The following is a 60948-nucleotide window of genomic DNA, read 5'->3' on the forward strand; positions in this document are numbered from 1 at the left end:
CACAGTGACACTAATGTTAGTGATTGATATAATACAATGGCTAGCAGTAGAATGCATATTGACAGGAATTATACAATAATAGTCAGGAAGTAATTTACAATTTTTTTTTCTTAAGCTTCACAAGTGCTTTGTGAATATTCTGAGCCTATAGAGCTCTGCAGTAAACAGCATTAATTACTTTAGTTTGATGTAATTTAAAATGATGATGAACTTATGTTTTTCTAATGACATCATTGTAATCTACCCATATGTCATGGTAATTGTGCACTGCACTATAACTTTGCTCCAGGTGAATGCATACTCTGAGCCCACTCACTGTTGTCTGGGTGACTCCAACATCCAATACTTTTTTAACTTTTCCTTTGTGAATGTCCACAGAATGAGATTGATCATCAGTTCGGAGATGAGATATTGTGTTTAACAGGTTAAAAAGTTGTTTTCTTAATTCAGCAGTGGCTGAAAATACCAGTATGTGGAGACCTTACCATGGTACTCTACTGGAATACATTCTTCAAGCTATCTCTTCAGGAAAAATAGCGAAATTGTTAGAGATTGTAGGTGTATTGTCCTTGCTTATGATGGTATGTTTGATGTTTGGATGTATAGTAGCTTTGATGACCTCTTCCATTTCTTCATCATTGTGGGAGTGCTTGGCTTCCACCACAAGTTTTTTGAATTTCAAAAAGAACTCCACAGCATTATCTTCAAAGATGGAGACTGTGAATGCTGCCTGACTGGGTGGCATTCAGGGTAAACCACTGAGAGTGGGTTTCAAAGTAATACTCACATTGCATAAAAAATCAGTTGAGGTTGCTAGCTTTTCCCTTGAAGAGGGCTGGGACTTGAATTAGTTTAGAGGTGACATCCTTCCACAGATTGGATTGCCTATCTGGAATAGACCAACCTCCTGGTAGATCCAGTGGTAAGGGAGGATTCTGAGGCCTGAGGAGGGACTATAGGGCCAGATCACTTCATGGCGAGGGTGGGTTTCCAGAAGGAGAAGGAGATAGGAGAGAGGCTGGGCCACCACCACTGCCAGGTCCTCCACTGCTGCCACATAGAGGATTGCTTCCTCCTCTCACAAATAGGCCTCTGGGATTGGCTGGCATCTAAGCAGGGTCCATGATAGGTCAGGAAATGCCTACCCCTCCTGCTAATACATCTGTTCCTGTGTCACTGGCATTTATCAGAGCTGCTTGATAGCTAGCATCTTTCTAATGGTACCAATTGGTCTAAGTGAATATTATTCCAGAATTGGGCTGCATAATAGCAGGTCTTGATGGACAAGATCCATTCCTCTTCCTCAGAATCTTGTAGAGTTCATCCTGATTATATTCTCCTGCATTATATAATTGTTGTAGCTTGATGCCTGCCCTAATCCAGGAATTGAGCTCATCTGTGTGGTCACTGGGATGATAGGTTGGTTCATATTGGAGGTAGTATGCATTTCCATCAAGCCAGATCTGGTTTCAATTCCATACATACATGAAATATTGCCGATATTCTTCCCAGACCTGAAAGAAGTCTGGTCAAAGGGGTTGGTTATAAATCCAGAACCATAAGGTGCAGATAGGTATATACTCAGCATCAGGGTAAGACTTGTTAGTTTCTGGGATAAGGAAGAGTTTCAGGTTTGGGAGAGATCCAACCATGTTGAACCTGTTTCTAGTGAGTTGTTGTAGATGTTGGTAGATGGCACATTGGCAATTTCTGCTGATGTCTGTCTAATCCTCCTGGAGTTCTTCTATGATGGTGCTTGTGATGAGGAGTGGGTGTGGGAGGGATTGGTCTCCTCCTGCAAACCACTTGAGTACTCTCTCCTGCTCATGAGGGTTGCTGGGAAATATGTAGAACTCAGGAGGGGTTGGGACCTGACTGTGAAATCTTGGTCCAGGGGTAAAGTATGGGGCATCACTGTAGGTATAATATTCTTAGAGCTCCAGGCTGTTGGAGTCTTCAAAACATGCTAGATTGCAAAATTACACACATAAATAGGCTGCAGTCACAACACTGCCAAATACTTAGGATCAAGACATCTGATCAAGAATCCTCATGCTCATCAACTGGCTGATCAACATCTCATAAGTATTCTCATCACTGCTTGCCCTTGCACCTACTGTCTGTCCCTTTGAACATGTCCCTCCCTCAAAGAAATTGCAATAAATGCAGAAAAATTTTACATTGCATGTAGTGTATTTTTAGTTTTATATATTGTAGTTACATTGTAGATACAAGAGCAACTTTACTGATACTAACTTTGTTGATACTAATAGCTTTGGGATGGAAAAATGGTGGAAAAAATGTAATTTTGCAACATGTTGTACAGAGAGATAACAAATAAAAATGTGGCTAATTTTCGAGGTCTGACTTGTCAAGATTGCTGCCAATGATCTCAGTGCTCTTGTACATCAAAGGGAGAGTCTTGCTGATCTTGAAGCACTTCTGCTTAGCAGCCTGCACCTGTGCCATCGATGCTGTCTCCGATACCTGCTCACCCTCAACAGCTTGCTTGTGCTTCTTGGCTCTCTTGCCTTTGCCCTTTAGGCTTGACTCCTCATTCTCATCTCTATCCTCATCACATCTCTTTCTCTTCTTTCCTTTATCACTTCTCACCTTCTTCATCAGCATCTCCATATTCCCTGCCTCTTTCATCCTCATGCAGTTTGATACAAACATATTATAGGCATCCTTATTCAATCATCTCCAGTGGCAGGCTCCCATGGTGAGAGTGTCATGCAGAGTTTGTAGATGCTTGTTCAACATGATTTCAGAGGGGTTCTTGAAAGGAATATCATTGGGGCCATCCAATAAGCTGGACACCGAGCTTCACCACTACATTGTCATCATAGTTCCTGTAGCTCAATTTGATCTTCTGTCTGCAAAGGATAGTTTCTGTAGAATGAATAAGCATCCATCTAGTTCTTATAAGAGTGTTATCACTCACTCAGTCTATCTAAAACCATCTGTGCAATCTATGCACAAAGAACAGGTCTTGAGGCAATAGCCTTGAAATCTAAAGGTGGGATATTAGTTAGAGGTTAATAAACAAGGCTGCAGGCTCTTACCAAAGCTTTGAGCACAAGACCATTGCTCAAATGGAGTGAACTATCATGTTTGCCAGGTTTGAGGCCCATGTCTGTTTTCCAGATGCAGAGAGATGGACAAGTTGGCATATGTGGTCTGTAGATTTCCTGTGCTTCTCCACGAGGTTTTTAATAGATACCTCCATCTCTTCAAGAAAGGCTTTGATGGATGTCTCCAGCTTGGCCCTTGCAGTGCGCTTTTGTGCCTTGAGAAGCTCAGCATCACTTTTAGTGGCCTCAAAAGGCCTGAGTTTCTTGGCATGCTGGTGAGCAGGAATGACTGTGAAGAGTGGATTTTGCTCAGCATAAGAGCTTCACTCATGAATGGGAGTGTCATCGTCAGAGAACAAGGGGAGGTCAAGGTTAGGGAAATCCATGAAGATGGAGTGTGCATCTGTGAAAAAGGTAAAACCACAAGCCAAAGTCAACAAAAAAAGCACAACCTACCAGCACCATGATGCATTGACATGCTGAACATGTTGCAGGCATAGAGATACAACTCTCTCAAATTTCTGAAATCCTGCTGTTGAATAGTGCTGCACCGCAGGTGGTCGAATAGTGTGGCCTTTAGCACATCACTATTACAATTTTGCCCTTATCTTATCTAATCTGACCTCATTGTAATGCTGCTATACTAAATGTCCGATGCTAATCGCATGGAGCTCCGCATAACTATTATATGCTTAGACTCTTGTACTTATTATTAGCATACCAAAAGTGTATATAAGTAGCTCGACTGCAGGTCTTAAACTAAAGTTTATTCATCCAATAACTAGTCTGAAACTCACTCTCATATACTAAGCATGCACGCTCCCTGCACATAAACCTGCTTCAATATTAGTGCCTGACCGAAGTGCGAGTCATGCTGTACTGTTTGATCTTGTTTGTGTAATTGGTCGCTAACAATTAGTTCGAGACTTTCCTAACTCTTCACCAATGCTGACATTGACAAAGACAAATGAATGAACCCTATTGAACAAGCCATCACCGATCTTATTGGACTCCAAGACTTCATTGCCTTGGCCTATCTCACATTTTATATGGCTACGAATACCGAAGACAGGGGAAACCAGTCTCCCAAGAAACTATCCCCATCGAAACCCCCATCCTGGAAGCAAGACAAGAAGAAACACCACCCCCGTCCTACAGCGTGGATCCAGCGAGGATTTCCCCATCTGCTTTATTATCCTCTCCAATGATGACTCTGACACCGATGTAGGAGGATGGGCTACACCAGAAAGCTCAGTCACTGCGGTTGAGGAAGAGCCAGGAGTCAATGAGCATAAAAGGCATATGGGCGAGGCAAGCATATTCTCGCTCCCATTGCTGAAGAAGAAGAAGGGCAAGGAGAGAATGGACCCCCCTCTCCCACCTCAACCAAAAACTCCGCCATCAACCCTGGATATGATTCCAATGGGGAGCGCCTCTATCAAAGAGGGCTTAGATACCATCTGGGAGAAGGAGGAATGGCTAAAGATGGAACTGAAAGCGATAGCGATGAGGAAGGAGGAAATTCGGAGGAGGACCGTCCCAGTGAAGGCTGGTATGCAGGACTACCCCGAGGCCTCCCAGGGCCCCTCAGCAACTGGTCCCCACCGAGGCTCGACTCAAGGGGAGGGACCTGCCACTGGCATTATCGAGCATGGGAGTGAACCCCAACCATCTCCGAGCTCGGGTCATACTTTGCACCCAGCAGGAGAGCTGACACCCCCATCCTCATTGACGACTGAGCAGAGGCAGTCACCTCAGAGCTTGACCAATGTGGACCAACCTATGATGCTGATGCCAGCTGCAATATATGCTGCCAAGCACAAGACTTCACTGATGCCCAGCTCATGGCCAAGGGAATTGAGCCCCCCTCTTCCATCATCCTGTATGCCATCTATTCACTCGTAGCTGAGCATCCACTTGCTGCCCCAGTCCCGTTTGTCACCCCATGGGTCTGAGGCCGACCTTGAAGGCCAGACTTTGAGTGGGTCATCCAAAGGGTCCAGGAGGGAGCCTGAATTGTCCAAAACTGGAATCGGATTGTTACTGGAAGCATGGAGCCTTTCAAGCAAGTCCGACCAGTCAGACTTCGAAGAAGAAGAAACTTACAAGAAGCGTGGCAGTGGGCCACTTTCGATCTGGACAACCAGCACAGGGCAGGGGAGTACAATGAAGATGACACAATCCCAGAGTTCGTGGAAGGATCTAGCTTGGGAGCCTACTAAGGCTGAGCTAGAAATGCTATGCTAGACAGAGACAAAAATACAGAAGGAGATTTCATGGAACAGATTGGAACAGGGATGATACTTTTGCAAGATGGAATGGACCCAAGTCAGAGCCGAAGTACTATATCGAGAAACAATCTTCCACACCAATATCATATGGAACCAAGTACACCCGGACGACTTCACAGACCCCAGCGACCGGTACCCAGTACCACTGCCATCAGATACTTCTGATGAAAGCACAGTGGACTTAAGCCACCTCGCCATCTTGCAGAGAACCAGATATGTAGATCCGAGTCACCTATTCAGAGGAGTGGGAACTCCTGGTAGCTAAGGAGCAGCACCCACACAACCTGCAGCACCACCTGCAGCACCTGTGCAGCCTGCAGCCCCTCTATCGCCTCATCATAACCCCGTGCTACAATTGTTACCATGAGTGGGGGCAATACCAATCCCACCCAGTTCTCCCAGCAGTTCACCATGAATGCAAGCGGACAAAATCCGCACCGAATCACCTTCTGCACCTCACAGTTCGAAGGAAAAGCACTAGAATGTTGGGGATATGCCTGGAGCGACTACTTCGACGATCACTGTGGCCATATGCAGTATCCGTCATACCCTGAATTCTGACAAATCTTCAAAGGGCAGTTCCGCACAGATGACAAAGTGGAGCTAAAGCTCCAAGAATTCAAATGCATCAAGCAGTCCGACTATAAGTTGGCTAAAGACTTCTTCCGAGACTTTGAGAAGCTCGCTAAACAGGCCGGAAAATGCCATAATCAAGAATACATGGTGGAGATCCTTGAACCCACCATCCAGAAAAATGTCAAAGATGCCATGCATGCGGCAGATTCAAATTTGCCAAAGACCTACGTGGAATGGAAATACCATGTAGAATGCATGGACTACAACTACTGGGTGGGAAGAGCCAAGGCCCAAGGGGCCAGCACATCAAAGCCACAGCAATCAAAGGGAAACACGGGGAAAATGGGAGGCAGTACAAGCAACAAGAAAACCAGCATGGGGACCATGTATGGAGGCCAAGGACAGCCCATGGAGATAGACCGACTCTGCAAGGAAGGTCGATGCTTCCACTGCGGCCACAAGAGACATCGGAAACAGGACAACAAGTGCCTGAAAGACAAAAGCACTTGGCTGATCAAACACAATATCACACATGTTACATGCTCTACAGACACCAAAATTAAGAAGTCGCAAAACTCCGATGGCATATCTGAGAGCACATGCAGCCTACCGCCTTGGCCAGATGCCCTCATCGTGGAATGGAGCCGCAAGAGGAGGTTGCAAGGTATGGTGACAAGTGTCCTCTGACCAGTCAGGATCGAAGAAGCTCAATCGCGCACAAGGATCAAGAGCACCGAACAGGGGAGAGAGGCTCCCCCTCCTATCACCTATCAAAACTCAAATCTTGCTAAAGTACGTGTTCACATTGAAGAAATCCCTGACGAGGAAGATGCATATAGCTATCAACAGAGTTTGAGGAACTCTACAAAATCCTCACTGTACAGGCCATCCCTGAGTGTAAAAGTCCCCAGTAGCGCAAGTGAACAGGCAGGAGACTTAGTAACTGCAGAAGAACAACAGGCCACAAGTCCTGCAGCAAAAGGTGACCAGGGGAAGTCCTCACGTCCAAAAGAGGGAAACCTCGAGTACTATGTGGCAGAGTACCCTGATGACTACAAAGTCACCAAGCTAGAAGCTGAATACTATGATGACAAGTGGGACTGTGGCTGGCTCAAACCACACAGTGCGGAGTGGGTCAGGAGGAGGATTTGACAGGAATGAATGATGGACAGCAAGGAAGCCACCTTACGCATGTGGGTGCATCCTCGCCATCTCATCAAAGTTGATGCCGACTTAGTAGTGGACATTCAAGGCACACCCCAAGAAACTTACCGACAAAGGGAACAGTGCCTAGAATGGATGGAAGAATTACGATGACCTCCACACTATATCCAAGGAGGAAAGGGGTGCAGCATAACAATCAGAACCCAGATCAAAACCCTTGATACCGATGAAGTTAGGCAGGTGGAAGCCTTAGTAGATAGCAGTTGTACTGGTAGTTGTATAAATAAAACCTTTGTTCAAAAACATAAATTGAACATGGTTAAACTACCAAAACCGCAACCTGTCTATAATGCTGACAGAAGTCACAACCGAGGAGGAGATATCACAGAAGTAGTTGAACTCCACCTAACAATTGGCGATCATCACAAAAAAATTGACTTAGCAATCGTAGACTTAGGAACTATCAACATATTCCTAGGACATGACTGGCTAAAATGCCATAATCCCATCATTGACTGGAAAACCAGCACTGTGTCACTCTGCCAATGTGATTGCCAACAAATCCTGTTCCGACTTCCTGATGACGATCCAGAACAATCATGGGGAAATGAGGTTGAAGAAGGAGACACTATCCTAGTCATCAACTTTGAAGAAGCCTTCCACATTCGAGCCATGGGAAGCAAAGCCAACAATCTAGCAGCCAAAGCTAATGAAGGAAAAGAAAAGAAATTATTTGAAGAGATCATTCCCAAGCATTACCAAGACTTTGTCGACATATTTGCAAAGGAAAACTTCGACGAACTCCCCCCATGTAAACCCTTGGACCACACCATCAAGCTTGTCTCTAATGCCAAGGCTAGCCTAGATTGTAAGGTATACCCTCTTAACCAAGCCAAACAAGAAGAGCTGGACAAATTCCTGGATGAGAACCTCGAAATGGGCAGGATTCGTCCATCCAAATCCCCAATGGCTTCCCTGTTCTTTTTTGTGAAAAAGAAAGATGGCAAGCTTCAACCAGTCCAAGATTACCAAAAACTCAACAAGATGACCATCAAAAATCGGTATCCATTACCACTCATCTCACATTTGATGGACCAGTTGAAAGACACCAAATACTTCACAAAGTTAGATGTTCATTGGGGCTACAACAATGTGCAAATCAAGGGAGGAGATGAATACAAGGCAGCTTTCCGCACCAACAGAGGGCTCTTTGAACCAATGGTCATGTTCTTCCGACTTACTAATTCACCCGCCACCTTCCAATGGATGATGAATGACATATTCAAAGATCTCATTGTGGAAGGAAAGGTTATAGTATACCTAGATGACATCCTTATTTTTTCAAAAGATAAAACTGAACACTGATATATTGTACGACAAGTGTTGAAAATCTTAAGAGAAAATAAACTATTTCTCAAAGCAGAGAAGTGCGAATTCGAAGTGGAAGAAACTGAATACCTCGGAGTAATCATCAGTGAAGGAAAAATCAAAATAGATCCTGTCAAAATAGCCGGAATCCTGGATTGGCCAGAACCCACTAAGAAAAATAAACTACAGTCATTCTTAGGTTTTTGTAACTTTTATTGATGCTTCATCTGGCACTACAGCAAGATCATAAAACTGCTCATCATGCTCACAGGCAAGACAGAGTGCGAGGGAAGTTAATTGCCATTCATCATGACCACATCACGGTGGGACACCCCGGTATCAAGAAAACTAAAGAGTCGGTCCAAAGAGAATACTGGTGGCCTAGACTCAAAAATGACATGGAAAAATATGTGAAGGGTTGCGAAGCATGCCAAAGGACCAAGACCAGCACTCAACAAAGACATGCACCCCTACACCCTAACGCCATTCCAAGTCAACCCTGGGAACATATCATGGTCAACATGATCACCAAACTCCCAGACTCCAACAGGTATAATGCTATCTTAGTCGTAGTTGACCAATTCTCGAAAGAAATCATCCCTGTCCCTTGCTCCAAAGAAATAACGTCCCTGGGCTGGGCAAAAATCCTATGAGACCATGTCTGGGCCAAACATGGAATGCCCCAAAAGGTCATATCAGATCGTGGACTGCAATTCGTATTCAAATTCATGAAGGAGTTGTACGAGATACTACACATTCAAGGCAACCCGTCCACCGCATATCACCCACAGACAGACAGGCAAACAGAGCAAGCCAACCAAGAAATTGAAAAATATCTACGAATCTTCATTAACCACTGACAGAGTGATTGGAGTGAATGGCTCCCAATTGCAGCTTTCCAGCACAACAACTGAAAACACTCAGCGACAGGGTACTCCCCATTTGAAATCAATCATGGGCAGAAACCCCATGTCACCCCCATCACCATTAAAGAAGGCACCGTACCAGCAGTGGCAGAATTCGCAACAGAGATACAGAAAATCCATGAACAAACAGTGAAGGCACTAGAAAAGGCAGCAGAAGCCATGAAAAAACAGTATGACAAACACCAGTAACTGGCAAGAGAGTATCAACCAGGAGACAAAGTATGACCAGACTCGACCAATTTACATCTTCCAAGACCGATGAAGAAATTAGGTGACAAGTGAGTAGGGCTATTTGAGGTAGTATCCAAACATGGCACCTTGGCCTATAAGCTAAAACTCCCTGCCACCTGGAAAATTCATGATCGATTCAATGAATCACTCCTAACACTGTACATACCACCTCAATTCCCTAACCAGGAACAACCTCCAGCACCACCTCCTGAATTAGTAGACAGGCAAGAGGAGTATGAGATCGAAGAAATCATAGACCAAAGAGAAAGAATCAAGGGCAGAGGAAGAAACCGGAGAACCACAACTGAGTACCTAGTCAAATGGAAAGGGTACTCTCGGGAGGAAAACACTTGGGTCAATGAACAAGAACTGGACAACGCTCGAGAAGCCATTGAAGATTTTGAACAAGTCTCCTTTATTTCTTGACCACCACCCAAATGGTGGGACCCAGATGACTCTTGTGAAATCCCTGACTGGTCCAACATGATCTCCATAACCAAATCAGAAATCGACCACCTCTGGTCCAAGCAATACAGGAATACCTGATTAAACCAAACAAAAACGCAGATAGAACACCTGCATTAATCAGGGCATACCTGCTAAAAAAACAGCTTAACCACAGTCGGGGGGTAATATTATGATTTTGCCCTTATCTTATCTAATCTGACCTCATTGTAATGCTGCTATACTAAATGTCTGATGCTAATTGCATGGAGCTCCACATAACTATCATATGCTTAGACTCTTGTACTTATTATTAGCATACCAAAAGTGTATATAAGTAGCTCGACTGCAGGTCTTAAACTAAAGTTTATTCATCCAATAACTAGTCTGAAACTCACTCTCATATACTAAGCATGCACGCTCCCTGCACATAAACCTGCTTCAATATTAGCGCCTGACCGAAGTGTGAGTTACGCTGTACTGTTTGATCTTATTTGTGTAATTGGTCGCTAACAATCACTTGCAGGATAGTTGAATAGTGCAGCTTTCAGCATGTTGTTTGCAGAATAGCCAGGGTAGCAGAGAAAGAGAAGGTCATTGAAATATACAACAGTAGCCTGATAGCACTGAGCTCAGCAGGCATGAGGTGCAGCATGTGCTGGCAGGTGGTAAAATGGGAGATGGTATATGTAGTGGCAGTGAGTGTGTTAGCCACCAACTCAACAAACAAAGTCAAACAAGAGAACACCACTCGCACTTCAGTGGATCGTTCACAGTGTAGGCTATGCTGGTCTTATGAGTGGGTAACTAGACTTAGATAGTCATGGAGTGAGGAGCTATGGGTTGGGTAGATTAAACCTTAGCCAAAGCTGGGGTTTAGGCCAGCTGAGGCTCTACTTATATATACTTTTGGTATGCTAATAATAGTACACTACTGGATGGTAACCATGCATAAAACTAAGAGAGTTGTATGATGTACATGTGTTGCAGCACAATGTGAGAGTCAAGCATTGACAACATGTGAACTGTCCTAGCGTTTGGATGTACTGATAAGATAACAACAAGTGCTGAAAAGATAAAAATAGATCCACTGGACCTGTTGTAGCCACACTTCATACTCCTTTACTAGAGTTTCAGCATTGGCCATATTGGCTCAAGTGACCCACAAGTTTTCTTCAGCCAGGTATCCCTTCCTCATCATCTATGAGGTCGGGTGGTGGTCGACTAGGTTTTGGTTGGTTTGGGAATTCTGGAGGATTATATGGCATTAGTAATGCTTTGTTAAACCAATTGTGAATTTTTCAGTTGACCAGTAACTTTAACTCGTAAGCTGAGACGCCTTGTTTTGATACAATCTCAAAGGGTCCTACTCACTTGTTGTCAAGCTTTTTCTTTGGGCTTGGAAGGTGGAGATTGGTGGTATCCAGCCAGACCTTGTGGCCTATTTTGTACATTTCGGCATTTCTTTTATGCTTATCATATGCCTTCTTCATACTCTCTGCTGCCTTCTCCAGAGCTTTTGCAGCTTGTTGTTGTGTCCTTTTCATGTCACTCACAAACTTTTCTATGGCCAGCACTTCTCCCTTGTTCTTCTTTATTACCATGGTTTGGCTATCTCTTCCAAAGTTCACTTTGTATGGGGAGTATCCCATAGTGGAATGTTTCCAGTTGTTGTGAGTGAATGCCACCAATGGTAGCCATTCCACCCAGTCGTCCTGTCGGTAATTGACAAACATCCTCAAGTACTTGTTGATTTCTTGATTGGCTCGTTTCATTTAGCCGTCAGTCTGGGGATGATATGCCATAGATGGGTTTTCTTTGATGTTGATGATGGCATAAAACTCCTTGATGAATTTGGAGACAAACACCATTCCTCTGTCTGATATGATCTTTGAGGGAATCATCCTGTATCACACATAAACTTCATCACGCAATATTTTTGCCCATCCCAGGGATGACAACTCCTTAGTACATGGTATTGGAATGATTGCCTTGGGGGGATGTAAATGCGACCATCATAGTACAACAATTCGTTCTTTTTACTGATCCCTTTTTCATGATTTAGGGATGTTGCAATTCCTTGGTCCCAGTTGCTGGGGGTTTTGGTGAAGTGCCGAATTTTGGCATGAACTTCCTCCTCTGTCGGCATTTCCAAAGCTCTAAAGTGTTCAGGTCTTAACACTATAATGTCCTTGTTGTCTTCTTTTCCTTGTCTGTGATCTTCTCTCCTGCTTAACAGATCCGCCTTTAAGTTTTGAGCATCTGGCTTATGATGGAGTGTGAACTGATACTCTGCTAGCTTGGTGACTCATTGCACTTGTAGGTGACTGAGTTTTTGAGGCTTGTGGAAGTATTGGAGGTTCAAATGATCTGTCCAGATCTCAAAATCCTCTCGTGCCCCCATCAGGTAGTGTCTCCAGTCCTCTAAGGCAATCATGATTGCCAGTAACTCCTTGTCATAAATCTCATAGTTTCGTTCAGTATCGGACAAGGATTTAGATAAGAACGCTACTGGTCTCCACTTTCCTGCTTGCTCTTGTGATAATACTGCCCCTATCGCTCCTTCACTTGCATCTGCTTCTACTCGGAACTTTCCTTCATTGAGTGGAATGGCCAATACTATGTTGCTTTTAAATTTATCTTTGATCGCTTCAAAGGCCTTTTGTTGTGCTTTTCCCCATGTCCATTGAGCATTCCCGGTCAACTTCATGAGCAGTTTTACAATTTTGCTGTAATTGCATATGAACCATTGATAGAAGTTGGCAAATCCCAAGAAAGATTGTAGCTCCCTTTTCTTCGTTGGGGTAGGCCATTCTAGTAATCCGGCAATTTTGACTGGGTCCAGGTGAATAGACCCTTTGCTGATGATTACACCCAAATACTCTGTTTCTTCTACTTCGAACTCGCACTTCTCTACCTTTAGAAACAGTTTGTTCTCACATAAATGCTTGAGCACCTCCTTTACCAGCCTCCGGTGTTTGGCTTTGTCCTTGGTGGCAATTAGAATGTCATCCAGATACACAGTAACTTTGCCTTCCGCTATCAGATCCTTGAATATGTCATTCATCATCCACTGGAACGTTGCTGGAATTGGTGAGTCCAAAGAACATTACCAGGGGTTTGTATAGTCCCCAGTTAGTTCTAAAGGCTGCTTTCCATTTGTCTCCTTCTTTGATCTGTACATTGTTGTACCCCCATCATATGTCCATCTTGGAAAAGTATTTGGTGCCCTTTAGCTTGTCCATGAGTTCTGAGATTAGTGGAAGAGGATAGCGATTCTTGATCGTCATCTCATTCAGCTTCCAATAATCTTGGACTGGTTGAAGTTTACCATCTTTCTTTTTGACAAAGAAGAAGGGAGATGCCATTGGAGATTTTGAAGGTTGAATTCTTCCAGTGGACAGGTTTTCATCCAGGAATTTGTCTAATTCCTTTTGTTCGATAGGATTCAATGGGTATACCTTGCAGTCGAGACTAGCGTTGGCATTTGGTACTAACTCAATAGCATGGTCCCACAGTTTTCGAGCTGGTAACTCATCAAAGTTGGCTTTGTCGAATACATCTTTATACTCTCGATACTGCTCCAGGACTAATTCTTCAAATGTCTTCTCCTTCTTCTTCTCATTAGCCTTGGCTGCCAATTTGTTGGATTTGCTACCCATGGTGCATACATGAAACACCTCTTCAAAGTCCACTACCAAAATTGTATCCCCTTCCTCATATTCTTCTCCTCACTTGGTTTCTGGTCTGACATCAGGTAAAGAGAAGGGAATTTTTCTGCAGGAACACTGGGCGAAGGTCACCGCTCCCATTTTCCAGTCGATGAGGGGATTATGCCGTTGTAACCAGTCATATCCAAGGAAAATGAGCATGGTGCCTAGATCGATGACAGCTAGTTCAATGTATTTGCTGTGGTCTCCAATGTGCAGTCATACTTCTGCGTACTCCATTATATCTCCTCCCTTGTTTCGGGTTCCATCTGCATTGTATATGAGGGTCAAGTGAGCTGTCTTTTGGGTGTTCAGAAAGTGGCTTTTAGCCTATTTGCGGTCAATAGCACTACCTGTGCACCCACTGTCTACTAGTGCAGGAACATTGTATGCATCTAGGGTGTCAACAGTTTTGAGTTGGAGCTTGATGTTAACACTCCTTCCTTGACCACCTTGTATATACTGAGGCAGGTACTGCAAGTTGTCTAACCACTCTAGGGCCTCTTCCCTGTCCAGATACATTTTGTCTGCCTTCTCTTTCAAGCTTTCCACCAAGTCGTCGTTGACTTCAGTCAAATGTTGGGGGTGTACCCATCTGTTTAACACTCCTCTTGCTTTGTTTGTGGTCTTGGCTAAGTGGAGTGCATGTCGGGTCCAGTCAGAACCAAACAGTTGCATCCACTGCCATTCAGAGTACTCTGACAAAGAGTACTTGGCTGGTAGGCCATTTGGCTTCGTGGTCTTCCCCTGGTCACCGTTCGCTGTAGGTTTTGTGGCCCTTTGTCCTTCTACAGTTACTGAGACTCCTGCCTTTTTGCTTTCACTACTGAGGACTTTTCCACTTGGGGATGGCCTGCACAGGGAAGATTTTTTAGAGTTCTTCAAACTCTGTAGATAGCTGAAACTGTCCTCCTCATCCAGGACCTCTTCTACAGTTACTGCATTTTTGGAAGAACATAATGGTCCCTTCTGCCCACCCACTGAGGAACACAAGCCCCCAGTGCCATTATGTGAAGTGGGAAGACACACCTGAAAGATGTGAATCTCTCCATCAGGTTTGAGGACGATGCAAGGGTCGACCGTTCTTGAGGTAGATGCATGCCATGAATGCTCGTTCTCTGTTGCATCTGCGTTCCACAATACTACAGTCTGTTCATCAGCTGTCTTGCCTGGTTTCCTGCTGGCTTGAATCTTCGGCCCTCCTGGAAGTTTGATTCAAGGTTGGGCGTTGCTCCTGCTTCCGGGGGTGGTGTCAGTTACTGTCAAACCTTCATCTGGAAGCACTGTGACACTACAGGCCTCCACCTTCCCTGCTGGCTCTGCCCTCAACCTTTGTCATGTTCGCTAATTCTTCTTCCTTTTTGGCTTCTGCGAGTAATTGTTGAAGTCAAGCAGCATTGGCCTTTTTTTGAGGTGGCATCTTTACCTTCTTCCACTTGGACTTGTCTTCCAGGCCCTTGTTGTCCTGTGCCATGTGGTTCGAGAGACCACACTTGAAGCAGAGACTATCCTTCTTGAGCTGGTCGATCTCCATCAGTTGCCCTTGTCCACCATACGTCATGCCCAATGAGTCCTTTTTGTCACTGGAATTCCCAGAGCTACTGGCTTTTCCTGATGACCCTTGGTTGCCTCGACCTGAACTGTTATTTGAGGGGGTCTTATTGGGGTTTTCCCCAGACTGGGCAACATTGTAGCAGTAGTTGATGTTGATGTGTTCGATCCTCCACTTCCACTCTTGATAGGTTGTAGGACAGTTGTTGTCCCCATGCATGATGGTGTTCTTGATGGTGGGGCGTACTGCCTTCTCCACTGTCTCAAACATCTGTTTCTCATCACTATACTTGTTGCACTGAATTGCTAATTCCTTGAAGCAGGTGAAGAACTCCATGGCCGACTTGAAGTCTGCCTGTCAAAATTTTGGCCATTTCTGCTTCTTGATGGCCAACTCCACCTCCTCGTAGAACCTATTCTCTAGTCGGCCACGGAACTCGAACCAGTTGGGGTACTGCCAGTGTCCCCTTACTGCGTCTTGAGACACGTGCTCTTGCTGGTCCCACCATTCCTGTGCCACAGTCCGGGTGGCTGAACTGGTGGTAAGGCGGAGTTTGGGGGTCATAGTAGTGACCTCAGCATCCAATTGTAGTGTGGACTGGGGTACCCACTGGGCCGACTGTGCTGAGGGATCAGTGGCAGAGGCGGTGCAGGAGACTGGGACAGCTTCTGTGTGGTGGAAGCGTCGGCATCTTGTGTTGCATATCCTTCATCGGCTCCTTGGGCAGTGGCCCATATCGGGGGTATTATTGGCATTGGTGCCAGTCAGCAGTATGGGGCCCCAGGTTCCTTCGGATCTTTGGGGTGGATCATGTTCCAGATGTTTGCCGTTACGCAATACATTTCTACCATTATAATATTGGTCATTGTGAACTGATCATATATCCGGTTAGCACTAATGTAATCGATTCCTGCATTGGTCATCCGCCACCAAGGATCAGTGCAAATGCCATAGCCTATAGCATCAAACAATTTGTCCCAGTTCAACCCCCATAGGAGTACTGGGACCATCTCCACCACTGTATTGAGTACCTGATGGACCTGCCTCAGGATCTCCTTGTAGTACCCTCCTATGGGTGGTTTTGTTGGCATAGGGGTTTGGGAGGGTTGGATGGGAGTATGCCATGGCATAGCGGTGTGCTTCATCGTCATCGAGTACTGGAACTCAGGTTCAGTTTGCCTCAGTAGGCCATGACCACTTCAGGTTCTGTGACACCATATTGATGGCAAACGAAGTTTGCTGTGGGGTGATCGGAATCTATGACCCAGGTAGGACTTGGGGTCTCATTGGGGACTGCAGTTCCATCAAACTCGTGGGGCCAGGTACATTCCTCATACTCTCTGACCCTTCTCGAGAGTGCTGCTGCCTCTCTTCTGGTCTCCAGATGGGCCTTGACTTCTGAGAGGAGCCTGGCAGACTGTATGTCGAGCCTGGACTTGATGAGCATGAGATGGACCAGAGTCCAAGGTTGCTCGAATGGGATGACAGGACTGGCGAGTGCGTGGGCCTCTGTGATTTGTTGGTTCTTAGTGACAAAAGGTCGCTCAGCATCTCTGAGGGTTGGCAAATCTGGTCTAAGGGGACCATGGTACAAGGGGTATGCAGGGACTCCTTTGGAGTGCCACTCTGGCTCTGGGAGGGGAAGGGGGTTGTTGTTGGTTTCAATCCAGTCCTATATTGCTCATTGTCTCTCATCTTCAGAGAGGGGGGAACCGGGGCATGAGTAGGGCTCAGGGGAAGTGGTCTTGGCTTGTGAGAGTACCTGTCTAGTTGTCTCCTCTGGGATTCCAAAAACCTGGAATCCGTCTCCCCTGTGAACAAGGCTGCATGGCAATACCACTCTTTGTCCAGTGGTCCCAGCTCGAACTGTTGTGGAGGATGCTGGAGATGGGGACCTAGGATGGTAAGATCTTCCATCTGAGTCTCCACTGTGATGGTCTCCATTGAGGGCTTCTTCATATGCCTGGAGCGCTGAGAGGTAGAAACTTCCGGTACGGGGGTCAGGGGTCATTTCTGTCTATGACGACAGGATGAGGTCATTGATTGAACCATCACGTCTGATATAGTCTGCAAAATCTCTTTCTTCTTCTGGCTCTGACTTGACTGGGAGTTCTGGCTGGTGAGTGAAAGGTGTGAATCCTGTGCTTGAATGGTTGGATCCTGGTATGGACTCTGTGATGTCGACAGATCTGGATTGACTGGAGTGTGGGGATGGGACGGGTGTGATGGGTCGTCGTAAACGCGGGTTCCAAGGGTAAGGAGCGTTTTCGTAGGCCTCTGCAGGCTCGTCAAGGCTAACTGGCATCGCCACGTCACCTTTAGGCTCCGCCTAGAAGCGCCGCTTCATCCGGGAGAGTGAGGCCTTTGCTCTGTCTCAGTTTTCGGTGCCAGAATTCTGGCGGAGGTCGAAAAACTGAGAGACATCGGGGCAGTTGTCTCACTTGCACCCATTCTTCTCCCCGCAATCCAAGGTGAGCTGAGCTTCGCTCGCTCCCTCAGCTTTACACTCATTACAAACCCTTCATACCAGGTTGCACAGTAGGCTTTGCCTACTTATTTATCCTCTTACTCTACAAGCCTTTAATCAGCCCCCGTGTGCCTGGTGAGGCTCCGCCTCTTCCCTAGCTTTCAATCCGGTGATCTTAACTAGCCACCAGCTTACTTGCCGGTCTTCTTGGTCTCGACACATTCTCTGCTCAGAAGTCAACTTCAATCTCTTCTACTGTTCTCGCGCAAGCACCGCACATTGCGACACTTGTCTCATCTGGCATCTCTGACCCACATATTGCGGAGACGTTCCGTCTCCGCCAACTCTATGCCACTGAGAAGTCTTTCGACAACCTTATCGCCTTCCTTCAGGCCCTTCCTCTCAAGGAGCCCATTGCTCGCCCATTCTGGCGTCTTATCATCCAGGACCACTACGTTGACTTCCCGAAGTTCTTCGCCTCCATGGATCGAGGCTACGACCACAATGAGGATGCTAAGGAATTATTTGCAGGTTTTGCGATCGTTAAAAAGGACACCTCATCTGCAAAACGACCAGTTACGTCCGAGGCGGACTGGTATCGTGTTTTTGACGCCTGGTCGAAGGGTGTTGTGTCCCTCTACCCTCATCGAGAGGCTGAGCTTAGCACTTATCGTGAGACTGTTGTCGAACTCTTTAGGGCTGTCCCGCATGACCCAGCAATTGCGATTCGCTTTGATGAAGATATTCGGTCACGCTATGCAAAACGCCCTTTCAGGATGGATCTCAAGAATGAGGTCCAGATCCCGTTGCTATCTCAGATCTTCCGCCCAGAGATTACGCAGCGCAATACGAAGCGCCCCTCCTCTTCCTCCTTCCCAAATCCGAAGCGTGCGGCAGTACCTTGCGAGAATTGGAACCTGGGGTATTGCACATTGGAGCCGTGCACGAATCGTCGTCGCCATGGCACCTGTAGTGAGTGTGGAGCTAACCACCGAGCAAAAGACAACAGCGATTGTGCCTCCCTCCTCCAGGCCCGCCGTCGTACAAGGTTTGGAAGAGGAACAGGTAGCATCGAGGGTAGCAGCAGCAGCGGAAGGTCCTAAATCGCTGGCAGGGACGAAGCGTAAGCAAGATAATCAAATTGCGGGTCCTCGCTTCAAGCGTGGTTATATATGGTCCGAATCATCATCCTCTTCACCTATGCAGCCTGTTTCCCCAGCGGCAGCCTCTACTGAGTCTGCATCTCCTCTACCATCACCCCCTGAACAGTTGCTTAACGATCCGCAACTACAGTCTACCCTTGCCGCTCTCAAAGATTATATACTTGTTGATACTCCCTTTAACGTTGACCGGCTTGAGAACATTCTCTCGCTACACCCTAATAAACCTTTTGTCGATTCAGTTATCAGAGGCCTTCGAGATGGCTTCTGGCCTCTTGACCTTGGAGAATGGGAGGAGTCTAGCAGGGATAACTCAGAAAACTATGCATCAGACCCTGCGGATCTTGCAGAGATTCGAGCATTTAGAGATCGCGAGGTTGCTGCCGGCCGATGGTCCCCTGCGCTACCGCCTAATTTCCAACTCTTGCCCGGGATGAAAGTCTCACCAATGTTCGTAGTGTGGCAAGAGGGAAAGCCAAGGGTGGTTACTGACCATACCGCCTCTGGTCTCAATGCTGGAATTCCTCCTGAAGAAGCTCATGTGAAATACGACGACATGCACCCTTTTGGAGAAGCACTGCATAATGCACTGCATAATGCTCGACAGCGTTATCCTGATGCAGACTTCATCCTTTACAAGAGTGACGTCGCAAAAGCCTTCCTGAATCTGCCAGCACATCCTCTCTGGCAAATCCGACAGGTTGTCATTGTCGACGGCCGGTATCACATTGTTCGACGACTAGTCTTCGGTAACCGGGCATCACCTCGCATCTGGTGCTCAGTGTCCGGTCTGCTTTGCTGGATCGGAATCTATAAGTTGAACATTCCGGACCTCCATGTTTATATGGATGATTTTTTCGGATGGGACTTCGCAAATAACCTCGTGTTCTATCGAGGCCTGCTCCGCCCTAGCCGACAGGTTCAATTACTGATTTTCTGGGAGTTTATCTCCTGCCCCTTTGACGATCCGAAGCAGCTACATGGCCGAACATTGAAAATTATAGGATTCTGGGTCGATGCCAATAAAGGAAGCATCTCTTTGGATCAAACTTCCATCGACCATCTTGTCTCCGACATCGAGTCCTTCCTCGCAACACCCGGTCGTGCTCCTATACTCATAAAGTGGCAACGCATTGCTGGCTACCTCAATTGGGCTCTGAATGTCTTTCCTTGGGGGCATCCTGCCCTATCCGAGCTATATAGGAAGATGGCAGGAAAATCATTCAGATTTACGAAGATCTTTATCAACGCAGCAGTCCGTGAAGATCTGACATGGTTGTCGATGACGATTCCTGACGCAGTTGGCGTTCGTTTCGTTGACTCTACACATTGGATGGATAGTCAAGCCGAGATGATCATCTGGACTGATGCTGCTCTCAGGTTGGGGCTTTCCTTTGTGTTCGCTGGCAATGGCTTTGTGTATCAACTCCACCCTCCACCTCCTGGTACCATTATCGACATCTTTTTCCTGGAGCTCATGGCTATCCTTGCCGCCATTCACTATGCCACCTCCCTTCCTAAACCACCCCGCCGGTTGCTTCTCTTCACCGATAGCCTGGACTCCGTCGCGGCATTCAATTCCTTAGCGGTGGCACAATCTATGCATAATGCGCCCCTCCAGGCTGTTGCGTCCCTCATCCTGAAGTCAGGAATAGACATCCGAGTTCGGCATATTGAAGGCAAGAACAATATCCGTGCTGATCTTCTCTCTCGTCTTTTGATAGACGAATACCATCTGAAATTCCCTGCAGACCGCGTCCGCACGTTCACTCCACCAAGGGAGCTTCTGCCGGCGCGATGGAGAGAGTGCTTTTAACTGCCCTGGGTGAGCGTGCTCCACGCACAGCTCGCCCAGTCCACTCGTTGTCATTTATTGACGAACGGGCTCTCTTCCTTCAGCTCCATGCTCTCGAATTGGCATCAATTAAAGGTTATGCTACCGGTGCAAGGGACTATGCACGCTTTTGTATTTCCCACCATCTTCCCCTTGACCCAACACCCTTAACGCTTAGCCGTTACATCGCATACACGTCACAATTCATTGCCTCCAGCCCGAAATATCTTTCAGGAGTCCGACACTTTCTTCGAGACATTTATCCCTACTTTGACGACAGTCGACGTTCTCCCCTAGTACAAGCGACGATACGAGGATCAAAAAAGGTCCGGGCGGACCCCGTTCAGAGGAAGCTCCCCCTCCGCCAATCACATCTCGCTACTTTTCAACTCTTGGCTCAAATGTCAGGGTCTTACGACGATCTCCTGTTCATCACTATTCTTTCATGTGGCTTCTATGGCTGTCATCGATCCGGAGAACTGGTCTGGAATAATGATAAACAGCTCCAGGATTATCGCAAGGTGATCAAGCGCTCTTCACTTCTCTTTGACAATGGCCGCGTACAATATCATCTGCCCTATCACAAATCAGACCCTTTCTATCACGGGTCTGATGTCTTATTCACGCACCAAGACGTTGCTGACCCCGTTAAACTCCTATACGATTATGTGGTCTTACGGGACTCCCATCATGGCCCACGGTCTCCTCTGTTTCTTTGCGAGGATGGCTCTATCCCAACTCGCTCTTGGTTTGACAAAAAATTCTTCACATTTATGGGAAAAGATTTCGGTGGTCACTCATTGCGAGCGGGTGGAGCTACATTCTACGCATCGCTCGGACTGTCAGAGGCCATTATCCAGGCCTTGGGTCGGTGGTCTTCCAAGGCATGGACTCTATATGTGCGAGAACATCCTGCTATTCGTGCCGAATTTGAATTGGCAGCCTTACGACGTACTCAACCACCTGCTCTCTGACCTTGCGGTTCGCTCATCACTTCTGAACCTCCACCACCCCCCACACACATCATCCTCAGCATCCTTTCTTAGCCTACCGCTTCCCGCAATGTGATGGAGCTTGCGGATGCAAGCTCGGTATTTGGGCTATCCCCTTGATTGCTTGCGAAGAAAGCAGAGGTCGTCGTAAACGCGGGTTCCAAGGGTAAGGAGCGTTTTCGTAGGCCTCTGCAGGCTCGTCAAGGCTAACTGGCATCGCCACGTCACCTTTAGGCTCCGCCTAGAAGCGCCGCTTCATCCGGGAGAGTGAGGCCTTTGCTCTGTCTCAGTTTTCGGTGCCAGAATTCTGGCGGAGGTCGAAAAACTGAGAGACATCGGGGCAGTTGTCTCACTTGCACCCATTCTTCTCCCCGCAATCCAAGGTGAGCTGAGCTTCGCTCGCTCCCTCAGCTTTACACTCATTACAAACCCTTCATACCAGGTTGCACAGTAGGCTTTGCCTACTTATTTATCCTCTTACTCTACAAGCCTTTAATCAGCCCCCGTGTGCCTGGTGAGGCTCCGCCTCTTCCCTAGCTTTCAATCCGGTGATCTTAACTAGCCATCAGAAGTTTTCACCGTTTCGCTTTTTCGTTCACCCTCCCTCCACTCCCGGATCATGTGTATTATAGTGTATTATAGTGTATCATTTAGTGTACTGTGTACGTCACCTACCGCTTCCCGCAATGTGATGGAGCTTGCGGATGCAAGCTCGGTATTTGGGCTATCCCCTTGATTGCTTGCGAAGAAAGCAGAGGTCTGTCATCATGGAGGATAGGTTGTGGGGGTGCTAGAATATGGGGGTATGGGTATACATAGTATGGAACTGAGAGATGGGGAATGGGTTGTAAAGGTAAGCATGCACACTCTCTGCATTGGCAGCAGGAAAAGATCTGGCCAATTCAGTACAACAGGGTGCCTGTACAGAAAAGCCTGAAGGCTATGGTAATAGTGATGGTTTGGTTGAGGGACAAAGCAGGCATATGCGTCAGTCACCATGGTTAAACAATGAGGGACATAAAGGTCAAGCCTCGGCTAAATGTTAGCCACCAACTCAACAAACAAAGTCAAACAAGAGAATGCCACTTGCACTTCGGTGGATCATTCAGAGTGTAGGCTATGCCAGTCTTATGAGCGGGTAACTAGACTTAGATAGTCTGTCACGAATTCATCCCTATTTTTTGCTTTAGTCATTTGCTTTATGTCATTCTTCCTCGATCGTCATCTGATTCTCATCATCACTCCTATCTGGGTCATTTGTAACCCGCTTGCTGATACTCCCAGATCACTTCATACTTCCATCATGGTATCTTTGTTCCGATCAATCAACAGTCGCTTCCGCATCACTTGATCCCTGATTCGCAGTGAACGAGCTCAGACATCCTTTCCCTGGTGGAGTTCTGACCACAAGAGCACCACACATCCAGAACTTTGCTCATCTCGCTGGCTGTGTATCATTGGATAGTACTCTTGCTGGCATATTACCATTGGCCATATCACCTGCAGTCGCTATCATAACACCATAGTAGTATAGTTATTATTAGCATACCAGACTTGTATTTAAGCTAGCCTATGCTGTGGCCTTAGACCCCAGCTTCGGCTAAAGTCATATACTCCCAACTTGACCTGAACTCCAAGTTTTGCAACTACTTAAGTTCTGTTCACTCAATGTGGTCTGCATTGCTACCTTTGTTTTGTTTTACCGAAGTGCAAGTAAACGAACTAAGGCTCGATCTTGCAGAGTCAAGTTGGTGCTTGACATAGTTGCAGAGTGAGGAGCTATGAGTTAGGTAGATTAAACCTTAGCTGAAGCTGGGGTTTAGGCCAGCTGAGGCTCTACTTAAATACACTTTTAGTATGCTAATAATAGTACATTACTGGACGGTAACCATGCATGAAACTAAGAGAGTCATATGATGTATGTGCGTTGCAGCACAACGTGAGAGTCAAGTGTTGACAATGTGTGAACTGTCCTAGCACTTGGATATACTGACAAGATAACGACAAGCACTGAAAAGATAAAAATGGAAAAATCATAACAGAGTGGGAGATGGTATAGCAGCTGACATCATTAGTAAGACATGTAAAAGTCACATAACAGTAAAAAGAATTCCAAAGCATTCTATCACCTTTCTCATATATATAAAGGGCATGCATTTCTCCCTCTGTCTCCCTCCTCTTTCCTCATTTTTGAAAAACCATGATGGTCTTGAATAACAACCATGGTGAGTTCCTTTCAACTGAGTGAAATCCTTAACTGACTTGCTTGCTTAGTGCCTCAGACACCCCACTCTTGTGAGTAACCATTTTTGCTATTGCTGCAGACAACTCAGAAGTTTGACAGCCTGTTGTCAAGAAAAGTCTTCTATGGCACAGTCTCCCTTATACACAGGCCACAGTGCCCAGCACTCTCACTTCTGTATGGAGCTCTCTATTGACCATGTCAAGCCTTTCATACTTAGACATAAAATCCATCACAATGCCTCAGAACATCTCCACCAGACACAAGAGCCTATCCCATGCAACTACAACAATGATGTAGAATACTTTTCTGAGCCTTTCTTCATGCTGGAGGAGCTCAATAGTGTTGATGGCTTGGAGACATATGCTCCACTGATCATTCCTGCTGGTTTCAAGGAGAATGACCCCTACATCAAGGCCACAAACAATATGAAAAAAAATATCTCACCTGGGGATTTGGGCACTCATAGTAGCTACCACATGGTTCTGAATGGTAAAACATGCAGTGTGCACCAGGGTTGGTGAGTACACAGTGATTACATATGCCATACAGCACTGATTATTTCTGCAGGGACACTACCTCGAAGTTAGTGCTCAATTTTATGAGTGCCTCTTTTTTCCAAGTAGATTCCTGCAGTGATGCCAAAGAGTCCTGGTGAGATGCATTCCTCGAGAACCATGTTGGCCCCCCAGAATATCATTGCCATGAAGCTGTCAAACAAGAGGCCACCTTACCCCCAAGAACTCCTCCATCTTCCCCTCGCTACTCAATTGCTAGACGTTGTGGTTATAGCAATGAGTATGCAGCCACCTCTCATTCCACCTCATCCTCCCCTCCCCCTCTAAAGGGAGAAAGCCATCACTATTTGCTGGCCATCCCTTGAACCCCTTGAACATTTTTGGTGCACTGCAGAGCCTTAAGGCAGGCTCATCTGCCAGTGCTTACTTTAAAGAGCTATGTGCCAGCCTCTGAGTCTTCATGTGTTGTTTCACCTTTGTTGAGGAAGGACATATGGGAGTGAGTCCTGACCTATTGGGTCATAACACAAAACCTCCACCCAAGCATTTTCCATGGAATGTAAGTGACTTTTGTCAGCCTCTGACACCTGTACCAGATACATGAACATAAGTATCTCCTCAGATCACAAACAAATGGAAACACAACTGAGAAGAAGAAAAGAAAGGTACACAATATATAAAGGTCCAGTATGATCATGTAAGATCCTTGTGATCATAACACATCACAACATCAAGTCCATTGAATAAGTATTATCTATCTAACATACCAATGATCAACATTTGACCAAGCCTAGAAACAGGCAATGTTTTATATGAAGAGGTGACATGAACAGTTTGTGAGAATAAACATTCTCATCCACAGAAGTCCCTTCAGAATGTGAGTAAGCCCCATACATTCCAATTTGGTTGAAGAGAGAGAGACTGATTTCTGTTTTACACTTAACCATGAAACCAGACCTCCATACAGGTAAACCTCATATCTCATTATGCTCTTTCTATCTCTTTCATCAGATGCCCAATCTGCGTCCACCAATCCCAGATCAGAGCACACCACTGCATCAGGTCTAACCTTCTCTCTAAGGTAGGCACCCCCATACTCAATCACCCAGTCTGCTGTCACATTCAGATACTTCAGGAAACTTTTTGCCACAGCTAGTAGATTTCTTGTTGGTCTCATGTTGTATTGCCCTAGTGCCATAGCTGTATAACTGTACTGAGCTGAACTGGGGTGAAACAATGGTGACATAGAAAGTGAAAGCTGGTAAAACGATACTGGCTGGTGAAAGTGAAATGATGCTGGCAGAATAAAAGATAAAAGCGAGTTGTGGACATGAAATTCTGTGTATTGGCACAATATGAGCATACACCAATACCATTTAGAAGAAAAGCCATGACAGAGAGTATAACTTGGAGTGACTATGCTGTTATTGTCTGTCTCCTAGTGGGTACAAGAGATAGCAGTTGTAGCAACTTAGTTACTTGTTGTTGATAACCTGTGTCCCCAATAATTACTACTACACTAGCCTTTATACTACAAGTCTGGAATAAAATTAGAATACTTGAGATGAGTCTTTAGTATATCAATTGGTAAGAAATGATACAAAATGTGTGCTCCTAGTGTTCTAAAGTAACAGCACCCACACAGTTTTACTGTGTATAGACTTGGTGATCAGAAAGAATTCCACCAACATATGGACTCTTAGGCTGCTGTGTTGCTGTGGCAAAGTACACTGAAGTAAATATGTGTAGCATTGTCTTGGCATTGTAACAGCCTTAGTAAAGCTGGTGGAAAGGTCATGGTATTAAGTCTTTTGCCATGGAATAGATACTTTGGTGGCAGTGTTCTATTAAGTGACGCTTGATGCTGATGTCAGTGATGGCTGTGCTGAATGATCAATGATGGTCCTAATTCTGTGAGATCTGCAATCAGGTGCCTGGCAGCAATGATGAAGTGGCACATATTGATGCAGAATATGAGTTGGGAAGGATATTTGGCAGTAAAAGTGGGTATTGCTGTGAATGCAATTGTTGACTTAGTGAAAGTCTGCTAAGTGGACAAGGCATTTATTATGATGCTAAAATCCGTGAATTCTAAGTGTACAGAGCCTTGAGGCTCATCATCAGGTAGTGCCAGTGTCTGCGTATTGGATTGCAGTACATGTGTTCCTATTAGTCCCACTATAGTCAGGCATCTCTCTTGAAGTACCCTATTGCAAAGGTTATTTGGTATGGGTTGTCTCCTTGTTGATTGAGAGAGAAGTGCTCTGTGAATACCTCAAAATAAGTCTCGCACTGGTTAAAAAACCTTTGTAGTTCATTGGCCTTCCCTGTAAAAGGGTCTGGCTCTGCAACAAGTTTGGGTTTCATCTTTTCCCAAGGGTTTGCATCTGCCAGTCCCATATTCCATCTGGGTGGCATAGGTGGTGGTGGGCCATTGGGTGGTATGGGGGGTAGTGCGGGTGCTGGGGGTCATGGTAAAGATGTCAGGGTCCAATTGTGGTGAGGGCTTGGGAATCCTCCCAGTCAACTGTGCTGAGGGATTGGCAGTGCTGGTGGTGCTGGTGACTGTGATGGCTTCTGTGTAGTGGAGGTGTCAGCTGGTTTATCAGCTCCTTGTGCTGCAGCCCAGATTGGCTCATATGGCATCAATCTCGGGATGGTGGGACTCACTGACCCAAGTGGGGCTGGGCTTCCAGTGGGATACTGTCCCATCAAAGGCATGGGGCCACTGGGCTCGTTCCCACTTCTGTATTCTTTACAAGAGTGCTGCTGCTGCTCTTCCAGCCTCTAAACAGGCCTTGACTTCTGGGGGGAGCTGGGCAGACTGAATGTTGAAGCCTGACTTGATGAGTGCGAGATGGACGCAGGTCTAAGGTCACTCAAATGGGATGATGGGGCTGGCGAGCACATGTGCATCTACAACTTGTCTGTTCTCAGTGACAAAAGGTTGCTCAGAGTCTCTGAGGGTCAGTGAATCTGGTCTAAGGGGACTATGGTAGAGGGGATAGGTGGGGACACCCTCCATTTGGGGTGTTTTGGGGAGTGGGAGAGGGTCATTGTTGGCCTTGATCCAGTCCCAGACAGCTTGTCTTCATTCATCTTCAGAGGTGGAGGATGCGGGCGGTGAGTAGGGCTCAGGTGACTCGGTTTTCCTGGAATGGGAATCCCTTGTAACAGATTGGGCAGTTGCAATGCCTTCCTCTGTGATTCCATAATTCTTGGATCCGTCTCCCCTGAGTAAGAGGCCAAGGCTTGATACCACTTCATGTTGAGTGATCTGTGGACAAACTGTTGTGGAGGAAGCTGGAGATGGAGACCTAGGATGGTAAGATCCTCCATCTGAGTCTCTACCATCATGGACTCGGATGACTACGTCTTGGTATACTTGGAGTGCTGACTGGTAGAAGCTTCTGGTATGAGGGTCAGGGTTCTCTTCAGTCCATGACAACAGGATGAGGTCATTGATGGTACCACCGCATTGGATATAGTCCACAAAATCCCTTTCTTCTTTGTGCTCATCTGGGAGCTCTGGCTGGTGAGCAAAAGGTGTGAAGCCTGCGCTGCTGTGGTTGGATCCTGGTACAGGCTCTGCAATGTTGACTGATCTAGATTGACTGGAGTGTGAGGGCAAGAGGGGTGTGATGGGTCTTCCATCATGGAGGATTGGTTGTTGGATTACTTGAGTGTGTGGATACAGATATACATAGTATGGAATGAGTAGATGGGGTATCAGTTGAAGGGAAAGTTGTGCATGTTCCCTACATTGGCAGCAGGAGAAGATTCTCTCTGTCCAGTACAACAGGATGGCAGCACAGAAAAGCCCAAAGGCTACAGTGATTGTGATGTGTTTTTGAGAGATAATATGAGCATATAGCATCAGTCACCATGGTTAAATGATGAGGGATGTAAGGAGCAAGCTTCAGCTAAATGTTAGCCACCAACTTGATAAACAATGGTAAACAAGAGAATGCCACTTGCACTTCAGTGGATCGTTTGCGATGCAGGCAATGTCGGTCTTATGAGCAGATAACTAGACTTAGATAGTCTCGGAGTGAGGAGCTATGAGTTGGGTTGATTAAACCTTAGCTGAAGCTGGGGTTCAGGCCAGCTGAGGCTCTACTTAAATACATGTTTCATACTGCTAATAATAGACTACTATTATTCGGTAACCATGCATGAAACAAAGAGAATCGTACGATGTCCATGTGTTGCAGTGACAACATGTCACGAATTCACCCCTATTTTTTGCTTTAGTCATTTGCTTCATGTCATCATTCCTCGATCGTCATGTGACTCTCATCATCATCCTCCTCCAGCTCATTCGTAACCTGTGCCAATACTCCTGCATCACACCTTACTTCCATCATGGTATCTTTGTTCCAATCAATCACCAGTTGCTTCCGCATCAGTTGATCCCTGGTTCGCAGTGGACAAGCTCAGACATTCTTACTCAGGCAAAGTCCTGGCCACAAGGGCATGACTCCTCCAGAACCTCACTCATCTAGCTGGCCACTCACCATTGGGTAGTCCTTTTGCTGGTGCATTGCCATTGGACATGTCGCACTCATTTGTTATCATGGCATCATAGTAGCATAAGTTATTATTACTGCACCAAAACTTGTATTTAAGTAATAGCCTATGCTGTGGCTAAACCCCAGCTTCGGCTAAAGTCATACACTCCCAACTTTACCTGAACTCCAAGTTCCACAACTAACTAAGTTCTGAACACTTAACAATACTTCGTATTGCTACCTTTGTTTCACTTCACTGAAGTGCGAGTGACGAACTAAGGCCCAATCTTGCATAGTCAAGTTGGTGCTTGACACAACATGAAGGTTGCATGTTGACAACATATGAACTGTCCTAGTGCTTGGATACACTGATAAGATAAAGACAAGTGCTGAAGAGATAAAATGGAAAAATCATAACAATTTCTCAAGTGAACACTTGACAATAGTTAAGGAATGAACAGAAGGTGGGAGGGTGAAAGGCATGCATATACAACATATATTGCTTGACCTACATCTGACACTCCTACACTTGAATTATTCAAGTCTTGGAAGCAGATGATAGAAGAAACACATAGTGAGGCAGGGCCAGTTCTCATACATGATGGCTTCAATATGAGAAGCTATACATCAATGTGAGACAAAATATGCCACTGCAGTGAATAATACAATGACATATTCATCCATAACCACAGGTGAACCACTGGCTCAAGTGAGACGATCCTGCCAATCAGCAGGCAGATGAAACATCAGTGTCTGGTATGTGAAACAAGTGGATAATCCACACCAATGATGAGAGATAGTGCAACTCCCAATGAGAATAGACTTAGGAACATATTTGGATGTTCTAAGAATATATGAGGCATGAGTAAGGTCTTAGAACAGGGTTTGTGTATGAGACAGTGACCGAGTGATATAACAATTTTCTTCCATTACCTTATCTCGCTTCAATGTCTCAAAGATTTGAAGTGCAGACTGAACGACTCAATGCTTGATAAGCTTAGTTTTTGCTAGTTTTTGCTATTCATTGCCAAACTCATCTTCCCACAAGATGTCTGTGACCCCTGACCCACCTTCTCATCTCACATTCAATCCATACCTCATCCCATGTCCCGATTTTGCTTCTGTCAATTACTTTTTCATCTGTGATGCTGTCCAGGCAGCTAATAATATTTCATCTGAGGAAGCTGTCGCTCAACTGGTGCAAAACTGGAAGACACGGAATGCCAAGGAGAGAGATCAGTGGGACACGCAAGTTTGGGCAGATAAACAGGCAGTAGACCAAGCAAAGAAGATGGCTGAAGAAGCAGTGCAGAAGGTACAGAAAGAAGCTGAGAAAGAGAGAGAGACTGAGAGAAAAGAGAAAGAAAAGAAGTGCCCAAAACTCATGAACTTTGATCCTTCACTGAGCATTGACAAAGAGGCTGATCCCATCCTTCACCCCTATGCTCTCAAACAACTCTCAGATTTCAAGTACTGTCCTCTTTGGTACTTCACCAAGATGTCAGCAATGGAAGCCTCCAGCATTGTTAATTCCCTTGCCCCCGACACCTTGAACCTCCAACAAGATTCTGGTTCTGGCTCTCTGTCTTTTCAGGCTCCTTCAACTGTCAAACCATCTAAGAATGCTTTACCTGACAAAGAGTTGTCTTGGTCCCAATTTTCATATGCTTTTGCCTGGTTTCTACGTGTGGTGAACACTGCAAATTGGCCAAAATCTACAATCCAAATGTTTGCCTCCATGTTCCTGAATCTGACCTTGCATTCCTTCTGACAAAGATTGAATGGCAAAAAAACTCTACTGGTTTATGCTGACAAGACTCACCGTCAATGGCATCATGACATTGAGGAGGGAAATTTGACTCCAAACCTAGTGACAATAGTTGTTGATCGATTGGAGAACATTTCAAATGACTTACATGACAAAATGAAGGCTTTCTCTGCCAAGGTCAGATCCTTTTTTCTCTCTTGACTGTTCCTTTCTGACTTTGGTTTTCTTGCTTTTGTGAACTCCTAATTTGACTGCTTCTTGGTTGCACCTCCTCATGGGTTGCATTTATTCATGATTTGATTGCATATTATAATGATATTAAAATTCACCTGCTCATTTCACCCATCTTGGGTGCTACTAGTCTGATTCTTTGACAAATAACTACTATAGCCATGGAGGACGTTCGAATGAGCATTCCCGTGTGAGATCTGTATCTTCATGCAGACACTATGATGATTACTGATTGAGCTACTCACAAAATTCATATGATCGTTGCTACTATGGAAAATCCCAATATGACACAAGCCATGACCAGCATTCAGATTCCTCACTAGCCTCACCTACAAGCTATAAATTCCCCATTGATCGTAATTCAAGTGGTCAAGCTCCTTTTCAGAAAGGCGCACCATCATCGGATGCTGTTGTGTGTGCCATCTGCCTCAGTATCCATGGAAATCTCAAATTCTGTCGCTCTCCTACCTTATGGAATGGAGGCCCAGCCTGATGCCTTCAAACAGCCAATGGATCAATGGTCAACAAGGAGGGCGAACTAATCTGCCTTGATTGGAACTGACCAAATGGATGCAAATGATCTCACCCAAGTTGTCATGAATGCTCAGGGTGTGGGAATTCCATGCATGGAGCCTTTCACTGCCCTTATGCTCAGAAGAAATAAGCCTTCTTCCCCTTTACACCCTCAAGCCTGGTTTACATACCTATCTGTGGCAGATCTTCTTTCCAGATATCCCACTATCTATAATGGTCTTTCCTTCAGTTTCAACATTGGCATTCCTCCCATCTATCACACATTCACACCCCCAAATAACCCTTCTATTGACCAATTTCATTCTGAATTTGATAGAATAGTATATCATGAATTTGATATGGATCGCTATATTGGTCCATTCACTCGCAATCAGGTTGAGAACCTCATTGGCCCTTTTCAAACTTCTCCCCTCTCACTTATCTCAAAGCCTCATACACCTGATGAGCTTCGCCTTATCCAGAATTACTCATTTCCCTGATCTCTCTCATTCCATCATTCCATCAATCAACTACTTTATCTCCTCTGATGACTTTCCATACACATGGGGAACAAGGACACCGACAACAGTCTAGGGGCCGACTCTGGTGGAAAGGCGAATGCCTGCCTGATGGACAGTGAGAAGAAACTGACAAAGATTGTGCCTTTCCCATACGAGACTTGTCTAATGCTTCTGCATGAGGTTCCAATGATATCGATTTCACCTACAATTTCAGTGATGTTGATGCCATATCAAAAGATCTCAGCATTCCCTGGAAACTCAAGAAGGACATTCTGTTCTCATCGATGTTTCCTTTCACAGGACTTATATGGAATCTTGATGTGTGAACAATCTCTCTTCCACTGGAGAAGAGGGAAAAATATATCACAGCTAGTCAGAACTGGCTTGAGCAAAGAGTTCACATCCTTTCTGATGTCGAATCTTTATACAGAAAGCTGCTACACATGACCTGTGTTATCCCCATGGAATGTGCTTATCTCACCAATCTTGAAAAGTTCCTGTCAATTGCCAATGACTGTCCTTTCTTGCCATGACATGTGCCAAAAGGAATAGAATACAACCTCAATTGGTGGTTATCCCAACTATTTTCCAACCCAGCTCGTTCCATCCCTGGTCCCTGCACCATCATCAACATCTCAGCCTTTTCAGATGCTAGCTCAGGAACAGGAATTGTCATTGTCATTGGCAACAGGTGGCACACTTGGCGACTTCTCCCAGGATGGAAATCCGAAAAACAAGATATCCAATGGGCCGAACGAGTTGGTTTCAAATTTCTTGTCTGAGCAATCACAGACAGCCAAGGTATGTTCAACAATAATAACATCATGACCAGCAGTTGATCCCTTTCACACCTTCAGACATCTCAAAACACCACATCAAGCTTCATGAGGATAGCAAGTCCATCATCGAGGGATGGTGGAATGGCTGACACAGAAATTCCAAAGTCAATGCCATCTTCCGCTGATGTGCTCGGTAACAGGCAGTGCACAAATGAAACAAGCATCTAGATCGTCAATCTAGATACTAAATCACACACACACACACACACTATCACCAATGTATACAAGTTCGAGGGTGAGTACAATAGAAGCACTCGCAATGTACTTAGATTTAGATAATCTAGTGGGGTTTTGTCTGAAAACAACTTCAATTCTTCTTTCAATGTGTTTTACGCAAAGTACACTAGTCCGCGATAGCAGTTTTATGAACTTGTTTTGCAAGGTATAGTCGAGCAAGTTATACTTGTTTTGACGTCGTCTAGAAGAGCTTCTAGCAGACACTTCAAATAATCAAACAACCAAAGATTCTGAGGTCTACAAAGAGTGCAAAATCACTCTACAAAGAACACACAGGTTCTGACTTCAAGTACAAGACTTGCAAAGAGTACACAGACTCTGGAGTTCCTTGAACCCGACAATTGTTCGAACTTTAAAGCGTTCTAGGGCTTATTTTACTTCAACTAGATGAGATCTTTTGACTTAAAGTCGACTCAGCACGTCTAGATCACTAATCTCGGAGAGAGAGAGCACAAGGCCTTTGTCCGCAGAGCAGTTTAATTAACTAGCAAGGCGCAAACGTGGGGACGGCTCTACTTCCTACTTAACTCTTCTAGATTACTGTAGTCACCTGTTAGCGACCGATTACACAAACAAGATCAAACAACTAAGCGTGACTCGCACTTCGGTCAGGCGCTTTATGTTGCTCGCAGGTCTGCGTGCAGGGAGCTATCGCTTAGCGAATCGAGAGTGAGTTCAGACTAGGTTATCGGGTGAATAAACTTTAGTTCGAGACTGAGGTTTAAGACCTACAGTCGAGCTACTTAAATACAGTTTGGGTCGTGCTAAATATACTACAAGTGTCTGTAACGGTGCGTTAAACACACGAAACCCACATTGTGAATGCGATCAAGTCCGGACAATTAGCATAGCAGGATTACGATGAAGGCGATAAGATAAGATAAAGCGTGAAATCGTAATATTACCCCCCTGTTAAGGCAGTCGTCCCGACTGCGATATAACTTGGTTTTGGAAGGTAGGCTCCTACGAGAGAGGGTGCGTTTGGTTTTATCAGGTATTCTTGAATTGCCTGAACCAATGGGTGGTCGGTTTCTGACTCGGTTACCGATTCATGTTCGGACCAAGAGTCAGATTCGTCTTCGTTCTCCCACCACTCCGCTGGGGGTCGGGTAATAAATGAGACTTGTTCAAAGTCTTCGATGGCGTCTCTCGCGTTGTCTAGGTCCTGTTCATCTACCCAAGAGTTTTCTTCTCGGGGATACCCTTTCCATTTGACGAGGTATTCGATTCCAGTTCCTCGTCTTCTTCCTCTTCTTCGTGGTGCTCTTTCCCTTCGGTCCACTATTTCTTCTACTTCATACTGTTCCTGCCCGTCTATAAGGTCTGGTGGTGGTGGCGAGGGCTGTATTTGGATTGGGAACTCCGGCGGGTGATACGGGGTGAGAAGGCTCTCATTGAAACGGTCGTGGATTTTCCACGCGGGGGGAAGTCGTAATTTGTATGCGGACGCGCCGTGTTTGGAAATTACCTCAAAGGGTCCGACGCGCTTATCTCCCAACTTCTTCATTGGTCGAGGTAGAGATAGGTTGGTAGAGTCTAACCATACCTGATCTCCTGGTTGGTACTCTATTGCCGCCTGTTGATGTTTGTCGTATTGACTGCTTCATGGCTTCCGCCGCTTTCTCTAATGCCTTGGCCGTTTGCTCATGGACTTTTTGTATATCTGCCACGAACTCCCTGGCAGCCGGGTTGGTTCCCTCCTTGATTGTAAGGGGGGCGAGATGGGGTTTTTGTCCATGGTTGACTTCAAATGGAGAGTATCCGGTCGCGGAATGTTTTCGGTTGTTGTGCTGGAAGGCCTGCGAGCGGTAACCATTCGCTCCAATCATTTTGTCTATGATTGATGAAGACTCGGAGATATTTTTCGATCTCCTGGTTTGCCCTTTCCGTTTGTCCATCGGTTTGGGGGTGATACGCCGTGGACGGATTTCCTTGTATGTGTAGCATCTCGTACAGCTCCTTCATGAATTTGGACACAAACTGTGGTCCTCGATCTGAAATCACTTTTTGTGGCATTCCATGTTTGGCCCAAACATGGTCTCTGAGAATTTTGGCCCATCCTTTAGAGGTTAGTTCGGTGGAGCATGGTATCGGGATGACTTCTTTCGAGAAACGATCAACTATCATAAGGATGGCATTATACCCGTTGGAGTCAGGCAGTTCGCCTATCATGTCAACCGTAATGTGTTCCCATGGTCTGGAGGGTACCGCGTGAGGATGCAAGGGCGCTCGCTTTTTCTGGGTATTTGTTTTTGTCCGCTGGCATGCCTCGCATCCTTTTACGTACTTCTCCACATCTTGTTTCAGCTTTGGCCACCAATACTCTCGTTGGACTAGCTCTTTGGTTTTCTCGATTCCCGGGTGCCCGGCTGTAATGTGATCATGATGAATGGCTAGGAGTTCTCCCCGTAGCTTTGCGTCTCGGGGAACGTATAACCGTCCATCATAATACATCAGGCCTTCTTGTTGGGTGACTCCTCGAGGGTGATGGAGGGACGCCTCTATTCCTTTGTCCCATCTGGTCACTGTCGCGCAGAGCGGTTCGTATCTTTTTGTGAATCTCTTCTTCACTTGGCATAATGAGTGCTCGGAACATTTCTGGTTTCAGAACCACTACCTCCGTATTGTCTTCTCCTCCTTGGTCGTGATCCGATCTTCTGGACAGTAAGTCCGCCTTTTTGTTTGCCATGCCGGGTTTGTGATGGAGGGTGAAATGATACTCAGCGAGCTCCGTGACCCATCTTGCTTGTCTACGGTTTAACTTTTGGGGTTTTCGAAAGTACTGGAGATTTTGGTGGTCTGTCCAAATCTCGAAGTCTTGATGAGCCCCCATGAGGTAGTGTCTCCAATCCTCTAGGGCGAGCATGATCGCTAGGAGTTCCTTGTCGTATATCTCGTAGTTTCGCTCCGTCACTGTTAAGGCTTTTGATAGGAATGCTACTGGTCTCCACTTTCCTTCCTGCTCTTGGGAAAGAACCGCTCCTATTGCTCCTTCGCTTGCATCTGCTTCCACGCGATATTTCCCTGTTCGTGTGGGTATCGCCAGGACTACTTCTTCGGCTAACTTCTTCTTGATGGCTTGGAACGCATTTTCCTGGGCGGTTCCCCATCTCCACTCTGTCTTCCCCGTTAGTTGAGTTAGGGGTCGTACGTGCTTGCTGTAATCACGTATGAACCTTTGGTAAAAGTTGGTGAACCCTAGGAACGATTGTAGTTCCCGCTTCTTGGTGGGTTTGGGCCATTCGGTGATGCCTTTAACTTTTACCGGATCCATGCGTATTGATCCTTGGCTGATGATTACCCCAAGGTACTCTGTCTCTAATACCTCGAATTCGCACTTTTCCGCTTTAGGAACAGGTTGTTTGCACGCAGGATGGCTAGGACTTCTTGCACCACTGCTCGGTGCTTGTCCTTGTCCTTGGTGCATATTAGAATGTCGTCCAGGTATACTGTGACATCTCCTCTTGCAATCTGCTCCTTGAACAAGTCGTTCATCATCCACTGAAATGTAGCCGGGGAGTTGGTGAGTCCGAAGAACATCACCATGGGTTCAAACAACCCCCTATTTGTTCTGAAGGCCGCTTTCCATTCATCTCCTTCCTTGATTCGTACGTTGTTGTATCCCCACCGGACGTCTAGTTTTGTAAAGTACTTGGCGTCTTTGAGTTGATCCATTAATTCTCCTATGAGCGGGAGCGGGTAACGGTTTTTAATGGTCATCTCGTTCAACTTTCGATAATCCTGCACTGGTCGTAATTTGCCGTCTTTTTTCTTGACGAAAAAGAAAGGTGAGGCCATGGGAGATTTGGAGGTCCTGATCCTTCCTGATTCTAGGTTTTCGTCTAGGAACTTATCGAGTTCGTCCTGTTCAGCCGGGTTCAAAGGGTAGACTTTACAGTCTAGGCTAGCATTCGCGTTGGGCACCAATTCGATTGCATGGTCCCATGGCTTACGTGGTGGTAGCTTCGTCAAAGTTTTCTTTTGCAAAAACGTCTTGGAATTCCCGGTATGGTTCCGGTACTATTTCTTCAAACGTTTTTGTTTCCTTGGCTTGATTGGCTTTGGCGGCTAGCTCGTTTGCTTTGCTCCCCATGGCCCGAACATGGATGGCCTCTTGGAAGTCTATAACGAGGATAGTGTCTCCTTCTTCTACTTCGGTTCCCCATTGCTGTTCTGGATCTTCGTCTGGGAGTAGGAAGGGTATTTTGCGGCATGAACAGCGGGCTAATGTTACCGCTCCCGTTTTCCAATCGATGATAGGGTTATGTCTTTTGAGCCAGTCGTGTCCTAGGAATAGCGGTACGTTTCCTAGGTCTACGACGGCTAAGTCGATTTTTTCATGGTGATCTCCTATCGTCATGCGTAGTTCCACCACCTCGGTAATGTCTCCTCCCTTATTCCTGCTTCCGTCCGCATTATACACCGCTTGTGCCTTGGGTAACTTCACGGTGTTCATGCCGTTTTCGTGTACAAACGCTTGGTTGATGCAACTCCCAGTGCATCCGCTGTCTACTAGGGCGTCGACTGCTCGTATTTGTCCAGTGTCTAGGGTTTCAAGCTGTACACGGATGTTTACGCTTCTTCCTTTGCCCCCTCGGATGTATTGAGGGGGAATGCGCAAGTCCTCCATGTTTTGCAAGCATTGTTCCCGTTGACGGTAGGTTTCTTTAGAGGATCCGATGAGATCTAGGACAAGATCTTCATCTACTTCTATGAGGCGTCTGGGATGTACCCACATCCGAAGAGTGGCGAGTCTACCGTCCATCGTTCTTTCTTGCCTCATCTTCCTTCTTACCCATTCGGCACTGTGCGGTTTTAACCAGCCTTTGTCCCATTTATCGTTATAGTACTCTTCTTCTGACTCCGTTTCTTCGTAGTCCTCCGGGTACTCCTCGGTGTAGATCACCGGGTCTTCCCCTTTTCCTTTGAGGCTTTGTTGATAACTGTAGTCGTCTTCCTCATCTGGCACTTCTTCGATAGGAACATTCTTTTTATTACAAACAGGGGATGCACATAATGGTCCCACCGACCCGCCCACCGGGGAACACGAGCCCCCGGTGCCATTATGTGTTAGTGACGAAGGAGGGAGACGCACCGTGAATGATGGGGGATATATGATGTCCCCGGGTGTCTTGACTGTTATTTGCGGGGCAGCGGGTTTCTGGATGGGGATTCGCGTTCCCTCTTGCGGCTCCGTCTGGTCGGTGTAGTTGGCCGCATAGGGCAGGTGCGTACGTTCCGCCTTCGGGCGAGGCCCTGCATCGTTCCTCTCCCGCCTGGAGGCGCCTTCGCCCACTACTGGCTCGGCCGCTCTTCCTCCGTTTTCTGCGCCGGTACCTACCCTCCACGGAGCGATGTTGACCTTGATCCCGAGTGTCCCGCCGCCTTGCGCAGCATGCGCCGCTTGTGCTTTCGCACCGGTGGCCGAGGAGCTTGAGTGGGGTTCTTCTTCGAGCACGGTGGAAATCCCCTGTACACCGTTCTTCTTTATATGCGACTTTGCAATTTCATTTTGTGATAGCGTGAAAGATATTCCATTGCCTCGAGATACTACATGCGGTACGTTAGTCCGACCCGCGGAATTCTGTGACGCACCACTAAATGAAATTGTGTCCTTTGCCGACGCGCGTTTGTCGCTTATGCCGCCGGCTCGTCTTTTACCTCTTCGATCTTGGACGTGGAGGCTTCCCCTTCTTCATCTTTCAATACCTGCTGGTACATGGCGCGAATTTGGGCGCGAGAGAACTTGGGTTGGTGTTTGACGAGCCAGGTACTTTCGTCCTTCGGGCACTTGTTGTCTTGCTTCCGATGACCCTTGTGACCGCAGCGGAAGCATCTTCCTTCCTTGCGCAGTCGGTCGATCTCCATTGGTTGTCCTTGCCCTCCGTACGTGGTTCCTGTTCCCGTCTTCTTGTCACCCTGGGAGTTCCCGGAACTTCCGGCTTTTCCCGTTCCCTTGTTCTGTTGACCCTGCGTTCCAGGGTTTCTGCCTCCGTCTTCTGCTAATCCCACGCGGTAGTTATAGTCCATTTGTTCTATCCGGAATTTCCATTCGGCATACGTGCGTGGTAGCGCAGTTCCTGTGGCGTGTATCGCGGTTTTTACGTTTTTCCGGATGGCAGGCTTGAGGATCTCGATCATGTATTCCTCATTGCGCCGCTTGCCGGATTCCTTGGCCAATCGTTCGAAGTCTCGGAAGAAGTCTTTTGCCGATTTGTACGTGTTTTGTCGAAGGCGTTTGAACTCTTGTAGCTTAAGTTCTACTTCGGCGTCTGTTCGGAATTGGTCTTCTACCTCTTGTCGGAATACGTGCCATGCCGGGTATCGTAAGTGCCCGCAGGTCTCGTCTTTGTATTGGTCCCGTGCATGGTTCCACCAATGTAAGGCTTTGTCGGCGAATCGGAATGTACAGAATACTACCCGATTGGGGTTTTGCCCATGCGTATTCATTGTGAACTGCTGTGGGAAAACGTTGAAGTAATCCTCACATTGGTTCATGAATCGGTCTACGTCGCTGGACTCCCCTTTGAACTTCTCGGGGGGTTCTGCCAGTTGTGGTTTCACCTGTCCCCATGGGTTCGTGTTTGCTACCCCGACTATAAAGGGCGGCGGGGTGTTGGGAGGTTGTACAGGGTCGGCGGGAATGGGGATGGCGGCTGGGCGTGGTAGCGATCGTAAAGCGGGGTTGTGATGTGGGGACAAGGGTCCTTGAGGGGCAGGGACTGCAGGGACTGCTGCGGCTGCGGCTGCACCCGCGCTTCCTGGGGTTCCTGCGGCAGCAAATAGCCGACTAGGGTCGACGTACCCTGTTCTTTGAAGAATTGATAGGTGTCTTAGGTCCACCGTGCTTCCACTTTCAGTGGAGGAGGCGGGTACCTGATATCGTTCTCCGGGGTCCGTGTAATCGTCCGGGTGTACTTGGTTCCATAGGAACATTCGTGTGGAACACGGTTTCTCGGTAGATCACCTGGGCCCTGATCTGCGAGGTTTTCTCCTTTTGGAAGTACCTTCCTTGCGGCGAACTGTTCCACGACAGTTCCCGTGGTAACTTCCTTTCAATCCATCGTAGCATTTCTAAATAAGTCATATTTTCCAACTCTGCCTCAGTAGGCTCCCGAGCTAGATCCTTCCACGAATTCTGGGATGACGTCCTCTTCTCCGTACTCTCCGACCCTATGCTGCTGCTGTAGATCGAAGTCCGCCCTATTCCAGGGTTCTCGTAGATTTCGCCTTCTTCTAAGTCCGATAGGTCGGACTCGCTCGAAAGGCTCTGTGCTTCCTGTGACGATTCGGTTCCAGTTGCGAATGATTCTTGCCCACTCGTTGACCCTGAGTATGACCTGATCGAAGTCCGGTCTTCGGGGTCTATCCCATACCCATGGGGCAACGAACGGGACGGGGGCTGCGTGGGGGTGTTCTGGTGCGAGGGGATAGATGGCGTATGGGACGACGGAGGCAGGGGCTTCGATTCCTTCGTACATGAGCCAGGCGTCGGCGTAGTCCTGTACTTGTCGGCATACATCGCAGCTGGCGTCGGCGTCGTAGGTGGGTTCGCATCTGTCAAGCTCGGTAGTTGCCTCCCCGGCCCGATCGTTGATGATGATTGGGGTGTTCGGGCGGGTGATGAGGTTGAGGTAACTGCCTTCGTCGTCTGATGAGTCATCACGGGCGTAGTAGTAGCCCCATGTTTCTCCTCTCGAGTTGAGACGGGGAGGAGACCAGTTGTTGCGTGGCCCTGGGAGCTCGTCGCTGCTACTGTCTTCCTCTTCATCGCGGCTTTCTTCATTTGAACTGCTTCCAGTTCCATCTTCAGCCTCTCCTCTTTCTCCCAGATGATATCTAAGCCCTCTTTGATAGAGGCGCTGTCCATCTGAATCGTATCCAGGGTTGGTGGCTGAGTTTTCGGTTGATGTTGGGGAGGGGGCGTTCCAGGGATCACTTCCCGTGCTTTCCCTTTCGCTCTCTTCCTCGGTAATGGGAGAGAGAACACGCTGGTCCACCCCTTGCTCGTAGATTCCTCGCTCTTCTTCTTCTTCAACGACTGGGCCTCTTTGTGCGGGCCATCCTTCCATCTCGGTGTCGGACTCACTGGACTCGGAGTCTTCTGTGATCCACTCGTCGTCTGTGATGAAGATGAAATGGATAAGGGGTTCGGGTCGGTTGTCGACGTATTCGGGAGGGGGTGTGTGCGGTCGTCGAGCCTCCGGGTTGGGGGCTTCGACGGGGATAGTTTCTTCGGAGACTGGCTTCTGGTTTCGTCGGTGCTCGTATCCATATAGGAATGCGAGGTAGGCTATGGCTATAAAGCCTTGAAGTCCAAAGAGGTCGGTGAGGTACTGTTCGATAGGGTTCATTCGTTACTGTTCGTCAACGTGGTCGTTGATGAAGAGTAAGAAAGTCTCGAACTAATTGTTAGCGACCGATTACACAAACAAGATCAAACAACTAAGCGTGACTCGCACTTCGGTCAGGCGCTTTATGTTGCTCGCAGGTCTGCGTGCAGGGAGCTATCGCTTAGCGAATCGAGAGTGAGTTCAGACTAGGTTATCGGGTGAATAAACTTTAGTTCGAGACTGAGGTTTAAGACCTACAGTCGAGCTACTTAAATACAGTTTGGGTCGTGCTAAATATACTACAAGTGTCTGTAACGGTGCGTTAAACACACGAAACCCACATTGTGAATGCGATCAAGTCCGGACAATTAGCATAGCAGGATTACGATGAAGGCGATAAGATAAGATAAAGCGTGAAATCGTAATATCACCCTTATGGGTTGACTTTGGTAACTTAATTCACTTCAGTCGAGGATATGCAATAAAACCAGTGATTGATTAGGTAGCTATACAGGCTACTAGCACAAACACGGGGGAATGCTTTCCTGCCATTATGCGTCTAGTTGCTGCTAATTTATACGATTCGTGTTCTAGGTATAGGAGCCCATATCTACAGTAATTATAGTACGAGCTTTGGAATTAATACAAATGGTGAGTCACTATCCTACAAGTATCGCGCCATTCTGTAGTTTCTATTCAGTTCGACACGACTGCGCCAGGTTATTCTGTCGCTGAGGAGTGCCCTACTAGTCTGTGGGTGCTCCTTCTTCCATCTGCAAGGCTTGCCACGCACCGTATGTATGGAATACTGTGGTATGCACAGGATCTTGAGGATGTAACCACCGATCGTGATCGACTGTAGGTCTGAGATTATATTCTGTTGATCACTGCACGATCAAGGTCAGTCATCTCAGTACCCAACGTGGCTATTCATTCTTCCAAGGTTATTCCTGTCCTAGCCTGAGTTGATCTCAAAAGCTGATCTGTTTCTCGACTTAGCAATTTTTCTTGACTGGTTCTTTTTACTCATCGAGGTGACAAGGCATCTAGTTCATTCCATTCTTCAACTTCTTGGTTTTTATACTCCATACAGACGAGTCCCTGAGATTTGACTGTAATAGTCTTGTTTAGGTAGGGCTTAGCTTGGCGTGTTGATGGCTGGTAGAATTGACTCTTTGAGACATCGTTTTTAAGTCTGTTCTGTACTGCCGTGCTTTCATTCTTTATGTAGTATTTAGCTACCAGCGTGAAGCCTCCACTGTAGCTCTCTGTACTGCTTGTAGATTGCATAAACTGATGTAAAATTGCAAAATCTAGGGGTAGCCTGATACCAGGCGTATCACCGCTGCATCCACAATGTTCTCGCAGCCTCTGAGCTCCATGTCCACACAAGATATGTCACGAGTGCAACCAACCCTGCCGATGGACCCTCTAGAGGAATATATCCTTCCTGGTCTCTCCTCCTTCCACCAATCCCTATCCCAGAAGAATTGCTCCTCTTTATCATCGACTATGACATTCCAATTACTCTCTCAGAATCTCTCTGAGGCAGACCAATGATTCTGCCTAAGCAGAGCCAATCCTGCCTCTATTCCTCTCATCCTCAACCAGACTTCGACTGGCTCCCATCTCACATTTCCAATCACTACTGATTGTTCAATATCATCCTCATGTTTCACCAATGACATCCCCAACTGTTTCAATACAACTTCTCACCCTCGCCAATACTCTACATCATTGATACCTCAGCCATCAGAATTTCGTCCACACTGCTTAGCGAAAGAACACTTGATTAAATGGTGACCATAGTCTTCCCGAACAGATGCTCCACATCTCTCTGAACAGGACCTCACTCGTGTTTTCCATGTCCTATCTTTCTCTTAGGCCGATAAGACTTTGGAAACCTATAGATCTGAACTTCTTCTCTACCACGTTTTCTGCAATGCAAGAAACATACCAGAACATGCACGTTGTCCAGCCAGCCCAGATATCATCTCGAGTTTCCTCGCAACAATTGTCATGAATTCACCCCTATTTTTTGCCTTATCTTATCTTATCAGATCTTATCACACCAACTTGTCATTTGACTCTCATCATCATTTCTCGTACCTGACCTGTATCATTCATGACTCGCTCGGTCACATGCCCACACCGCATTACCGGACCACATCACTGACTCTGTCATGGGCTCCACTACCAAACATCGTAGAAGGCAGCACCATCGGTACATACTAGTAAATATCACAATGTATTTAAACGAGCCTCGCTGTAGTCTTACACCCCAGCTTTGGCTAAAGTTATACACTTCTAACTTTTCACACAGAAACTCCCTGTTTTGCGCCTAAGAACTATCGTTCCTGACCTAGCAATTGCAACACCCTTCATCACACTGAATCACCGAATGCGAGTGACAGTTTGAAGGTAAAACATTGTACAATCCAAGTTAGTGCGTTACAATTAGCCGAAGCTTGACTTCACTATACCCTTGCCGCCTAAACAACGGTTACACTGTTGTTAAACTCTACCCATTGTTACACGGCGGTGACCGTATAAACCCATACCCCAGAGAGCACTGACCCTCACTACCCCATCAGTGAGCGAGTAACGGGCTCTACCTCAACTGCCCTTGTCGTTTTCATTAACTAAACAACCACAGTAATCTGGAGCATTCAAAGAAGGAACTCTTGTCGTTATACGACGAGTCTTTGAGGTTGCTCACCCCTGTAGAAATATTTTATACACTCATTGTTGTTCAACGATGGTGACTGTATGAATCCTATAGATTCTATCACCAGCTGTACCCCCATCCTGGAAACTTTATTATCCCTAGTAAAGCACCCCTTGTACTGCAGCACTCGATCCCATCCACGACCACGGAATGGACCAACTCCCATTCGCCCCATCACAGGAGACGACCACCGAGCTCAACTCAATGAGTCAGAGCATGACCTCCAGACCCAATACCCTGGAGATCCACAACTTGCAGTTGGATACTGGAGAGATACTAAGGGATCCTGGGATGATCCCAATACCTCCCTCACCTCCAACGTCCAGCAGTTCTACACCAATGAGTACAACTGACTCATCAGTGTACGAACTCTGGAAGAGGGCGATGGAAACACCGCTAATGGAACAGAGTGGCAAAGAACCACCTTCAAAGGGATCGACAACCCTTTTCTCCCTACCTGGGGAGTCGATCGAGAAGGTGGACGAACCACAGTCAGAAGAACCAATGCAGGAGGACATCGAAGAGATGAATCTCCAGAGTCATTTGGAAAGGCCGGACAAAGGCTCCACACCTCAGAGCTTGGCAAGGGAATCTACTCCCCCACCGGAACTTCAAGAGAGGCATGGGGAGTCCACACTGGTTCCCCCTGTGAGACAGGGGTCATCTGGCTCAAATCCGAAGTTGCCTTAAAGAGATCCACTCGCCTCTGTCGCTGGATACATCGGCTGTACCATCAAGTTGCTATCTCTATTGCATGTGAAGTCTGCAACCTGGCCAGGAAAGAAAGAGGAGTGGCCAAGGAAAAAGGGATACTGGATAGGGGATCACTCGTTCCAGTGGATTCCTGGATCACCCCCGAAGAAGGATCCTGGGACCTACTGCCCATGTCCTCCGACTCAACCGCCGATGACACCTGGCACTCCATCACCGGGGACAGCTGGAAATCCTCTTGGCCAGACACCTCGTATGAGGCCATATGGCCCAATCCAATGGCCAGAATGGCCATCGATTGAACTATGGGACTCGCTTTCAACCCCTATCCTCATTGGGGAAGAATACTGAACAGTCTCAGTGGAAGAAGAAGAAGGCAGCGAAACTCCCGCCAACACCTCTAGCGAGGACGAAGCCATCCATGTCTTTGGCGTTGAATTTCAGCACTGAAGACATCTTCAATACGAAGAAACCTGGGGGAGACTGGACCAAACCACACCTGCCATCTGAGGTGTTTTGGACCATGTCTCTAGACCCCGAACTGAGAGAGAGTGTCCTCTCTCTCTCAAGATATAGGGGTGCATCACACCCTAAGGAAAAGGATGAAGGAATGAATATGGAACGCCTCAAGAAAGAGAAACAATGTTTCAGGTGTGGACACACTGGACATCAGCAGAAGGATTGCAAATGTGATCACGAAGGGAGCGGTTCACCAAAAACTCTGAACAGAGGAGGACCCACTTCGCACGGTGCCAACAAATGGGATTCGCGGAAGGACAATGCCTTTGCTGTGGATTCCCCAGACATGTTAGACAGGACACAAATGTCCGTCCGACAGATCCAAGTGATGCTCTGCTTGAAAAAGTAGAGCAAACCCCTCCTCAACTATCGTCGTGGAGGAAAAGGCATTGACAAAGGACTAGGCAGTCTGCCTAGGTCAACCAGAACCAGTACTGTTTCAATAACAAAGAAGAAGGAGTCGATGACAGACTAGGCAAATTCGCCCTTGTACACCAGGACTCAAATTTTTTTCAAGGTAAACATCTACTCAATAAATTTGTACTGAAATTATGTATGTAGGTACTCCTACGGACAACTTTTGTCATATGAATATGGGCAATAAATCCCTTTTGCTGCGGTTACACAGGGAAGGAGAAAACCTTTAAAAACAATATCATCCATGATCCCAGAGTTTAAAGGCACTCTAACATTCGGATTGCTCGTCTGAATAAAAAGACTCATGAAGTGTAGGAGTAATGCTCAAACTCTACAAACCCCTGTTCAACAGTAACCGACACTCTGCTCGTGACTGTTAAACAGGTGGTAATGAGGAAAGGCGACTCACCCATGATGTCTTTATAACAAGGACAAACTCCACCAGAGGAAAACTCAAATCAAGGTTCACCAAGGTGGAGGAACCTGTCGAAGTGTAGGAGTAATGTCTTGGACCCACCACCTCTCCAGGCTTAGGGGAAGACAACTCATCTGCAGGAACCTTTATTGTGATCTATGACTATGGATGAACCCTCACACCGCTGTGCTGCTACAGACACATTGTGCATCCAAAGTGGCAAACCCGAAGAGCCATAGGCTCTATATCACTATCAACACGCTGTGCATCGATAGTAATGAATCAACAAGAGGAATAGGGGATAGCCCCTCGGCCAAAAAGACCAAAAATCTCCAGGACCTAACCAGCTCAGGATATAATCCTGAACGACTAGGATCTGACCTGATAACTGTCTGATGGAAGGAAAGTCTCAATCGACCTACCAAGATGAAGGAATGTGCTGAAGCATAGGAGCAACATCTCAAGAAGATGACTCTCTCACACAAACCCTCATCGTGAGACATATGAGATGAACCCTCAAGGACAGGATGGCCCCAGGATGTGAAAACTGGGTGGCCCATCAGGAATTAGTAGATCAATTGATCAGCAAGATCAATGATCAGGGCCCTGATCAAAGGATCGAGGGCTCAGGAAACCCATCCATGCGAGTTGGAATTCACCAAGAATGGACTGGAAATTCCAGCCAGCCTACCAAGGTGGAGAGACCGACCTCTACCCTAGGAAGCACTGGATTGCCAGGGAAGAGCCAATCAACCTTAAAAAGGGTTGATGGCTGGGACTAGGACCAAACCAATCCCAAAAGGAAACCCATCCATGCGAGTTGGAATTCACTAAGACAAACTGGTATCGGAGAAGGAACCCATCCATGCTGGTAGGCTAGCCCAAGTGAAGAAACTAATGAAGCGTAGGAGCACTGACTCAACGTCATCCACCATAATGTCAAAAAGAGGCAACTCCCCCATTGGATCTTCACAGCAAAAGCATACCAGACGAATGGAGCTGATTAATCTGTGATCAAAGGATCAATGATCAGGACCACAATCAATGGATCAGATCAAGGGCCCAAAAATAGGACAACCATCTTCTAACGAGTCATGCTTCTTAAGAAGCTGACTGTGGCGTATCCAGTGGAGTATGAGAGTGAAGTCACATACAACGGGGCCCCTCTTATATACTAACATAGCCAATCCGGAAGTAGAAGCAACGACCAACCTTGGATCCAACTCCCAGGTGACCAGAAGACGACGACAAGAAGTACTGAAAAATGAACACCAACTTGCCACCAAGTTGGTGCTCATTTTCTGAGACTCTTCACTGGGAATGAGTAGCCTTAACGGCTAAAATCCCAGAGAAGCCGTCCCAAGGGACGGTGATGCCTAGACACAGAGGGAAACTTTGGGATGCAACCGAGAGACCCCTTTGTCTAAGAAGAAGCCGGGGACAGTGGACATAGTATGGAAAAAGCAGGTAGCTGAAGACCCTCAGGAATCCCTCCCACCTTGAGCTGCCAATTCAAGGGTACGACCCAGGGTGCAGAGCTCTGGGGCGAGGCAACTGTGTGCCACTCTACCTGCCTAGTACCGTCAGGATCAAGACAACATTGTGTCAGGGCATGATGCCGCAAGAGGAGGTTGCAAGGCATGGTGACAAGCATCCCCCGACCAGTCAGGACTGAAGGAACTCAATCACCCACAAGGATCAAGCAGGCCGAACAGGGAAGAGAGGCTCCCTCTCCCATAACTTCCAACCAGTTATGGAAAGGGTACATATCCCCCTTGAAGAAATCACTAACAAGGAGGACACGTACAGTTACTGACAGAGTTTATGGGACTCTAAAAAACCCGGACTGTGCGGGCCATCCCCAAGTAGAAAAGACCTTAGTAGTGCAAGCGAACAGGCAGGAAGCTAAGTAACTGCAGAAGACCAAAGGGCCACAAATCCTGCAGCGAACAGCAACAGGGGAAAGTCCCTGATGCTGAAAGAGGGAAACCTCGAGTACTCATCGGAGGAGTACCCTTTGGACCAGCGACACCAAGAATCCTATACACCCATGTGGACATGAAGGGCCATGCACCTCAGATCAGAGGCCGCAAAACCCACTTATAAATGGATACACCTTTGACAGGCAGGAAAGCTAGGCGATTAATGCACAGCCTAAACAACCTACCGATGAAGGGAATCCACCACAATCCTATCCTGACCAATTGACAGTGGACCCGCAAAATGTGAAAATCAGAACTCACGTATGAAGTGGTCTATACCCCGCTGTCACCAATTAGCATGGATAGTACTCAAGAAAGAGGGAGTTATTGGCCATAATAACTATCTTGAATGGATCATACCACTGCTGAATAGGTGCAGTACCAAAGGATTTGAGATTGTGATCAGACATCCCAATCTTCTGCATTCCAAACCCCCCCATGATGGAGAGACTGACCTCCACCATGGGGTCCATGTTACTAATCAGCGACAAGTTCACAGATAATCATGCCCATGACACCACCTTCTACTCTTATAAGAGAGGGGATGGTGAGGGCACCATTACGGATGATAAATCCCTTTCGTTCAAAAATACAGGGAAGGAAGAAAACCTTTAAAAATCAATTGATATTGCCCACATAGCTTGCCCTGTTGAGATGCAATGACAGGCATGACCATAACTTATAGAAGGAGAAGATGATCAATACCACCCACACAAGAGTTGGAGTGGTATGCGACCAACAAGTTGACACTGTCGACAGACGATAAATCCCTTTCATCACAATCAACAGGAGAAGGATAAAACCTTCGCAAAAAATCACTAAAACAGAGTTGTTGGACCCTGTATACACAGGTACTGCCAACCCCTTTTGCTGAGAGATACGAGGCTACGGAAGCCATACAACTGAACATCAAAATGGGAACATTCTCGGGAACCTGGAACGAAGCCCCAATATAATATGGGCAACAACCCAGAGTCTGACGATGCCCATTACTCCCCTCACCATAGCCATGTCTCTATGGCATTTGAAATGCTGAAAGACATAGGCTATTACAAGAAGTATACCTGGGAATTATATGCCATAATAATTGCCTAGGAGAACAACAGAGCCATTACTCAAGCTAGCATTCGAGCAACACCTAGGATTGAACAGGAGGAGTCTCTGAGAAGTAAATCCTCAGGGAGCTGGTTCTCCCCTTGAGGACTTCTTCAACAAACTATGTCTCTATTCAAGACTAGCAATGCTCAAAGAATGATTGTGATAAATACCCACAACAGTAACCGACACTTTGCTCGTGACTGTTAACCACCTAAACCAGAGTTATTGGACCCTGCCTGTACAGGTACCACTGCCAATCCCTTTTGCCAGGACATGCGAGGCTATGGAAGCCACACAACCAATATACCAGAAATCTATCGAGATTTTGACTAGAGGAGTGAACCTCGAAAAATCAACGAGAACCACCTCATTCATTAAAAAGATCGTTGACTGAGAACAGTCAATATTACTAATCAGCAACAAATTCGCAGATAGTCGTGCTCACGGCACCACCTTCTACCCTTATAAGGGAGAGGATGGTGAGGACACCAACAAGAAAATTTATCTCCAAGAAATCACCTCACTTAACCCAGCGATTGCGAGAGTCTCCAGTATCGAAGCCACCCAACAAGTGTGACTGATACTGATATGAGATAAGCCTTGTTCAATCCAAGTTAAGGATCGATGATCTAAGGCCACGAATTACCTCCTGAGAACTACCTCATCAAAGATCGCTAGCTGAGAACAGCCCAAAAGGCCAGGCCAGGACGTCACCCCTGGATGGGATAGAACCAACTGATCTTGATCTAAAGATCAAGGATCAGGGCCACGATCAATACTGATGCAAAGGCTAAAAAGGAGAATAACCTCCTATATCAAAGATCGCTGCATAAGAACATGCAAACAGTACTAATCAGTGGTGTTGCTTTCAATAGTGAAACCACAGATTACTTCGCAGAAGCAAAGGCTTCTCAAATCCATATCTACCCCAACTATCCACCACAGATCTGGACTAAAGACATGAGACTGAAATCAAACAAGAAGGCAGAATCCTTGTAATCGACGTCAAGAAGACATGCCCAGGACTACCAGCCTAGTTGCCAGAATGAAGAACCAAAGACGAACAAGGAAGCAGAATCCTTGTAATCGGCTTTGAATAAACATTTCGCACACAAGGCATGGATACCAAATATCAGGAATAAGGTTGGAACAAGGATGCCAATACCCTACAGACTACCGAGACACCCTCAGTAGCGACCCTCATGGAATTCTTCCATGAAACACTCATCAAAACGAGCTCTTAACATCATGCTTGCCATCCCAAACGACGAAGAAGGAGTTCCACCTGAAAGTGGACTCTAACAAAAGCGCAAAGAGTGCCACAAGCAGGGATCGAGACCACCCATCATGGTATGATGGGTGCCTCCATCGCCACCATATCAAGACAGAACACCAAACTATGGTTTGAAAAGTTCTATGAAAATCCTGAACCAAGAATCATCGGGAAACAGAACCATCGGTTGGAAGACGATCATGATTTGCAACACTTGAAGCAGCAGAGGAATAATGCCATATCATCTCCTGGCTCTTCAAGGATTGAAAACCCGACAAGTCATTTCACCGAATGGCTACAAAGGTTTATTTACTGCCCAAAAAAGTTGGCAGTAACTTTAGCAGAAGGACTTCATGAAACCCACCAACCGGCAGCAGGCTCTGTCCAACAGGAAACCTATAACATTCTGACCAAACATCGACAGCCAAGTTGCAACTAAGGTGACATGGTTAGACACCAACTCATGTTCAACAAGCTGGACTCTTTGAGGTCCTCACAAAAGAAACAGCTAGAAGCATATGAACAGCGGTTATTGGTGGAATGGAGAAATCCACAATTCGATTCAATAAGTCCATCTGAACTTATTGAAGAAGTGGAAGGACCCAACGGGGTGCCTTCAAAGCCATTAAACGACAAAAGACGTTCTTGGCATCCAGAGTAACGAAGGAATTCACCTCCAAGAGATCACCTCACTTAACCAAGTGATTATAAGAGTCTCCAATATTGAAGTCACTCAACGAGTGTGACTGATACTGATATGAGACAAGCCTTGTTCAAATCCAGGTTAAGGATTGATGATCTAAGGTTATGAATTGCCTTCTGAAAGCTACTGCTATGCCTTCAGTAGCCATGCTGGTGGAAACACTCCATCAAACCCATGAACAGGCAAAACTCGCCCTAATCAGGGCAACAGAAACAATGAGATGACCGTATGGAAGAATACGAGATAAAAGAGATTCTACAGGATAGACAAACTGCCATATGACAAGGGAACAAAAACAGAAAGGAAATCTGATAGAAGAGGCTACTTGGATACCACACAGCCAACTGGCTAATGCAGGAGAACTTGTTCTGGAGTGAGAACAACGTCTAGCGGTGCTATGCCAAGAAAGCCCCTCTATGGAAGAAGAAGACAACTCATCCGTGACAACTTCACGAACTGAGAACTCAACTTTCTTCCCGAATTCCCTGGGTCCAGCTTGTAGCACAGCTGCATCCAAACATTCAACACCCCCTCTATCGAGCACTGAATGGAAAGGCAAATCTGACACTGACTCAGTCGGGATGACCGAGTCTTAGTCAGGGGGTAATGTCATGAATTCACCCCTATTTTTTGCCTTATCTTATCTTATCAGATCTTATCGCACCAACTTGTCATTTGACTCTCGTCATCATTCCTCGTACCTGACCTGTATCATTCATGACTCGCTTGGTCACATGCCCACACCGCATTACCGGACCACATCACTGACTCTGTCATGGGCTCCACTACCAAACATCGTAGAAGGCAGCACCATACGGATGCTGTTCTTCTTACTTGCAGGAGTGCTTCTCATGTGGTCATGCTCACACTGCATCACTGGAGCATTGCCACAACACAACCATCAGTCTCATCTGATAGGTCCCTGAACATACCTCTCACACGCATGATCTGTTTGATGGCCCATAGGTCCGATCACACTCTATGGGCCTGACCCTCCTTCACCCAATCACACTTCTTTAGGTCGACTCCGATCACATCCTAGGATGGACAAGCCACCATGTATGCTCCTCAGAAGATCGCACTCTATGGATGCTAGTCTTCTTACTCACAGGAGGGCTTCTCCTATATCAAGCACCATATGATGCAGAGAACATAGAAGACAGCGCTGCATTGGGACAGCACACACTGAAACACAGGAGCAGTACATACTAGTAAATACCACAATGTATTTAAACGAGCCTTGCTGTGGTCTTACACCCCAGCTTTGGCTAAAGTTATACACTTCTAACTTTTCACACAGAAACTCCCTGTTTCGTGCCTAAGAACTATCATTTCTGACCTAGCGATTGCAACACCCTTCATCACACTGAATCACTGAACGTGAGTGACAGTTTGAAGGTAAAACGTTGTACAATCCAAGTTAGTGTGTTACAACAATAGCTGGCAACTATGCAGATGGTACTCTAAAAAATTACCTGCATGGTCTTTGAGCATAGCACATCCTCCACGGTTTGCCTTGGAAGATCAATGAAGCAGAAACTTCTATGCTAATAACTGCAGCATTTCATTTGCAGCCTCCCCATTCTAAAAAGAAACCATGTCTCCCATACACAGCAGACACCATCAAATGTTTGCTACATCATCTCAATCTTTCCCTGCCTCTTGATGCTGCAGTTGCTGCATGTTTGATGACAACTTTTTACATCACTGCATGATTGAGAGAGTTCACCTTGACCAATCTGGGGTGCTTCAACCCCAGCATCCATTGTAAATGATCCAATGTTTGAAAGGTACCCCTATGTGATCTGATACCTTTTAATACAGCTTATTTACAAAACTACGTCTAGGTCTGTGACCGCAACAATCTCGAACAAACAGTTTTCTTCATTCCCAAAACTAAAACCAGTGCCAATGGCGAAGACGTCTTCTGGGCGATCCAAAGTGGTCTGACTGATTCTGACCACCTCCTTCAGAATCATTTCTTTGTAAATAATCCGCCTTTGGACCAACCTCTGTTCAGTTACATCCACAAAGGAAAGCTATGACCACTGACCAAGTCCGCTTTCCTCGCTCGCTTGCACAAGGCCTTCAAGCAAGCTAAAATCAACCCTTTACAAGGTCATGGCATTCGCATCAGATCAACCTTGGAGTATCTCCTTTGTGGCACCCCATTTGACATCATAAAAACCATAGGACGCTGGAAAACTGATGCTTTTCTACTCTACCTTCGAAAACACACTTAAATCTTAGCACCTTACATGCAATCAATGCCTGCCATTCATGACCGATTTATCCGATACACCATGCCTCCCATTTGCTAGTTCAAATTCATACTATTTTGATCTTGTATCATTTCTCATTCTTCTCTCCTGTTTCCTTGGGAATCCGTGTTTCGGATGCATTCGTTCAGACTCCCTGGTTTCATGGGGAATCTGAATGCAAAAAATCCCTGCAGATCACGTGTTGAATCAGAGAGCACAGCTTTCACCTATACTGCTAGTCTATTATACACACAAATCTACGACAAGTACACAAATAGATGTTCTAAGAATATATGAGGCATGAGTAAAGTCTTAGAACAGGTTTGCATACGAGACAGTGACTGAGTAACATAATGATTTTCTTCTGTTACCTTATCTCACTTCAATGCCTCAAAGATTTGAAGTGCAGACTGAATGACTGAATGCTCGATAAGCTTAGTTTTTGCTACCCACCCACCCACTCTACACCTCGATACCACTATTGACACTACTGTTTGACATACTTGAGTACAGGGGAATCTGAATGCAAAAAATCCCTGCAGATCACACATTGAACTGGAGAGCACAGCTTTCACCCATACTGCTAGTCTATTATACACACAAATCTACGACAAGTCATGATAAGTCCAATGAGATTTTCAGGCAAAGAGAACATATGCATGAGGGAGCCTGGTTGATATGTGAGACAATGGGATGAGGACACAGTCAACAAGGATAAATTGAATGATGATACATGTAGAACAGAGAAAGCCTAAACAAATGAATACAAGAAATGGATAAGAGATGTGTAGAACATGGATGTCTGTGCAGAGCATGCATTCTTTTTAGCCAGAGCAGATGTCTTGCTGACCAGTACAAGAAACGGATGTGAACCTAGATGCACAGTAAATGATAGGTACAAAGAGTGACTGTAGAATCATGCACTGTCTATGATAGATGCTTCATTTACTGCAGCATTGTGATGAGCCTCTGCAAGATGCATGGAATGCAAAAACTTCTGGGAATCAAACTGTGGCATGCCGGATGAGCAAGAGAGCCAAAATAAAACACAAGAAAATACATTACAGCAGTGTCCATCAATGGTCCTACAGAACAAAATAAATGGTAAGACCTTGGTCAGTTTCCATGGTGAAACAGAAATAGTTGATAAGCTATAGCAAGGATATTGGCTAAAGTTAACAGTCATGACAAGAGAGAATGAATGACAAACAGATAGTGAGAGCAAGGAACAGGAAGGATAACAAGAGGCTAGTATGGAAACAGATACTCCAAAGATGTAAAATGAGCAACATGGCCATAAATGACAATCCTCCAGGACTGCAACCTCCTGGAGTGCAGAGCAATGCAATCAAATTAAGAAGGACGTGATCTATCACACCATTGCAACTCTTGTCAAACTCTCAATATAAAGATAGACAAATATACTATCTCACAGTTTCAGAACATGAATACACTTGATTTAAATATACAAACAATATCACTGTATGTACACAACACCAAATGGCATGATGTCCATGGATATGCAAGGATCTGCATATAGACTTTCCATCAGAAAAGCAAAATGAGATGCATCCTCAAGGCAGATCTCATCCACATCATGTAGCACTACATCCATCTGGAAAGTCCCATCCAGAGCAATATGCCTAGGTTGACACTGCCAGCTAACACATGCATCAGATGCTGCAAGGTTATGAGGTGCCCACTGCCAGCATTGTCGGAGGCATACAAAAGTTAAATGCCAAAATGAGAAGACAAGGTGGATTTCATGGAGGCCACCTAAGATTCGGCTGTCATCATAGCATAACCCCATAACCTTGGCACAGCTCTGATAACCAGTCACCTGAGCATATGCAAGCTATCAATCCTGAGGTGGAAGGTGGCCTCTGGATGTGTAGTAAGTTTGTCAGCTGAATAAGAGTATGATTAGTGCCACACAATAAAAAGAAAAAACAAAGAAACAATGCTCACAAAAGTGAACTGAGAGATCCACCAAAGTATGACATATCTGATGCATCATATCAGAAGCAAAGGGAAAGAAATCATTGCTGATGGCAAGATCAAGTGAGGTGAGAAGATCACAACACAAATAGATAGGGAATAACTTGTCCCAATGCAAAAATTGGCTGATGAGCCCAGTGGAAGAGTCAGACATGAATATTTGTTGTATGAAGGCCTCAATGTCCAAACTGCTCATGACAGTAAAAGGATTTCCAATGTGAATGTGTCTACCACAAGGTGTGAACAACAGGTTGAACATTAAGTGATACAAGGATGGCTCTGGCGCATTACAGAGTTCAGTCTTTAAATGTGAACTGAACCCTGACAAGCCTTGCCACAAAGTGACAGTCAGATCATACCCTGGGTCCTCAACATCAGAAGGTATGAACTAGTGGGGGGAATCAGCATATTAATGAAGCAGAGAGGGAAACAAACAAATAATCCCAGCATTCCCAACATCAATAATATTCAAAGAGGACAACTTGGTGCCAGCATGCAACAATCCCTCTATGCTTTGATGCAGAAGACTGCACCAGTGAATAGTGAGATGAAGGACAGGAGGAGGAAGAAGATATGGATAGGGTATATCCATGACAATCCAGATTGTGCACATGTCACATTCAAATATCACAGTGGTAACAGATGGCAAGAAATGTAAAAAAAAAACAGCAAGGATCTAGGTTCCAATTGAGGAAACAGATGGCAGTCACTAACATCAGCATATTGTGTCACAAAAGGAAGATGCAAAGTGCCAACTCAGACTGCAACACAGATAGAGAAGAGCTACTCCCTATTGGACAGCTGCCAATCCATCAGCAGATGAAGTTGGATTCGTCTATGAGAGTATCTGACAGCCAGCACACTCCATAGCCAGCAGACAAATCAGATAATCAACAAAGAAGGTTGATTGAGGTAAGAAAAAATAGTATTTCAGATATCTGCAGGAATTGAATATCTGGATTATACCAAACAGCCTGACAATACAGAGGGGGAACTGATGTCAGGTTCACCTTCTAGAGGGGATGGAAAACACTCCATGACAGATTCAAAATGGAACAACAGGTTAGCATATACTGGGTTGTCGAAGCTCTCCCCAGTGTTAACAACATTGTCATGGTAGATATAATATGGATGAGTCTCTGGATGTGAAGACATCAGTATACTATAGCCAAAAACCATGAGGAATGGTCAGAGATGCACCTTCTACAACAGAGCACAACAACTCTTCCTGTCCAGTGATGGCAGCGTGATTTTCCCAAGATTGAGCAAGACCATCCATACTCTGAAAAGGTGAATGATAGTATGAGTAAGGTACAGCATAGCAAAAGAAGTGAGGGACTCACCAGGTTGTCCACTTTGACAATGTGTATCATGATGCAGGGAGACACAACTCAAACAAGTGATGAATAGCAGTTAACAACAATAGAGGAATATTGGCAAAGTGAAACACAAAATAAGGATGATAGAGAGCGAGATCATAAGTAAACTATGCAACCAATGGTGTAACAAGCAAATAGAGAATAAATGATGTGAATGAGGATAAGGCTATCCCGATATATCAGGAAAAAGCTAAAAGAATCCAAAAGCAGAAACACATGACTAAAACTCAAAGAGCAATCAAACCAGCTCATTGGTCAGATGAATGGAATGAGGAATGTCACTGATGACACATATAATGGTAAGACACAACTGTATCAATGGACAAGGTCTAACCTGACAATGTAGATTCCAGAGTTGAAGGACAACAGTTGGTTTATAGTGACTCATACAAACAAGGTGTCTGTGAGCAAAAGTTTTGTTTGACAATCAAATGTGTTTGCTCAGCGATGATGAACCTAAACTTCTGTTGCAACAGCAAAAACCAAAACTCTAGAGGGGTTCATAGCAAATAGCATGTAGCAGCAATAAAGGCTTCATTGTTGTGCGAGTGTTTCAGTGCACCTCTGTGAGATGAGTTCCTCAAGAATGCAAGTATACACTGTGACTTTTCAGTTAGCAAAGTAGTATCCTTAACAAATAAGCACTAGAAAGCATTGGCTGTAAGCCAGAAAGGGTCTTGATGTATGAGAAGGAATGGAATCCAGTATAACTGGGAATACCAGCAAACTGTGAATGAAGTGGTGGCAATTGACTAATAAATGCCATGGGTGATGTTGGCAGAATTAGAGAAAATGCCGTCAAAGAGAAATACCATTGGCAAGATAACAAATACTGTGATGGCAAAAGACAAAGACTGTAGTCAAGAAACTGGTGGTAAAACAAAGAGAGACTGGCTGGCAGAAATATGAAGAGGAAGCTAGTGGCAGCAAAACCATGACTGATACTGGGTGAGGCTGAGACTAAAACTGGGCTAAGGTTAACTGCAGTAAAATGAAACTGATCCTGATCCTGAGTCTACATGGAGACTATCCTATACTGAAACTGACAGCAAGATAACAAATACCAAGACTGGTGATCCTATACTGAAGCTGAAATTCCATGACAGACACTGCTGGCAGCAATGACAATCTTAATCTGGGTCCACACAGGGATGTAACTGTACTGAGCTGAGCTGGGGTAAAACAATGGTGATGTAGAAAGTGAAAGCTAGTAAAATGATGCTGGCTGGTGAAAGTGAAATGATGCTGATGGAATAAAAGATAAAAGTGAGTTGTGGACATAAAATTTCATGTATTAGTGCAATATGAGCATACACCAATACCGTTAGAAGAAAAGCCATGACAGAGAGTATAACTTGGAGTGACTATGTTGTTATTGTCTGTCTCCTAGTGTGTACAAGAGATAATGATCATAGCAACCTAGTTACTTGTCATTGATAACCTCTGTCTGATAACTACTATTTTCCATGGTGTATACTAGCTTTTATACTATGAGTCCAAAATAAATTTAGAATACTTGAAGCGAGTCCTTAGTAAGTCCATAGTACATAGATTGGTAAGAAATGATATAAAACACATGTTCCCAAGATTCTAAAGTAACAGCACTCATATGGTTTTACCGCATATAGATGAAGTGATTAGCAAGAATGCCACCAATCTCTGGAATTTTGAGCTGCTGTGTTGCTGCCACAAAGTACATTGAAGCAAGTGTACTAAAGTAGATGCTTGTGGCAATCTCTTGATGGTATAACAGCTTTATTAAAGACTGAGAAAAGGTCACAACAGTAGAGCTAATGCCATGGAATTGCTATTTGAGCTGCAGAATTGTGGCTGTACTAGGCAATCAGATGGGATTCTAAATCCATGAGATCAACAATCAGGTGTCTGGCAGAATTAATGAAAGGGGCATGTAATTGATATGGGGTACAAGTGGGGAAGGATAAGTGGCAGCATTAAGCAATATTGCTGGGATTGAAATAGTAGGTTTGTGTGGTGGCTGGAGAATTAAATATCTGGTAAAATCTATGAATTCTGAGCGTATAGAGCTTAGAGGCTCATCAGCGATATAATCAGAAGAGAAGAAGATGAGGTTAGTCCAACCAATATAACTAGCCAGCACACCAACTCACATGAATCAGTATGGGGTGAAACTGATTAGCTGGATCATGGGAGCAGATTCCTGAGGAATCACAATCTACATAGACTTTGAGTGCACAATAAGTGACACATACTACAGTTTAACACAAAAGTTCATATGTTTGCAACAGACACTATACACACCATAGGAAGACAAGCCAGAAGGTATGATACCATTCAGATTGAACAAGCTACAAGATGTTGTTCTACAGATGGCTGCAAACCATCCAGTGATTATCAACTTGGAACTCCACAGAATGCAGAAAGTGTGCATGAACCATGACATATGTATATGTGCCATGAAGTGCAATATTGAACTAACATGACTAAGACAGTTCTATATTGTCAGGGTGACCAAAATTCATGTTGTACCAGAGTAGAGTAGCATACACATTCAGCTGTACAGATGGTGTATTCAATGAAAAAATATATGTATATATGGCCAGAATTTTGAGCTTGTATGTGAAGCAAACTCTGATGTAATATTTGACTGCAAGGCTTATGAAGATATATGGAGAAAGCTGCACTGATATAAGAAGGACCTAAAACAAAAAAGAAAAGAAAAAACATAACAAATGCAGAGAAAAACAGCAAATAAGTTCAACAGGACAAGTCAAAAAAAATTGGAAGAAAATAAAGCTTATACAAGATAGCTTGCAATTTGTCACTCAAAGATGCATCAAAAGTCACAAGTGTCATTATCAGAGCACTAGATAAAGATAAAACAATAGAAGCAAATAATATAGACACTGCAATCAAAATAAAGTTCAAGATAGTGAGAGTAAAAGCTATACATAAGTACATACAACAAATAATGCAAGCTAAGAGTAACTATGCAAACACATTTCAGAGGCAAACAGTATAGGCAACAGAAGTAGATGGGGTATAAAAGATAGGACAAAAAGTTCTCATCAGATGAGATTATGAGCTGCCAACACCTCACGAGAGGGTGTAGAGCCCAAAATGATAACAAAGAGGATGTTTGTCCCAACACGTGGTTAACCATTAAAACAAATCAGCAGGTCTGAAAAGGAAGTGAGATCCTGAATGCTGACAACCATCATAGATCAGAACTAAGACCTTGTGTAGCATGACAAAATCATGAAGAATGAGCAATGTACTGTTGTCCCTAAAGCCCATGAAGCTGGGATAGCCTGAACCAGTGTGAGAGGGAGTTGTCTTCAATGGTTTGCCAAAAGCTTTACTCAAACCCTTCCATTTAGAAGGACTAGAAGGGGCAGAAGGATCTGTAGAACAGGTAAGAGAAGAACATGATAAATCTATCACATGCACATCTTGAATTTTTATTGGTTTTACTGGAGAGATCCTCTATATGAGTGGAAAAGAAGACACCCATATCAGACACACATGTGGACTCGTCATATGTGAGGTCAAGAGTAATAGCTCAAACAGTCTGATCTCAGCACCAGAACTGTTTAAAAGGCTTGATCTGTATGCAATAGATATGCTTGCCACTGTAAATACCTGTATGATCTTGATACCTGCCTGCAAGCAGAATTGATTTAGCAAATTAAAATGAAAAAACATGTAAAAAACATGTACCTTGCACAGCAGAGTTGAAGAGGAGGCATTTAGTCACTATCCCAGGCATAATGCACATGGCTGTATCCAAACTAATACAAGCCCTCCAGTTGTTAAGCAACAAGATTATAGGAGGGATCCTTGCAGGGTTCACATAACAACCATACTGCATAAAATTAAAACACTCTAAGAGTGACCTAAAATGTTACAGGTAATCTTCAATGAATAAATCATAGTGAACAATATAAAGACTGATGTGAGTGAGCTGATCATGAAAATGTCGA

The 60948-nt window shown here is 45.6% G+C and overlaps 10 protein-coding genes across 10 annotated transcripts; 6 read left to right on the top strand and 4 right to left on the bottom strand.

The window, feature by feature from the left end:
* Positions 1-16100: 16100 nt before the first annotated feature.
* On the bottom strand, positions 16101-17347 carry EV420DRAFT_1484632 (uncharacterized protein; the record flags this gene model as incomplete). The annotated part of the gene is made up of 3 exons (XM_060470101.1): positions 16101-16493; positions 16532-17008; positions 17099-17347. 3 exons carry the CDS (start codon positions 17345-17347, stop codon positions 16101-16103), a joined length of 1119 nt encoding a protein of 372 aa, XP_060325082.1.
* Positions 17348-23989: 6642 nt separating this feature from the next.
* On the top strand, positions 23990-25003 carry EV420DRAFT_1484633 (uncharacterized protein; the record flags this gene model as incomplete). The annotated part of the gene is made up of 5 exons (XM_060470102.1): positions 23990-24014; positions 24064-24084; positions 24134-24551; positions 24602-24685; positions 24838-25003. The coding sequence occupies 5 exons, from the start codon at positions 23990-23992 to the stop codon at positions 25001-25003; spliced, it is 714 nt and encodes a 237-aa protein (XP_060325083.1).
* A 2513-nt stretch (positions 25004-27516) lies between these two features.
* EV420DRAFT_1484634 (uncharacterized protein) lies at positions 27517-28254 on the bottom strand (the record flags this gene model as incomplete). The annotated part of the gene is made up of 3 exons (XM_060470103.1): positions 27517-27866; positions 27901-28154; positions 28229-28254. The coding sequence occupies 3 exons, from the start codon at positions 28252-28254 to the stop codon at positions 27517-27519; spliced, it is 630 nt and encodes a 209-aa protein (XP_060325084.1).
* Positions 28255-30108: 1854 nt separating this feature from the next.
* On the top strand, positions 30109-30831 carry EV420DRAFT_1648794 (uncharacterized protein; the record flags this gene model as incomplete). Its single annotated transcript, XM_060478216.1, has 1 exon — positions 30109-30831. One exon carries the CDS (start codon positions 30109-30111, stop codon positions 30829-30831), a length of 723 nt encoding a protein of 240 aa, XP_060325085.1.
* A 12555-nt stretch (positions 30832-43386) lies between these two features.
* On the top strand, positions 43387-43737 carry EV420DRAFT_1277480 (uncharacterized protein; the record flags this gene model as incomplete). The annotated part of the gene is made up of 1 exon (XM_060468033.1): positions 43387-43737. A coding segment is annotated over one exon (351 nt), but the record flags the coding sequence as incomplete, so codon positions are not given.
* Positions 43738-44380: 643 nt separating this feature from the next.
* Positions 44381-44920, top strand: EV420DRAFT_1484636 (uncharacterized protein; the record flags this gene model as incomplete). The annotated part of the gene is made up of 1 exon (XM_060470104.1): positions 44381-44920. One exon carries the CDS (start codon positions 44381-44383, stop codon positions 44918-44920), a length of 540 nt encoding a protein of 179 aa, XP_060325087.1.
* A 286-nt stretch (positions 44921-45206) lies between these two features.
* EV420DRAFT_1648798 (uncharacterized protein) lies at positions 45207-45809 on the top strand (the record flags this gene model as incomplete). Its single annotated transcript, XM_060478217.1, has 1 exon — positions 45207-45809. One exon carries the CDS (start codon positions 45207-45209, stop codon positions 45807-45809), a length of 603 nt encoding a protein of 200 aa, XP_060325088.1.
* Positions 45810-52892: 7083 nt separating this feature from the next.
* EV420DRAFT_1622731 (uncharacterized protein) lies at positions 52893-53591 on the top strand (the record flags this gene model as incomplete). The annotated part of the gene is made up of 3 exons (XM_060475842.1): positions 52893-53021; positions 53196-53333; positions 53406-53591. 3 exons carry the CDS (start codon positions 52893-52895, stop codon positions 53589-53591), a joined length of 453 nt encoding a protein of 150 aa, XP_060325089.1.
* Positions 53592-55445: 1854 nt separating this feature from the next.
* On the bottom strand, positions 55446-56980 carry EV420DRAFT_1648799 (uncharacterized protein; the record flags this gene model as incomplete). The annotated part of the gene is made up of 5 exons (XM_060478218.1): positions 55446-55516; positions 55578-55995; positions 56682-56746; positions 56808-56889; positions 56951-56980. The coding sequence occupies 5 exons, from the start codon at positions 56978-56980 to the stop codon at positions 55446-55448; spliced, it is 666 nt and encodes a 221-aa protein (XP_060325090.1).
* A 1095-nt stretch (positions 56981-58075) lies between these two features.
* On the bottom strand, positions 58076-58386 carry EV420DRAFT_1574274 (uncharacterized protein; the record flags this gene model as incomplete). Its single annotated transcript, XM_060474411.1, has 1 exon — positions 58076-58386. A coding segment is annotated over exon 1 (180 nt), but the record flags the coding sequence as incomplete, so codon positions are not given.
* Positions 58387-60948: the final 2562 nt, after the last annotated feature.

This window comes from Desarmillaria tabescens, assembly GCF_030435595.1.
Source record: "Desarmillaria tabescens strain CCBAS 213 chromosome Unknown EV420scaffold_54, whole genome shotgun sequence".
In the NCBI taxonomy this organism is placed as follows: domain Eukaryota; kingdom Fungi; phylum Basidiomycota; class Agaricomycetes; order Agaricales; family Physalacriaceae; genus Desarmillaria; species Desarmillaria tabescens.